The sequence below is a fragment of the Streptopelia decaocto genome (assembly GCF_964273445.1).
Source record: "Streptopelia decaocto genome assembly, chromosome: 5".
Classification (NCBI taxonomy): domain Eukaryota; kingdom Metazoa; phylum Chordata; class Aves; order Columbiformes; family Columbidae; genus Streptopelia; species Streptopelia decaocto.
The window spans coordinates 2,672,980-2,726,983 of NC_138659.1; the positions used below are offsets into that span (position 1 = coordinate 2,672,980).

At 46.3% G+C, this 54,004-nt stretch overlaps 3 protein-coding genes across 5 annotated transcripts; 2 read left to right on the top strand and 1 right to left on the bottom strand.

Annotated features, from left to right (window-relative positions):
* Nucleotides 1-5,563: 5,563 nt before the first annotated feature.
* Nucleotides 5,564-18,498, bottom strand: CYP4B1 (cytochrome P450 family 4 subfamily B member 1). The gene is made up of 12 exons (XM_082052794.1): nucleotides 18,301-18,498; nucleotides 14,146-14,290; nucleotides 13,487-13,531; nucleotides 12,816-12,943; nucleotides 11,187-11,311; nucleotides 10,919-11,070; nucleotides 10,269-10,375; nucleotides 9,781-9,971; nucleotides 9,134-9,267; nucleotides 8,284-8,348; nucleotides 7,690-7,772; nucleotides 5,564-6,963 (listed from the first exon to the last, which is right to left on the bottom strand). Exons 1-12 carry the CDS (start codon nucleotides 18,478-18,480, stop codon nucleotides 6,795-6,797), a joined length of 1,524 nt encoding a protein of 507 aa, XP_081908920.1. The 5' UTR covers nucleotides 18,481-18,498; the 3' UTR covers nucleotides 5,564-6,794.
* A 1,130-nt stretch (nucleotides 18,499-19,628) lies between these two features.
* EFCAB14 (EF-hand calcium binding domain 14) lies at nucleotides 19,629-39,333 on the top strand. Of its 3 annotated transcripts, none has more exons than XM_082054620.1 (11): nucleotides 19,629-19,970; nucleotides 20,797-20,945; nucleotides 24,250-24,395; nucleotides 26,237-26,335; nucleotides 30,034-30,144; nucleotides 30,828-30,905; nucleotides 32,453-32,644; nucleotides 33,295-33,375; nucleotides 34,543-34,654; nucleotides 35,503-35,634; nucleotides 36,438-39,333. In XM_082054620.1, exons 1-11 carry the CDS (start codon nucleotides 19,789-19,791, stop codon nucleotides 36,611-36,613), a joined length of 1,458 nt encoding a protein of 485 aa, XP_081910746.1. In that variant the 5' UTR covers nucleotides 19,629-19,788; the 3' UTR covers nucleotides 36,614-39,333. The 3 variants fall into 3 exon arrangements, with proteins under 3 accessions (XP_081910746.1, XP_081910745.1, XP_081910747.1); XM_082054619.1 differs by having other exon boundaries at nucleotides 19,630-19,970; nucleotides 30,825-30,905; XM_082054621.1 differs by lacking the exons at nucleotides 30,034-30,144; nucleotides 30,828-30,905 and having other exon boundaries at nucleotides 19,630-19,970.
* A 76-nt stretch (nucleotides 39,334-39,409) lies between these two features.
* Nucleotides 39,410-49,932, top strand: ATPAF1 (ATP synthase mitochondrial F1 complex assembly factor 1). The gene is made up of 9 exons (XM_082053327.1): nucleotides 39,410-39,604; nucleotides 40,777-40,885; nucleotides 41,432-41,482; nucleotides 42,202-42,264; nucleotides 43,661-43,711; nucleotides 45,490-45,537; nucleotides 47,530-47,625; nucleotides 48,171-48,278; nucleotides 49,173-49,932. Exons 1-9 carry the CDS (start codon nucleotides 39,420-39,422, stop codon nucleotides 49,365-49,367), a joined length of 906 nt encoding a protein of 301 aa, XP_081909453.1. The 5' UTR covers nucleotides 39,410-39,419; the 3' UTR covers nucleotides 49,368-49,932.
* The last annotated feature ends 4,072 nt before the right edge of the window (nucleotides 49,933-54,004 follow it).

Here is a 54,004-nt window from a genome sequence, read left to right on the forward strand (position 1 = left end):
CTCAGGCTCAATGGGGAGTAAAGCCACTGAAACAGCTCTTGTGACTTGAGAAAACACTCGCAGGGCTGCACCCTTGGGCACAGCTTTGCCTCTGGGCTGCCAGGACTCATCCTGTATCCCCCAAATGCAAAGGAAGCCAAAGCCACGCCCAAAGAGCATCTCAGGCTAGAAATTAGGAAGAGATTTTCTACAATGAGGGTGGTAAAACACTGACACAGGTTGCCCAGAGAGGTGGTAGATGCCCCATCCCTGGAAACATTCAAGGCCAGGCTGGATGTGGCTCTGAGCAACCTGATCCAGTTGAAGATGTCCCTGCTCATTGCAGGAGAGTTGGACTAGATGACCTTTGAAGGGCCCTTCTAATCCACACTATCCTATGTTTTTACTATTCCATGAGACTTGATGCTCATTTCAGACAGGAGGACAAGCCTGATGACATGTCATTCTGAGGGTGATGAGTGCTTTCCATGCATAAGCCGGTGTCACATCTCTGTCTTGGCTCCTGAGCACCCTGAGCTTGAATAAGTTCAGCACAGGGGCAGAAGAACCCCTGGTCTTTGTCACCATAATGGTGGGCACACTGCCAGCCCCAGGATGGATTAGCGGGAATAATAGGGTGGAGTATGGGCATGCATCGTGGCTGCAGGGAGGAGAAGGGCAGAGAAGCCAAAGGGAAGGGAGAAACTCATGAGTTGAGTTGCCCATGACTATGGATGGGAGGGAGGAGAAGGGGAGCTCCATGGAGCCGAGGACATCAGACAGTGGGATTGCTGCTGTGGGTCCCTCATGTGAAGATCTGCAGCACACTCACAAGCTAAGCAATGTCATATAGCTGGGTGCCTTACAAGGTCCATGTACAGGTCGAATTGGGGGTTGAGACTTTGGACAGCACCAGTGAAGTTGTTTTGGGGTCTCCTGTGGCACCAACCCAGTTACCAGACTGTCTGGTCTGGATCTGTCCAGCACCTTTTAGCGACAAAATAACTCAGAAATCCCCCCTCGAGTGGAGTAGCCAGGCTGGTGAAGTTGCTGTCACAGCGTCAGATGAAACTTTTATTGACAACACAGAAATTGTCACTAGTGACAAAGTCCCTTGAAAATGGGTTTGACCATGGGTTACTGAGCAGGGTGGATTTTTACCATCTGGCTCCCTCATAGTTATTTAATAACCAGTAACAACTGTTGAGCATGGAGCCAAGTGGGTATGGGTTGTCTTGAAGGTCAAGTGAGTTGTCAAGTGCTGAGCTGATAAGGAGGGGACATAGGGGACAGAGTGACTAAGCTCACATTTAAGTAGATTTGGAACAAGGGTCTTAGCTGGGGTGACAGTGAAATTGGGTGCCTAATCCAGCCTCTGCATTTACCGTTTCACTGATGGATGGGAGAGAAACACCTTTCTCATGTATTTCAGAGATTCCCTGGCAAGAGGAGCCATGAACACTTGGTCTGACACTCTTTAGCCCAGCCTGGGGGTGATAACCCGGGGGTTTCTGCAGGGGAAGAAACTATGGACGTTCAAAAGAGAAAGTGAAACAGCCACAAAGCTACAAGTGGAGAAAAGCGAAGGGGACAGGAGTGGTCTGGTCGTCATAAGGGATTGGGACAAGGCCAGAAACAGTCTGCTTGGCACCAGGAGAACCTACAGCCCTGTTGTTCCCAGGCATCCTGATAGAAGTGAGGAGCCTCCAAAGAGAAAATCTCAGCATGCAGAAGCAGCTACAGGAGTCTCCTGACAGCCAGCAAGGTCTGGGGAGGTTGCCAGGGTGAACAGATTCTTGGCTTAACTTTCTGGACATCTGAGGCTGGCAAAGCTACAGCAGGGTGTTAAAGGACACTTGGAAGGTCATCAAATATTTGCAAAGTGCCTTGGCACGGCTGGCTCGATGCTGTGGATGTCCACATGATGGCAGAACGTGCCACCACGCGTCAGGCCATAAACGTAAAAACCCCAAAATGTTACACTGAAAAATTCCCACCCTGTACCCCCACCACAGACACACGAGGCTGTGGAAGTTGCTTTCAGGGTCTTGGGTGTCTCTTTGCTTAATTTAGACACCAAAACAGAAGAAGGGAAGGATCTTCCTCTCTGACTTCACTCATGCTGTTGACATTCATTGCAGGACTCGTTTACTGAGCAGGTGGAATTTGGGTGGCAAATCAGTACTTTGCTCCACAGCGTGACCTTGCAGCAGCTGCTTCCCTGAGTGTGACTGTGTTTGTTCGGATGGGAAGAAGAGTCCAGGCCCATCTGTCCCTGTGTGTTCCTGCAGTGCTTGGTGTTGACAGAGGAAATGTAACTATAATGCCAAAAAAAACCCCAACCAAAACATTTCAAGCTTCCAAACACATGATATATGAGGAAATCACGTCAGGAGCCCAGCAAGTGTTGCAGAGTAATGTGAGCTGCCTGGATCCCATCTGACCACACACATCTCGAGGATAAATTTGTATCTGGAAGCATTTAATACAGCTGTCTTACAAACATGTTGTAATACTTATTTAATTTACAGGCTGCTTCCAGTGTAACATCCCAGCAGGGTTCAGATGGAAATTGCTGGTACCATCTGATAATGGGTTTGCCCGGAGAGCGGCGTGGGTCCTGTGCGGGGACCGCGTCCCCAAGGGTGTGAGCAAGCTGCTCTCCCTGCTGCTTCTGCTGCTCCCGTTGCATTTGGCAGCGTGGGATAAAGTGCCAGCACCAGACCGCGATGGACGGGTGCCCTTTGTGTAGCCAGGATGTGGCTGTACACCTATCACAACAATCCCGCTGGGAAAGGGAATAACTGTGTGAGTAGATGGTGTCTTTGCTGTTATTGCTGTAGCAATGAGAAAAATCCAAGATCTTTTAAACCAAAACAAAGACTTAGCCTGTTGCACCTTGCACAGCCTCTCTGATGAATTCTTGTTAAATTAGTTGTCTAAAGGGCTGAACCAGGCAGTCCAAGGTCAGCTCATAATCTTTGCAATTACTGTTTCTGCAGAAGGTAGGAAGGGATTAAAGAATGAGGTAACCTCTCTGAATCTAGTCCTTGACTGTAGTGCTCAGTTATACATCCCGTGTGACTAGGTCTTTTTATTATTACTACATCTCTAATACCTAGGAGAGGAAAAGTAACTGGGGGGAGACGCTATCAGAAATTACAAATAAAGATCCGGCTCACTCTGGCACTGGGACACAGTTGTCCCAGAAACCCTTTTGCAGCCTCAGCCCAGCTCTCCAGTTCAGAAGCAGGGGAGCTGTGGAAGATGTGGGATGACAGATATGAGATATGGGAAGTGGGATGCAAAATGATGCAGGATATGGGATGCAGGATATGGGATGCAAGAAGCTGGCTGGCCTGGTGTGCAGTGCTGGCCCACATGGCTTGGGGACATTGGGAGCTGGCTGCCTTGCGTGGCGTTATTTGGATGAGTCTGGTCTCGGAGGGTGTTAGCATCCAGGAGAGCTGTGTGCACAGACCTGATGTGGGTTAGGGTATGTGACTGCGGGGGAAATGGGGATCCGCTCCCTTCTCATGCTGAGAAGCCATGAGCACAGCACAGAGAGGAGGATGGGAATGCTGCAGAGCACCTTTCCTTTTCCTCTTCAGATACAAAGAGGCAGATTTTTAGTGAATCCTAAAAGTCATGGAAGGGATGACTGAGCAGGGGGAAGGCAGGAGCAGCCTGGCTTTTCTGTCCCAGGAACATTCGCACGTCGGATGATCCAGTTGGGAAAAGAGCAGTGCAGCCTTTCCTGCAGCCCCATTCAGCCCACCCATGAACCCCAGACCAGAGGTACCCGCTGTAGCCTTACACCACTTTCATTGCCTTCCTTGGCCTTCTGGATCATGCACCAAAAATGGTGACCTGCTCTTAAAACCTCTGAAATGCAGATTCCCCAGGCAACTTATGTCAGGGCTTAAGGAACTTTGAGTGCTTTATGCAATGTCATGTGTATCTGCCTAAATGCAATTAGCAGCTATCATTTATTTACATGAGGACTGTTATGCCACTTTCCCATAGTTTGATCCCCTTTCCCCGGGTACACCATGATTGCAGCCTTGTGCTCTTGCTCATCAGATGTTCTTGCTTTAATCTTTCGCATTTGTGTGTGAAGGTTCATCTGCTCCTTTTTAGATTGTAGCTTTTTCAAATCTTATCTTAAAAGAAAATTGAATCCAATCTAGAGATGCATGTCATTTGCTTCTAGTGACTTCAGCTATTTTGATTAAAAATGTTCTCATTTTACACTTCAAAATATGTAGGCAAGGTATGTTTTGGAGTAAATGCAGTTGTCTTTATACTTCTATCTCCAATCAGGGTTGAAGGACACTGTCTCATTTCATCTAGTGAAAGGAGATGCAAATGAAAAATTTTTGAGAAATATTTGTATTTATGTATCCAAGTATGATGTTTGCTTTGATTACAACAGCAGGATATTATTGATTCACATTACCTTTGTGAGCTTCTATATCTACAAAATACCTTCTGGGAGAGATTGCTGCCTATCAGTTATTTCCCCTCTTGGTTTCGTGCAATGGCTGTGCCTGCTCTTGTGCTTTGTGCCTGAGCTTACAGACTCACATCCTATTCACTTCAGCATTTTTTCAATTTATCGAGATAATTTCGATTCCTAATACCGCCCTCTAAAGTGCTTGCGGCATCTCAAAGTTTTATAACATTTTATGTTTTAATTAGAATATATTTCTTTATCCATTGCAGGCATATCTCTTATTTTGACTCGAGAGCTGCACCTCATGTCTGAATTGGGTTCAGGCAGCTGGAACGTGGGGACATTCGCCCGGACCCCCGTGCATCCCCTGCATGGTGGGTTTCGTACCCTCCTGATGATGCTCCTGCTTCGGTGAGAGGAGCTGGCTCACGCAGAAATATATTAGATTAACTCAGAAGCAAAACCACATTGAACTGGGATTCAGTTTGCCCAGCACAGGTGGAAAGTTACATTGCTGAAGGGCTGGAAATTGAGATGGAAAAGTACATTTAGTGAGAAATCTTATATTGATCTTACTTTCTAGAGTCTCAATCCTTATATAGATACATGAGAGCAACCACTAAGACCACGTATTGATTGAGCTGCCGTTAGACAAGCTTTGTGCATGAGCTTAAGTATTTTGAAAATATATATATTTCTCATTTTAAGTTCAACATTCCTGTGCAGTCTGCTCCAGGTGAACCTGCTTTAGCAGGCGGGTTGGACTAGATGATCTCCAGAGGTCCCTTCCAACCCCAACCATTCTGTGATTCTGTGTTTTGTTCTCCTGGTGGAATTTGTCAAAAAGGAAGGGAGAAGCATCATCATTCGGATTATAATGTGGTGGCAGGGAGGCAAGCAGAGAAGATACAGGAGCGGGTTGTGGGGGGCTTGGTGGTAGCTGAGGGTATGGCTGCGAGTGTGTTCAGAGGAGATGCAGGTGATGTGGTGGAGGACACACATGGACAACACCATGTGCACAACACACATGCCTGTTTCTTGCAGCTTCTCACTTACAGCTGTTCCAAGGACACCTCCAGTGTGACATTTGCAGCAGGTTGGTAATATACTCAGAGAGAGAAACGGCACAAGTTATTTTTGTATTATCTCTATTATTTATGATAGGCTCCCTTTGTGTATTTAAATTTAAAACTGGACAAAACCTTATGTTTGATACAACCTTCCATTAACAGGGCTTGCAGTGTTGGTGGTATAGCACTGTGCATCCCACAAAAACTTCCTTCTGTTCCCCCTCCAGCTCTGTACCTGCTTTATCTCTACAGACAAAAGCTGGATGGAGCCAGCTGCTGCCACAATGCCAGAACCAGCACTGATGATGGTGTGATGCTAATTGCAACAGCAGCTTTTGAGATTTCCCAGTTGGACACTTTCAACCCCAATAATGAGCCTTGCAGAGGCAAAGGACAGCTTGCTGGTGCCCTCGAGTGTGCCTCAAGTGAACAACTCATAATTTGATCTGCTTAGGAAAAACAAAATAAACCTTTCTAACTACCATAACTCTTCCTTTGCAGCTTTAAATGGAAATTCCATGTTGGACCCCAGTTAAGGGGCTGCCCATGGGAGGAGATGCTGTGTTGCCTGGGGACAGTGGGACACCCCAGCAGGGACCCAGCTGGACACCCCTGGGATCATCTCTTGCTGCTCATGGGTTTTCTCTCCATCTCCCACTTCTAAAAGGATTTTACACCCTATTTGTGATGGAGCTGGCAAGCATCAGCAACGAACACAGATGCAGCTGTTGTTACAGGAATAATTATTGGTTTATTAACAGAAAAATTACAGACTATTTTGCAGTTTGGGCAGAAGTTCAGAGCCCAAACTGGAATCAGTGCTTTCAACAAGAGACACATTGAGTGTGAGAAGAGAGACAGAGGTCTGCCGCGGGCTGTCCCTGCTGCGGGAGAGAAGGGCTGACCAGTAGGCACTGAGGTGCAGATGACTGAGCGGGGCTGGCAACACTCACACATCTGGCCAGGACACCAGTGCCAGTGCAGGATTTGGTAAGGAGGAAGCTGGTGGCACCTCCAGATGTTCCCAGGCCAAGTCAGCTCTTACAGCAGGGCAAGAGGACACCAGCAAAGAGGCACGGCCACGCTCGTGGAGCAGATGGCAATGGGTCTGTGCAATGCCATCCAGGCTACCTGCGCCCAGGCTGAAAAGGGCTTTCTGCTGGTGGAAGAAGCACAGAAATCAGGAATCCTCATCCCCAAATCCTGCCTTGCATCTTTCACCCCAGAGAAACATTGTCCCGTCCCTTGCTCAGTCCCTCCCTCCGGTGAAGGCAGGATATTCTCCAGCTTCAGCGGATTTTCTTCAGATAGAGGTGAATCCCATTCTTGGAGCGAAGGATGATCTGAGGTACTTTGCTGGGAGGCTTGGTGGGGTCAGGTGAGAGCTCGAAGCGGAGCAGGGTCAGGGCCAGCGCCACCTTCATCTCGTTCATGGCAAACTGCTGCCCGATGCAGTTCCTGGAGTAAAAGAGGAGCTCAGCCACCCCTTTTCAGTGCTGGGCACAGCAAACCCCTGCAGCTGGATCCCAGCCCTCTCACACCAGCACACAGTCCTTCCCCTCTGCGGCTCTGGGGGCTGCAGGCAGCATTTTTGGTGGCCAGAGCAGGGGTATGGGCTGAGCAGGGGAAATCTGGAGGAGCACCAGGGGAGAAGAGCTCCTGGATGTGTGTTTGATGAGCACAGAGAACGAAGGGAGATGGGGAAGCCAAAGGAGAGGCCAGCAGAGCCGTGGTGGTGGGTTTCCAAGCATGAGAGTCTGCAATGTGGCTGAGGGCAGGGAGAAGGACTGAGAGCAGGGGAGAACAGGGAATCAAAGGACGGGGGGTGGGATGGGGTCTCTGCATCAAGGAGAGGAGGGTGGGTGAGCTTGGGATGCTGCAGGCTCTCCACATGATGCCAGCAGGATGCTCAGCAGCTTTGGGACCCGGTTCCCCATTCCTAAGAGGGGCCCAGTGATGTTTCCTTCCCATTTTGCCTGCTGGTACCAGAACCGTTCTGTGGCACAGACATTTCTTATGTGCTCATGAGCTATTTAATGTTGCAGGGCCATGAGTTCAGGTGGAGGTCTGTGAGAGCCTCCCTGACAGCAGTTTTAACAGCAGCACATGCTTCTTGGGCGCAGCAGTTTCCAGAGATACACATTTTCTCTCCCCACTACTCCTTCAGCGTTCAATACACTTTACCTCATTCCAGCAGAAAAAGGCAGAAAGGCGTGAGAGTGTCTACCAGAGATGTTCTCCGGGGAAAACCGCCACGGGTCAAACACCTGGAAATGAAGAATACACAGCAAGAAAACACAATTTCTTAAGGAGTAAAGGTACTGACCCATGTTTCCAGAAATGCAACACCCCATAATTTCTGAACAATGCCATTGGAGAGAGGATTCAATTTGAGATGGACTGCAATTCCTACACCAGACTCCCTTGCTTTCCCCTAAGCCTGGCAATGGTGCTGCCAAGACAAACCAGATGTAGACATGGTGAAAGCCAATGAGCCAGGACTCGATTCTTCACATGTAGGCTGAGCAAAATCATCTTTGTGTTTGGTAATACAAGAAGGTCTTTGGAGCACTTTGTCTCACTGTTTGGGCAGCACTGAGCCCTAATGCTGCTGTCTGACCACATGGTGCTGAGACTAATGCAAGGAGGTCACTTCTTAGAGTGATTCCTGTGGGCAAAGATGCTCGGGAGCAAGGGGAGGGCTCTGCTCTCCTGCTAACATTGGAAGAGGCACAGCATAAAGGGGAAAAATTATTAGAAGGGCAGAAGAAAACTCACCAAAGGGTCTTTCCATACTGAGGGGTTTCTGTGAATGAGATAAATGCTTATCGTGGCGATAGTGCCTGTAAAACAATTAGGGAGGAGATAAGGGCTCAGTCGCAAAGAAACTGAAGAGAAGGTTGCAGCATGCTCACACAAAGGTCTGGCTAGGTCATTATGGTCTTACCTGTCAGCTGGAAACCTATAGGGATTTTGTCACTGGCTTTAGAGAAAACTAAACATTTTCCATTTGTCGTAAGCAGACAAAGGGTGGAAATGAGGAAGCCGCCAGCACTGTAGGCACATCATCCCCACCCTGACACTGCCCACTTGTGTGCCAAATCAGAGAAGGAAAGGAACAATGCAGGGCAATTCCCACACTGCAAGTCAGGATGGGACTGGTCCCTGTCCCTCTGATCCTCTGTACCTGCAGTTTGCCAAAGCAGGTGAATCGTGGGCTCATGCTTGGCCAGGAGGAGAAGGGGCTTTTGGCACATGCAAAGCTGCCCCATAGCTGCAGTGGCGGGAAGAATCAGAATAGTTTAGGTTGGAAGGGATCTTCAAAGGTCCTCTAGTCCAGCCGCCTGCAATGAGCAGGGAAATCTTCAACCGGATCAGGTTGCTCAGAGCACCGTCCAGCCTGGCCCGGAATGTTTCCAGGGATGGGGCATCTACCACCTCTCTGGGCAACCTGTTCTATATCACAGAGGTGCCACCATTCAGCCCGGATCTCAGTCTGTCAGCAGGATGCCAACATCTGCAGGGTCCCCTCTGAATGTCTGTGCCAGCGAGGAGCAGGTCACAGAGGCAGAGCTGTCACCTGTGCCCTGTGGCCAGCAGCGAGGACAGGGGAATGGGATTTACAGACCTTCTGGCAAGGTGCGTCCATCAGGGAAGGTGATGGGTTTGCTGAGCTGCCTGCTCACACCGGGCACCGGTGGGTACAGGCGAAGACTCTCCTTGATGCACATGGTGCTGTAGGTCATCTTGCCCAGGTCCTCCCTGTCAGGACAGACAGAATGAGCCCCATGGCCATCAGGGCAGAACTTTGGCAACAGATGGGCCATATGGAGGGACCCACAACATCTACACATGGGCTGCTGCAAGCTGGAGACCCCAAGTCACCTCTGAACCATGTTAACAACCTCTGAACAAGATCAAGTGCAAAGTGACAGCAAAAGGTGAAAAGCAGCTACTACAACATGTGGCAAGAAGACAGGAGAAAGCAAAGGGCAGTGTCAGTGGTCCAGGACTTGGCACAGCACCCAACATGTTCTTCTGGTCTGGGATGTTTTTTTTCTCATGTCTGCTCTAGCAATACAAGCCCTGAAGGGCAGGGACGCAGATTTAGCTGGGGGACACAGTATCTGCTCCATCCCATGGAGTCCCTGTGCATGCAGCAACCTTACAAATCAGCTCTGTAGCACCCCAGCTTTTGAGCCTTGAAGACATTGCTCACTTAGAAATACCAGCAACAGGAAAATAGTTACCAGCTGAGGAAATGTGCAGCCTTACCACTGAAGTGTCTCCCGGTCCCCCAGGATCTCCTGGATCTCCTCCCGGCACCGTGCCTGGTGCTCGGGGTGTGACGCCAGGCAGTACAAGAGCCAGGAGATGCCACTGGCTGTCGTGTCGTGGCCCTCAAACATGAACGTGTCCACCTCAGCGCGCAGGTCCTCATCAGACAGTCCAGCTCCATTCTCATCCTGACAACCCAGAGACACTTTCAGTAGCCCATATATATAAACATATATTTATTATAGTGGCCCAGATATATATATATATAAAAAATATAATATCCCAAGAGGGGACATTATATTCCTTCAGCCATTGAATAGGGTGGGGTGATGCCCCTGGGATGTGTACAAACAAAATCAGTCTCTCTTTAGACTGAATTCAGGGCCTCTTTTCCTTTGCTTATAAATCCCTTTGTCCTTCCCAGCAACACTATGAAATCCCGCTGCATGTTGTATTCCCCAACAGAGGGGACCAATGTCACTCACTTTGGCACACAGCAGAATGTCCAGGAAATCCAAATATCTCTTCTTCTGGATCTTTTCAAATTCCTGTTCATCTTTGAGTAATTCCTTTCGCTCCTGGATCACCTTGTCTAGGGAACAAAGAATTAAAGGTTCAGCAGGGGCAGGAGATGCTGAGCTGCACAATTTTCCTGCCAACACAAAGCTCACCCAAGGGGGCGACCACTGCCCAGTTCATAACGCATTGGACATGAGCTTCTGCATCCCAGGCAGTTTGGCTGTTTCAGCACCACATGCTGCACACGTTGCCATCCTTTTCTGCAAACTTCTTTGTCCGCCATAGACTTCTCAGCCTATTTCACCCACCCCTCCTACCTTAAAATCATGCTGAGCCTGCAAAGGAAAATCATTCCTTGCATCAGCGTTGCCTGCAGCACCCATCCCTTGTCTCACCAGTCTTTGGTCATTTAGCAGGAGCATTCCCAGAAGAGGACTCCTCCATTAGTCCAGTTTAATCCCCCAGCAGCTGTGAGGATCCCTTGCTTCGTGCACAGCACCAACCACTGCTGCAGCTGATGCTCTGCCTGCATCCCAGCACCGCAGCTGCCACCCCTCTGCTCAGCCATCACCCACCCTGCTCTAAAGCTCTGGGAGAGGATGAAGGTAAGGAATACCTGTGTGGTCGTGAGCGAGCTGGCAGACCTTCCTGAACTGATACCCGTGGGGGCTGAGCCAGTAAATGAAGTCGTTGTGGTAGGGGAAGATGCGGAGGCGCTGGTGCACCAGGCGGCACAGGCTGTAGACAGCCTGGATGTAGGTGTTTTTACTGGGGAGAAAGGAATGGTGGAAGTTTGTAAATTTGAGAGCAACACAACAAGCAATTCACCCGCTTCTCTTCGGAGCTAAAAACTTTGTGCCGTGTTTGGGGCAGCCAGCACTGACCTGTTGGTCTGACAGTTACTGTGACAACTGAAGGCACATTTCATGATGCTATCGAGAGTCATCAAGCTGACATGCTCAAATAGCTCCACCGGTTTCCCATCTGTGACCAGCTGTTCCCATTTATCCTGAGGCGCAAAGGAGACAGAAATGAGAAGGGGCAGTTCTGCAAGATCTGCATTCACCCTCTGGTTAATGATTGCTCAGCTAGGGATACATCCCAGAGAAATGGGGAAAGAAGAGGATCTCTTAGTTGTCATCAAAATCCCGGAGAAGGGAAGCCAAAAACGGGATGATTAATAGAAGATTTGCCCCAGGCAGCTGCTACTCTCAAATCCTGGCAGCAGTGAGCCCTGGTACACCCTGCCCTGGGGCAAAGGCACCCTGTAGAAGCCAAGGACATTACCAAAGTCCTTCCTAGGGTGCAGGGCGTTTCCTGCACAAGAGGAGCGTATGTTGGCATTGGGCTTCATCGAGTTTGTGTTTTCTGTCTCTCTGTGTCAAGCACATATGACTTTGCCTTGGGTGTCTAAGATGCGATCTTCCATCTTGTGATCTCTCTCCCGTGTTTTACCAGCACATCATGTAGGAGTTCTTGCTCAATTCTTCCCACATGGGATCCCAAGAGAAACTATAAATAATATCTGTCTTGCCTGGCAGACATGAAATAATGTTGAATCCTCTGTCCCTTCATGGCTGGAAGGAACCAGTGGAACCAAAAGGAGCACGGTCACATCTGAGCTCCCACAGCATGAAACCAGGCTGGGGAATAGGGTTTATGTGGCCAGACTTATGTCCTTAGCACATACAACGATTGCCACCTGGTGGCATGGCCTCCCACAAGAGGCACTTTGCACTGTCTGCAAGGAATTATGAACTGCAAGGACCTTGTGTGCATTGCAAAAGCTTTTGGGGCTCTCCAGCCCCGACTCCCGGCTGCTCCCTGGGGCGGTGGGAGGGAGAACAGCCAGGGCCCCTGTGGAGCTGCTGGGAAGGTCAGACAGAGAGATGCGAAGGAGAAGGAACAGATCTGGCACCCGAACTCTTGCCAGTCCACGTGCACAAAGCCTGGTGCCCCTCACCCGTAATTCACACCGGTTTGCATTGTGCCCAGCACCAGCGGATGGAAGAACTGTGCAGTTTCACTATGCATTAGGCAAGGCAGGGATTGCAATCCAGTCAGGGGGATGCTAACAGCAAATTATACCCTTCAACTTTAGGTCACAGTATAACTCTGCTCCCACCTTTACATTTTCAGGATTTATTATGAATCCTTCTTTACTTCAATTCTTAATTTACAAAAACACCTTGTAAGTAAGAAACTGCAGTTGGGATTGAGATTATGCACACTTTGGGGATGGCAGTAACATTCATCCGCACATTTTGGCCACGCATCCCAAAGCAGTGCCAGAGAGACAGGCCCTGCAGGGAGGCTCAACCTGCTCCTTCCTTCCAGCCCCGGGCAGGGATTTGTGGTGGTTCAGAAAGCCTGACCACCAGGACACAGCCTGTCCTTACAATTACCAGCTTGTGAATAAGGGCACTGCAAGAAAACCCTGCTCCAGCATTTATCTCCTAACCAGTCAGCGAAAGGAAAACAGGGCAGAGAGGAGCATCAGATACGAGTCCTACCAGCATCACGTTAGTAGACTCTGCCATCAGGGCCACGTACGGTTTCAAGACATCGTAATGAAACCCTGGAGTCAGGAGTTTTCGATGTTGGTGCCATTTTGGCCCATGTAAGATCAGCAACCCGTTCCCTGGGGAAACAGACAAGGCACGTTTTGCTGGGCACACGCAGGCTGCTTCCCCCTGCCTGTGGACACAGACTCCGCCAGCAAGGAGCATGATTCAATGATTAAATCTGCTGTCCGAGCTGCTACAAGAGAGCATTTCCAAATGTTGCCATCAGCTCCAGGGTTTCCAGGGCTGAGCAGAGCCCTGCTCATCGAAACCACACAGCACTGTCTCTGAAAAGAAACACCAGCATTGTTGGAGCTGGGAAGTTCAGATCAGCAGATGCATTTCTTCACCAGTTCTTCGCTGAGCTCCTCCCATCACCACCCTTTGCTATCTATGGATGTGCAAGTAGTTCTCATTTCTATGTATGGCTATGTCTGAACTTTCTTTCCTCAAATAATAAAACATAGCATTATTTAGTAGCTTTTTCAATAAGCATAATAATTTCAGGAAGCTTTTAGCTACACCTGCATCAAGGAACAAGCGTAATGCCATTTATTTATAGCATATTCTTGACTAACTTCAGAATCACCCCTGGGAGGCAAAGCCCTGGTAATACATACCGATCCATGGGACAAGGTATTTATAGCCGAGGTTATCCTTGGGGTCTGTAAAAAAAATCAGCAAGAAAGAGAATATAAAATGGGAAATGTTTCGGTAGCATCAACCCACAGGTTTGCACCTGAAAGCTCCCTTTGGGCTCTCACTTTTGGTTGGGTATGAAGCAGAACTGGTGGCATCCCTGCAGAACTCATCAGTATTTCACAACAAAACACCACTGTTTGGCCCGGCTATGAGAAACATGTGTAAAAACAGATGCCCAGACTGGAATAAAAAAGCATATTGATAGTTCAAAGTCTGTGCTGTGTGATAAATGATTAACCTTCCCAGACAGCACTGTTTAGCACCTTTCTCTCTGGATTCACTAAAGATACAACTCTGCAGTAGGAGCCAGGGGTCTGAGCTGAGAACAAAGCTTCCAGGTGTTTTCTCCTTGTTGGGGTCAGGTACTGAGAAGACACTTTTCAAGCAGCGCTCGAGGAAGTTTCATTTGCCAGCAAATGATTTGGAGGGGCCCCTGTCAGCACTGGGGGCACCATATCTCTCCATGCCTTTTAAGATTTCTGCAAGACAACCTCTCTGCCTCGCTGTGATTTTTTAGGCTGGCATGGGAAATCTGCAGGCTGTGACTGTTACACCACAGCTGAAGGCATCATCTCACCTCCTCTGGCCAAAACAGCCTTGGCAAATTCGGGATGGCTGACAACCAGGAATGCCGAGAAACTCCCGAACCAGATAGGGTGAGCGTGTAGGTACTTCTGTGCCCAGACCTCCACCTTGTCCAGCATCTCTTCCTCCTTGAAAAACTAGTTGTGGAGAGGTAAAGAGAGAAAGAATACTTAGATCTGGAGAAAAAATAATCTCCCGAACCACTGTCTTAAAAAGCTCAAGGTCTTTTTGCAATCACAAAACAAGGTAACAGCAAGCAAGGTGGTGTCCCTCTGGGTTTGCAGAGCATGAGAAGTGGAGATGTTTGTTACTTTTAAAACTCATATAAAATCATTCTTCCCTATCAATTGACCCTAACCACGGAGACCGTCCCCAGGGACAGTGGTGGTGCCTATCAGTGCCTGTAGGTTATCTGCTCTTTTTCCGCGGCCACCCCAAAGAAGACTCAGGTTTACCCCCAACAGCATCTGCATTTCGTGACGTGCAGATACGTTCTTCACTTGGACGTGGCTGAGCAATCAGCACCCTGCAGTCGTGAGAAAATACAGCAGCTCTTTTACAGCAGCCAACAGCATCACTGCTGCGTCTGCCCCAGCGCAACAATCCCTCCTGATCGGGACACCCAGGCCATGGCTTCCCACAGACATTTAGGCAGCGAAGGTCCGTGTCCAGGTAAAATTCAACAGAATTAGTCCAAAGTCACCGAGGAGGAGATAACAAAGTCACCGCATGCAGAGGAGATAACATCAGATTAAGATTTTGTTGATTTCCAGGCATTGAATTTAATAGGTGATAGCGAGTTGGTGGTCCCAGAAAGCTTCATCCCTGGTCCTTGGAAGCTGCACACTGAGGAGTAACATGAGCGCCAGAATTCATATCAGCGATGCTGACAGGCTCGTTCTTCAACAATGATCACCAATTTATTGCTTTCATAGCCAGCATTGTTGTACATTAAACAGGCAGCAGCCAAAGAACAAGCGGAAAGATCAGTGGAAAGATCCAAAGTCACAGGCAGAGAAAAAAATATCATGGAGATAAAACCATGTAAGAATTCCCTTTTCTTGGAACAGAAACTACTCAGCCACAATACGCAGAGGGAAGGATTTTGGTGAGCTGGGGCTGTTGCTTTGACTTGAAGCTTGAAGTTCAATTACATCTGCATACCAGGATAGAAATCAGCCACAAAGTCACCCTAGTGACCAAACCAAGCGAATATTACTCAGTAGCTTTGGCGCTGAGTTAGCTCAGCTCAGCTTTTAGTTTGGCTTCTGTTTCTCAACCCGAGAAATGGCTTGTACTCAAATAATCACCCACGTCAGCCTTATCTCAGAGACGACACTCAGGAGCCGTGGGGACTGCAGGGGACTGCGCAGGCTGTGTGGGGACATGGCCACACTCTGTGCACCAAGGCTGAACCCCCTTACTGCGAGCCGGGGGTTCCCTGCAGCACACCCCATGCATCTCCTGCATTTAGCAAAATGACAAACTGCATCCAGTTATCATTTGTGCTATAAAGTTATAATTCAATTTCTCTTGCTCAAGTTCAAGGCTTTGGACTTATTAAAGAGAACCAGCAATTTCTCTGGTTGCAGGGATCACGTTTGGGATTAAAAGAACACAGCCCTCCCCAGTGCGTCCCGCTTTGGCAATGCCAGCAGAAGCAGGGCACAGTGCCTTCAGGTGAATGACACTTGAACACATGAAAGTCCCTCTGATCCGTCTGCTTGTGCTTCCTCCCATCACAAAATCACAGAAAGCCTAAATAGGAGTAATTGGGAGATGCTGAGCAAGCCTCGCTGGCTGAAGTCCTAATGCTGGAAGCCTTGTTTTTGGTGTCAGCCTTGGTTTGTGCTACCAAGGACCGTCCCTGCACTGCCAGGGGTGGGATGGGTTTATTTGAGAGGAGAGGTTACCCCCAGGGTGAGTAACCTGCACCTGCTGTGCCATGCCCTCCAGGGTGTAAAGTCCTGCAGGCTGCAGATGAACAAGAATGGAAAGCTACCGCTTCTTAACCAGGACTCCAGCTGCCAGCCTGTGGATGAAAACCCATCGTTTCTACTTCTTCCTCCCTCAGGGGCTTGCAAAGAAAAGTATAACCCCTGCTCAGGTCTAAGGAAGGAAGGTAAAAGCCTGATCTCACAGGGAAATGCAAGTTTTGAAACAGATCCAACATTAAAAGCGTCTGGGAAGAGGCGCTTAGAGGCGCTTTTAATGACTACATGCCACTAGCAAATGAAAGAGAAAACACAGGAGCTGAAATCTGAGCACGAAGCTGCGCTGTGCTCCATCAGAACCAGGCAGGGTCCCCTCACCAGCCGCCCACCCAGGGCAGCTGCAGGCAAAGGGCTGTCGAGGGACCGAGAGCCCCCCTGCACCACGGGCCACATCCTGCTCCCCTCTGCTGCCCACCAACCCTGGCCTTGGGAAGTCAGTTTGGCCAGCTTGGGACTGGTTTTAACTAAATTATCTTGCTGCGGTGAGACTGAACAGCCCTACATGGTCTCTCCTGACATTTTCATGTGATTTCTACTGAGTGATTTGGATAAGCAGAGGGTAATACCTAAGAATGCTTTAAAACAGAGACTCACACCAGAGCGTGACAAATATATTTGGGATACTAAACTGGTCTTACGCAAAACTGGCGATTAATTACCTTAATCCATGGAAGAGGAAATGTCAGTGCTCTCCCTGAATACAGCTCTCAAATCCTCCTCTGAGGTGCGTGCACACTTCGCATTCAGCGTGTGCCCAGAGCATTATAGAATCATAGAACCATTTTGGTTGAAAGAGACTCTCAAGATCATTGAGTCCAACCATTAACCTGCTCTGGCACCAAACCGTGTCCCTAAGAACCAGTTTCCTCACTGGCTCAATGAACTCTTGGGCTCTGGAGAATTTAGCAGCATTGAATCAGCAAAAGATTGAATTTGCAAAACAAGAATTCTGAGAAAAATACTGTCCAAGGTTAAAGTCGAGCTGTGAACAATGTAACTATGACGGGAGCGAGTGATTGGCACAAACGGTTTAAAGCCCATTCCGGGACAAGTGACAAGGACAAGTTTGTCACAAGTGACAAACATACTTTATTTAATTGCAGTTTTAAAGTCTAACTGGCAGCGCAACAAAGCCCTGAACTGGCCCATCTTCCTGCTTACGTTGCCAAAAGACTGACTGTCCTGTCCAGTGTGGCAAAATTGGGGCCAGCACAGCACAGACACAAGCCCTAGGAGGTCCCCTCCAGATTTTCCAGCTACTTTTCAGGGTGCCAGTTATTTAATGTGCCACAGATTCTGCTAGCGCAGGGCATCTGCAGAGTCCGGAATAGGTCAGGGTGATTTTAAGCAGCCTTTAGCATGTATGGAAAAGCCTTTTGCATGAAGCAGCTCCACTATTCCTCAGGTAGCTGCTGATGAGTTGTGGAAATCTACTTGCCAAGGAAGCCATGCTGATCTGTGCGTGCAAGCATGTAACTTGGGGAATAGTCATCCATGCCACGAGCACCCAGGACAAAGCATGTTTATGTACACAGATTGAGTTAGTCATGGGTTTGATGCAACCTGGAAAAGATGTGTGGCCCCTGTGCCAGATGCTACACCTCGGAGGTGTTTTATGGCTGAAACACGACTCAAAATGATCAATGCCCTCACTGGCTCACCCGGACGCGAAGCCGATGAAAGCTGGCAAGGGAGAGAAGGTGCCTCTGGATATGGGGATGGCTGGGAACGGTGTGCGAATGCACAGTGTTGCAGGGACGGCTGCAGGGGCCGTGCTCTGACTGTCACAGGGGCAGTGAGGTGACAGCAGAGCCTGTCCCAGGACAGAGCTTGCACGGCTCTGCTGTCTCCAGCACTGACACCCCGGGACGACCTTGCCCATGCCACATGCCTGTGTTATTGTCTTCTTTACTTGCAAGTCAGCTGCCACTGTGCATTTTGCAGCAGCCTGCGTGTGCTGCTCTCTAGGCATCACAGGCAAAGAAAGCAGTTTGTAGGGCTAAGGGATGCTCGCCCTCCCCTTCACCCTGGGGCTGGGAGCAGCGGTTCCCCTGGACCATGGCTGTGAGTCCCACCAGCATCATTCCCCCTGCCGCCTGGGGAAACCGCTCCCCCCGGCTCCCTCCTTCCCCCCCGGCTCCCTCCCGCTCTACCTCATGGACGTGGCCGAAGAGCCAGTGGGTCGGGTGTCCGGGGAAATCGGCCAGCGCCCGGAGCAGCTCCCGCCGCCGGTGGTACAGCTGGATGGCCTTCAGCAGCACGCAGGTCAGGCAGAAAACGGCAGCCAAGTGCAGCACCCGGGAGACATCCACGCCCAGCCAGGAGAGCTTCATCCCCGCGGGCGACAGCTGCCACCGGCCGCCCGCCGCTCCCGGCTGCCGCAGGCGGAGGCCGCTCTCCCCGCTTTAGCCAATGCAGGGCGGAGGGGCAGGTCCAGAGACCCGGCGGCTGCCAAATCACGGCAGCGCTTGTTGGGAAGGGAGAATCCCAGGAGGGGCGCTCGCAAAATGGGCTCAAAGCTGCTCCGGTTCCTTGCTACCGGCACACGCTCGGAGGCGTCGCAGGATCCCGCAGGGATGTGGACTGCGGGGGAGGACAAGAGCTGCCAGCCTGCGGCGGGGCGGGCACCATGCCAAGCACCGCCAGCCCTGCGGGACATGCCGTGCTCCCCGTCTGCCCCGCGATCCCCTGCCTGCACCCGGCCGGTGGGATGCACCGGACGGTCCCGGCACAGCTCGGGCTGTGTTCGCCCTCCCAAGCCCGGCTGCTGGCCTGTGCGGTGTCACCGGGGCAAACCGCAAAGACCGAGAGCGACCGGGGCTTTTAGGGAAGAAAAAAACGAGGAGACTGGTTAAGTGAGAGTGTGTAACAACTATCCCACCGGCTGCGGGAAGCCGCTATTTGGGAATATCGCTCCTTTCCATGCAGTTCTTTAGGTTTTTGGCACATGCAAGCCTGAAGGAGAAACTAGGCTTCCCCTGGGCTTCCTTCCCTCGAGGTCGTTGTCACATATTCCTGCCTTCCAAGGTTTCACTCTCGTTTCCATCCGTTCCCATACCGGCTGACAGCTCCCCGACTGAATCTCGCACCGGGCTGTTTTTCTGGTGCTGTGTTACCCGCGGGGCTGAGTAACATGGCAGCTTCGGCACAGCTTTGTGGCAGGTAGCGGGCCGGTAGCTGCCAGGCAACACCTTTTGCCTGTCAATGTTATCTCTGGGAGCCCGGCTGGCGAGGGTAAGCGGGGAGGGAGGTACCGGCATCCTTCACCTGCCGAGGGCGGGACTCGAACCGCGGCCTTTCCACACGTTTCTCCGCCCCCGCGGATCGCGGGCCTGGGCCTTTAAAGAGCGAGGGGGGCGGCCCCGCGCTGTCCAATAGGAACGCGGCTTGCTTGCAGGTGGAGTGGGCGGGCCGCGGCGGCGCCGGGAGCAGCCATGGCGCGGGCGGGGCGGGCGGCGGTAGCGGGGCCGGGCGAGCTGCCGCGGGGCCGGCGGGGACACAGCGGCCGCGGCCCCGCCGAGCGCCTGTAGCCGCGGCCGGGCCGCAGGCTGGCGAGCCGGGGCGCGCTGGCGGCGGCCGCCGCGGCGGCGGCGGAGGAGGGAGGCGGGAGCCAGCCGCCGGCCGCGCCGCCACACAAGAAGATGAAGAAGCGGAAGGAGCTGAACGCCCTCATCGGCCTGGCCGCCGACGGCCGCAGGAAGAAATCCCTCAAGAACGGCTCGGGCCACCGGCTGTTGCGCACCGAGCCGCCCGCCTCTGACTCCGAGTCCAGCTCCGAGGAGGACGAGTTCGCGGCGGCGGGGGCGCGGGGCCGCTGCGGCAAGTGAGTCCCGGGGCTGCCGGTGGGACCCGGGCCTGCCCGCCCTTGGCTCGGGCCCCCGCCGGGCTCCGGGGCGGAGCTGGAGGCGGCTGGGGGGCGCTGGGGGCTGCCAGGGAAGACCTGGAGCTGCGGGGAGCGTGTCTGGCGCAACAGGTCGCTTGGTGGGGGCTGGAAGCAGATCTGAACCGGCCTCTGGCTTTTTTCTTTTTTTTTTTCCTGTTTTTGTGCTCACCACAACTTGAGCCCTTAGAGCAGCTCGGGAGCAGTTGCTTGGAATGTCAAGTGTGGTTGTTCCCGTGTGTCCGGCATGGCACAGTCCTGTACCTGCACGCTGACGCTGGTTTTGTTGCGGACACCGTGTGCTTTTGCCAATAAATAAACCTTTTAGTTTACTAATGGACTTCTAAGAATTACTAAAAGTAGGCATGTCGCAGAGAAACTTCGGCTTTTGCAGTTTAGTGTAATCTAGAAGTCCTTGTCGTAACATTATGGTAATACCCTTTCTTGAATCTGGCTTTCCAAGCTATTGAGCAGATGTTCCTAACATAAGTTTATGTGAGCAAAGCAGGAAATTTTAGTAAGGGAAACCTGACAGCTGCTGCTAAATGTGCTAGATATGCCTCCTGAGGATAAACTGAACAGAGTAATAGAGTAATAGCCCTGATCTCACTGCGTAGCCTTCCAAGATTTATTCTTGGAAAAGCATTCGTTAGCTTGTCAGCCAAAACACGTGCTGTTCCAGCACTGTCCTTTACTTTGATAGATCAATAGCTAAAACTTTTATAAGTACTGTGTGATATTAACAATCCGCTATTTTTGTTTTGCCCAGGGGAGACTATCTACGATGCTGCAAATTCTGTTACCCATTATGTGCATTTGTCATTCTCGCCGCTTGCGTGGTAGCGTGCGTTGGCTTGGTCTGGATGCAGGTGGCTCTCAAGGAGGATCTGGACGCAATAAAGGAGAAGTTTCGAACTAGTAAGTCTCAGTCTAACCGCACTATTTCATGTTTGTTTTGGGCAGCGTGAAGAGCTTTAGTTGCCCACTTTCTTATTCAAAGTCTGAAAGTGCTGAGTAGACAAACTGTCCCTGAATTGAGGAGTCTTCTGAGGCTGGGTGAATCTAAGGCAAATGTTATATATTCTTGCTTGCTCTATATATTCTGAGGAGCAGGAGGCTGGACTAGTTGAGCCTGTAGTTGCTTGTACATGCATTTCTAAAATTCCTGGCTTGGGTCTTGGAAACGCTCTCTTCCAAAGGAAACTGTATTTAAAAAGGAAAAGTTCTGATCAGCCCCATAAAAGCAGTATAAGGGATTTTGATGTATCCCTTAAAATAATGGAAAACAGTGTTCTTGTCTTGAGCTCTTTCAAAAGCATCTGATACTTAGTGTAGTCTTACTCCAGTTTGCATGTTGCTTTGGTATTGTTTTTTCTTTGTGTTCTCTGAATGTTTGTCTTGTTTGCACTGACCTGTTCTTGTTCAACTTTCATGTTGTGTTGCATATGGTGTGAAATTACTTCATGTTTAATACTTTGAAGTATGGAGTTAATGTGAAGCATTTTGCTTGTAAGCCTCAGGTTTTCCTTGTCCATGTTACAGTATTGAAATCTTACTTCTGTAGTGCTGAGGTATAACAAATGGTGAAATTTCCATGTAACACATGCGCTCTGTTCTCTGTACCTCACCTGTGGATACAAGATACATTTTGGTGCCTTATTTCAGTAGCAATTAAAATCCTATATGTTGAAAGAGGCAAGGATAAGCTGAGGAACTGTGCGAATGGAGCAGAAGAGAGTGAAGCTAAAGCATTCAGGGGGTCTCTAGCTGCTTCAGGAAAGCTAGGTAGTTATGTTTGCCCTGAGGAGCACCACTGTTGACTGCGGATTTTGTCCCATAGCTTTGGTCCTTGTCGTAGAGATTTTATGCCCAGGAGTTGCAGGTGACCTTAAAAATAAGGCTGGTAAAATAAATTAATAAATCAGGAGGTTGCTAGGGCTGGAAGTAAGCAGAGGGCTTGATTTGCTTGTGGTAAAAGAGGTATTGAGGAAATGTGTGTAGAAATTCTTTGCTGTTGATGTTCAGGGGCTTTCTGTTGGGGTGTGTAACTCTGCTGTGAGGTGGGGAGTTGTCTGCCAAGCTGGAACCTGCTGGCTGGGAGTGAGAAGGTGCTGCTGACAGATGTGCTTTTATGTGAACTGGTACTGAACTCTGAAAGCCAGCCGTGACTGGCATCGGCCAGTTTGGGAGGGTTCCTTCAGTTGGAGGCGCTGCTTTGTGACTGGGAGCATTTTGAACAGCTCTGCAGCGGCTGTTCCTGTGTTCTGGGTAAATGCTGCTCCCCACGGACTGCTCTGCCTTAAGTATGTACTGGCAGTGAAAGTTTTGCACAATGACAACATTTGTTGGCTTTGGTGTAGTTAAGTTTTGACATTCCAGTTTTACACAGACCTCTTTGTTACAGCAGTCGTTCTCTCTGGGCCTACTGTCTGGCAACTACAGATGTGTTTGTTTTCTCCTTGATAGCCCTGATAGAAAAGCTGTGCATTTATTTAATAGTTGGTCTAGTGATAAAATGGTCTCAGATTTCCTTGCTACTATAATAGCATGCCCAGAAGCTGGACAGGAGTCTTGTAATGAAGCAGAGCATTAAAAACAATAAGAAACAGCCAGCAAGAGTAACTTGACTCCAAAAGGTAACGCTGTGCTTTGGTGAGGTGCGTGGGTAGATGGAGGAACATGCATGGCATCCCTCTGTCCTACAGCAGGGGTGGAAAAACAATATTCCTCCTCTGCATCTTCGTCCGTGTTTTTCCCCATAAGAGCAGAGTCCCATGGCAGTATTTGTTAATGTTCTGCCATCCTTCGAACAAACTGAGTATGGTACGAGTGCTTTTTAAAAATAAAACATCTCTGCATCCAGTATGTTTGGGGTAGGGTAAAGTTATGGTAATGTTTCCCTTCAGTTCTTAGTGATGATGCTAAGAACACATGGAACACTTAGGATTTTTTTTTGCAGTGCTAGGAAGGTTAAGCGTAGTGTTGCTGCACACAGTAAGAGTGGCAAAACAAAAAATAATTTGTCTGCTAAAGCCTCTGAAGCATCAGATTCAATGTGAACTGCTTGTGTCAAATGCACGATTAGCTCTCAATCTGTTTTGGCTAAAATACAGTTTTCAAGGACTTACTTAATTGAAGATGTTACTTGGATCTTGAGTGACCCATGCAGATGACTCTGTACCTAGAAATGACTCTTAGGACTTGCTTCAAGAAAAATGAGGTGGGTTTTTGAACATGCACGACTTTCCAGTTGTGTGTATCGGGGTATGCACTCCTGAAGGCGTCCTCATTTGACTGGGTGGGTTACAGAAGCAAATTTGTTCTGGGAACTGCCAGCTATGTACCACGTAGGTCCCGCTGCCCTTGGCAGTCTGTGGTCTGAACGATGATGTGTTGTGGAGGATTCCACTGCTGCCTGACAGGGCGGAGGTGCAGGGTTTGGAGGACTGTCATCTCCCTCTCCAAACCTTTGCTTATTTGTTTCTCAGAGCCAGGGATTTAGGATTGCCTAACAGCGCTTGCAGCTAAACAGCTTAGTCACTGCAGACCTGGAAGAGCTGCATTTCTGAGGCTCACTTAAACTGATTTGTGCTGCGTGTTTCCCTCTTCCTCCAGTATTAATTGCAGTAATAACTGACATGATTTCCAGGGACCTTGTTTACTGATTTGTTTACCAACAGATGCTAGTGTGTAGGCTTGTATGTTCTTTTTCAGTTGTCCTTCTGTCACGTGGAACAACTGTAATCACGTTAATCTCTTTGGAATTCACTTCTTTATCAGCAGCCCCTTTGCAGACTTGAAAAGGGCACAGAGTTTCATTTCATGTACCTCCTTTGCCCTGGTGCTCTTGGCAGTTCTTATTTACAGTCCCATTACTATTTCATGTCCCTCTGTGAAAGTGATGTAAAATCACTGCACTAAATAAAGACCTGCTGAGGCTTGCCAGAATGACAGTACTATTGCAAAGTGTTAAATTTAGTACGATCTCTTTGGGTTCTCTCTGCAGACGTTATTACTCTTTAAACAAAAAGAGCTGTCTTTGTGAACAAACACTTAATTCTGAATTGGCAGTAAACCCATATGTAGAAGCTCTTATTACCTTCTTTCACTGCTGTAGATGCTGCTGCTTGTAATTTTGTTTTCCTTTCAACATTGTTTACCTGGCCTTTGGGGATTTTTTTTTTTAGAAAAGCAAATTCAATTATTTTTTCATGTTTTTTAGTGGAATCTAATCAAAAGACGTCATTCCAAGAAATTCCGAAACTGAATGAAGATTTGGTGCAGAAGCAAAAGCAACTAGAACAAATTGAGACTGGAGAACTGGGGCTAAATAAAATTTGGATCAATATCACAGAGATCAATAAACAGGTGAGAGGGATCAATGTTTGGTTTTGAAAAATAGTAAAATATTCCATTCAAATTTATTTTTACAGAAGTTATTTTCATTTTTGGTGCTGGGCTTTTATCTAAGAACTTCTATGATGATATGCTAAACTTCTAAAGTTAAAATGGAGTATAAGCCTCATTAAAAAGGCAAAAAAAGTTTGAGGCTGATTGAAAAGAGGAGAAGTTATGCAACTTCAGGCGGGACTTGAAAGAACCCGAGGACTGTGCGGTTCTGAATTTTTCTGCCAAATTGTGCTGGTTATGATGAGCGATTTGTTATTTCGGAGGTGTCCGCAAAAGTTTCATAAGCCTTGAAAAGAGTTGCAATCAGTGCAAGTTCATGTTGCTACAATTGAAGTACTGGTGTCTTGTGAATATAAAATCTGCTAATACACACTTGGAATCTAAGCTGGTGTAAATCTTAGCTCTGTTTATACGGCTAGAACTAAGCCACTTAACAGAAAGCTGTTTCCTCAGCTGATCTATTAACTCATGCTTCAAAGCAAACATCCAGCAAGGCTCTTTGGGGAATTTTGCCTCAGAGTAAAAGTTCAGAGCTGCTCACAGTTAGTGGTATCAAGAGGTATGTATGGGAACTCTCTCCAATGCTGGTGCTTTGGGTTTAATTTTTAAGAGTGAGGTGCCTGCTCAGTTTAGCTTTTTTTCAGTCCTGTGCAGCGCTGAAGTGCTTAACGTGGCACATAAATATATTTGAAAATTTGACTTGCTTGCTTTGGCATCTGAGAGTATGCATTATCTGCAGATATTAGGGTACTTCATTCAACTTTTAAGATGCTGTCATCTGTACCTGGATATTAAAGATACTTGTACATGGTTCTTGCAAAGCCTGGAGTTACTTCAGGGTCTGGTTCCAGGGTGAGCCAGCTCTTCTGGGGATCAACATTTAGTTCCTGTTCTTTTCCATGAATTGTTTGGGGTGTGCTGCTGGGACTTATTTCAGCCAATATTCACAGCTGTGGAACCAGGAAGCCCACAAGCCAGCTTATCAGGTTTGGCCTCATGTACAACTAGAGTCTTGCACATTTCCTCAGCTTGCGAAACAACTGTTTTTTTTTTTAACCAGAAGAGAGTGAGTTTTATCTGCTCTACTTTTGTGTTGTCAAATGCAAGAATAAAACTATCTTTCTTTGTTTTGACTACTGATGGCTACAAATTGATCTTAAAGCGATAGTGTTAGCAATTAATGACCAGCATGTAGTTGTTTTTAATTTATTTGCCAACCTCTCAGTTGGAATGAATAAATAACATTGAAAACCCATTGAGTGACTTACCGCCTGGGTCAAACAGCTGACAGAAATGGCGCTGACCTGCTGTGCCTGGATTGGCACTGTTGCACCTCTGTGGCAGAAGGTTTGGATGAGACATACAACTGTCGCTCAGCTGGAGAAGCTGCATGTTCACTGGGTTTTGCCAGGCAGCTTTGATTGCTAAATACAAAAGTAGGTGACTGTTTCCTCCACGTAAGGGCTTTTTGCGTAATTTTTTAAATCTGTCTTGAGCAACAGCCTCTCTCTAAGGCGATGAATGTAAAACGGGCAGAGGTTACCTTATTGAAAAGAAGGGGCTTAAATGCTTTCATTCAGTTGAAAGAAAAAGAGTCATTGCTCCTGTTGCAAGAGGCAGAATATTTTTAATGTAGCCTATGCAGGACTGATAACCCAGAGACAGGGGTGTTTTGTGTGTCTACATATATAATTTTGTCTTGCCTGATGTTTTAATGTTACAAATGGAGTCATTAGTATTGGAAAAGATCAGAATCAAAATTATGTTTACTAATTCTAAATATTCCTCCTTGTTTTTAGATATCACTATTGACCTCAACAGTAAATCATCTCAAAAACAACATCAAGTCTGCTCCTGATCTGATTTCTCTTCCTCTCACAGTAGAGAAACTTCAGAAGGCAAGTACCGTGAATATGGCTTTTGCTAAACGTGTTCTGTGCTGCTAAGCTGCAGCTGGGCCCTTGGGGACAGCAGTGACAACAGGAATTACCTGACTTGCACGTGAGGAATATTTGCTTCTCTTGTTTTTAGACTGCACTTCATATACATGGTATTGTATGGTCCTACGATGATGTATGGCAGGTAAAAAAATTGAAGGCATTGTTTGTCACTTTCTGGAGATGGATTTGTTTGTATTATATTGTCACTTGACCTCAGAGCTCATCTTTCTGGTTGCTTTCCTTCAGCTTGCTAATCTTAACATCATTTAAGACACTTGCAAAAAGCCTGTCTGCAGTTTTACAGCTCTGTTTGCAAACAGGTGGCTTGTTTAGCTTTTTGTAATCGGAAAACAAAACAAATAGCTTTATGGGAAACTTCCTCATCTCGAGCAGTACGTAGTTCTACATCTGACTCTGCATTTGCAGTCTTGAGGTGGGTAGGGGTGTAACTTGGGAGCGGTGGGCTGGAACATCAGTGTGGGAGTTTCCTTGTTGCTCTGGACGTGCACAGCAAAACATGAGTTGTACCAGGATGGCTTTCTGGCAATCCCTTGAAAGGTGGGGCCCTACTGGGTGGTACATGATTACTTCTAAAGTGACTGCTGTGAGAATTCTTTACCAAAGAACTGTCCTGTTTATTTTGGTGCAAAGAATGGCTTGTTGAAACTTCCCTGGCTTTTCCATGGCGGTTCTGTTTATTTAGCCATAAACATTTATATTGGGTGAACACCTAATGTGAGTCCAGTCTTTGTGGCTTTTATGAGTTTCCACTTCTCATTTGTTATCTTTACAAAATTAATGTATCATTAACAAGCTAGTCTAATGCAAAGCAGTTAGTGTGGTTTGGCTGATCAGGCTGCTAGGATTTCTTCTTCTGGGAGGAGTACAAAACTATTTCCTAAGCTTCTAATTCGCTTTTGTGAACATGCTGGATTTCCACTGTGTTATATCGGAAGTCTTAAGGTAGGACCTAGTCTGGAATCTGCACCTAGTTTATATATATAAAATACAGAAAAACCTTGTTGTCATCTTGCTGAACAGCAAGGCTTTTTCATGGTGAAATAAATCAGAAGTCATTTTGTTGAAATAAGTCATTTTCACGTTGTGAAAATCAAAGATCTTGGGAACTTTTGAGTTCTTTCCAGTCTCTGAGTCTAAGGGAAGTGTTAAGACGTGGCATCTGTTGCCACCGCCCTCTTGATGCCATCTTACTTGCATTTATGTTTTAGAAGGTTGATATAGTAAAGACAGCTGGATTCCTTCCAGGTGGTATATTGTGAGGTGTTGAATGTAGAAAAACTATGTGAAAGTTTAAATACGATAGTTTTAATGATTTGTAAGTGTCATGTTAATGGAAAACCATAGGTTTCAAGACTTGGACTTCTTTTTGACCTCTGTGTGCTTGCTGCACCACCTCCTGCCACATAGGAGTGTGGTTGTGGGTTGGTAACCCAGCTGTTGATAGCCCTGGTGAAATATATCCTGCTCCACCGTCCATTGCATCTACCTGTCTTTGGAATTACCTGCCTTTCTTGGAATAAATAATCTATCAGCAATCCTGGCTAACTGGGGAGGTCCCAGTTGACTGGAGCATAGCAAATGTGATGCTCATCTACAAGAAAGGCTGGAAGGAGGATCTGGGGAAATACAGGCCTGTCAGCCTGACCTTGGTGCCAGGGAAGGTTATGGAGCAGATTGTCTTGGGTGCCATCACATGGCACGTACAGGAAAACCAGGAGATCAGGCACAGTCAGCATGGATTTATGAAAGGCAGGTCCTGCTTGACCAACCTGATCTCCTTCTATGGCAAGGTGACCTGCTTAGTGGATGAGGGGAAGGCTGTGGATGTTGTGTGCTTAGACTTTAGTAAAGCCTTTGACACTGTCTCCCACAGCGTTCTCCAGGAGGAACTGGCAGCTTGTGCCTTGGACAGACGTACTCTTTGCTGGGTAAAGAACTGGCTGGATGGCCAGGCCCAAAGAGTTGTGAATGGAGTTAAATCCACTTGGCGGCCAGTCGTGGGTGATGTTCCCCAGGGCTCAGTATTTGGGCCAGTTCTGCTTAATCTCTTTATCAGTGATCTGGATGAGAGGATGAAGTGCACCCTCAGTAAGTTTGCAGATGACCCCAAGTTGGGTGCAGTGTTGATCTGCTGGAGGGTAGGTTGGCCATACAGAGGGATCTGGACTGGCTGGATTGTTGGGCTGAGGCCGATTGCATGAGGTTTAACGAGGCCAAGTGCTGGGTCTTGCACTTGGGTCATAACAGCCCCAGGCAGCGCTACAGGCTGGGGGAACAGTGGCTGGAAAGTGCCTGGGGGAAAAGGATCTGGGGGTGTTGGTTGAGAGCAGCCGAACATGAGCCAGCGTGTGCCCAGGTGGCCAAAAGGTGGTCAAGCATTGGAACAGGCTGCCCAGGGAAGTGATTAAGTTGCCATCCCTGGAGGTGTTTAAAAAATGTGTAGATGTGGTGCTTAGGCATATGGTTTAGTGGTGGAGTTGGCAGTGTCAGGGTAATGGTTGGACTCAAAGGTTCTCTTCAATCCAAATGATTCTATGGAAAGGCTGCTATTCTTAGAACAGGATTTTGGTTTTCTTAAGCCTTTTTTTCCTGTATGTGCTGTTCCTGGAAATGGGGAGCTGCCTGCTGGGACAGCAGCTTTTGTTCAGGCTGATGAAAGGTGCCCCAGGTGTCCTGAGGTTCTTCAGGGCACAGAGGTGGATTACTGAGCCTGCGTTCAGACTTGCAAAATTAATCGCTGGAGGAAGATGATATTGTGTGGATATTGTTTGAATGTAGTCTGGGTAGCTAGAGGATCACTTCAGTGCCTTAAGAGCTTATAAACAGAGTCATAGGAAAAGGGGATTTTTAGATAGGTTCTCTTTGGTTTAATGATTGAATAAAGTATTAAAAATGGAGAGAGGAGCACAGGGGCATGCTCTGTCCTGTTACTGTCACTTCCAAGTGTTTGTGGATGTCCTGGCGGACAACCTGACTCTGGCTGCTGTGCTGTCAGCTGCCAAAACAGCAGCACAGCTCTACAGATGTTACTTCCTCAAGTTAGAGCTGAGTTTGGGGGAGTTCCCACAGGGGAAGGCAGGGGATGGCCATGGTCAGAGCAGACTGACTGGACCTGCAGGATTCATGGAGGCTTTCCTGATGCTTCAGAGCTATTCTTTCACTTTATGAAAGGCAATACTTGTTTGAAAATCTGATCTGCAACCTTTGGCAGACTCATTTTGCAGTGTATGGTGTGTCTGTGGGTAGCCCTGAAAGGCAATTAAGGCAGGCTAAATTGGAGATGTCAGCATCCTTGTGTTCAATACAAATGCTCCACGTAGAGTGGAAGTAAGATGTCTTCATATCAGGATTATTTTTTTAATTGATGCCAGAACATTTGTATTGTTGTGGGAGTAGCAAACCCATAGTTTTGGTTATCCAGCTTAAGCTCTCATGGTGTTGAATGTGGCCTGAGATGTATGTGATGGGTATAATTTGCAGTTTTGTCTGCAAAGAAAGTTCCAAATACTTCATATGCATATTTTTGTGGCAGTCTGCCTGCAGTTTCACTGACAAACCGTGTGTTCAGCCGATTGAAACTTTGGGGCAGTGCAGTTTGAGGAAGGCTGAGATTTTTCTCATCTTCTTTATTCCAGACTGTAGCGAACATAGGTAGCACGCTTACCAGTGTTTCTCACGATGTTGAAAACATACAGACAGTTATTGAAGAATACAAGAAATCCATAGAAATACTTCAGAATGATGTGGTAAGAAAATGTACTAATTTAACACTGTTTTAACCATGACCTGCCTGACACGAAGCAAGTTTAAGAACTGTATGGAGTTCTGCCTTATGCTTTCAAAATACTGTTGAAGTTTCAGTAGGTGTTGGTTGGTACGTTAATAAGCTGATGTTCTAATCTCTGGGAGGCATCTCCTATATGATACCAAGTATATATTTCCCCGGAGCCAGAATTATTGGTCCTTATTGCACTTCTTTATCCTGACCATCTTTACCACAGACTACTCACTGCATTTATACCGACCTCTCACTTGCGGTTAACTGACTCAATAAAGAAAGGGTTTTTTCAGCTAGACTGCTATACAGCATTACTTTAAGAATACTTGCAGATAAAAATCTAAATCAGGCGTGTTGTAAAACTTGATTCAGTCAGCGAGTGCTATGAAGACGTTGCGGATAGGACAGTGGTAGCACTGAAATGTGTGTCGTAGCTCATTGAAGGGAGAAGAGCTAACTTGGAAGGTTTACTTGAAATAATTTGGACCTTACGTGTTTGGAAGAGAAAACTCTGTATTATCCTGGTGCAACACACAGGATTGACCATAACTGTAGCAAAACATGCTCAGCTACAACCTGCCAGTTATTAAAAGCTTAGTATTGTTTTTACAGGTGTTTGGTAATATAACTTTCTACTTATTTCCTTAGAAGGAATTAAAGCAGATACCTTCACTTCCCTCCACTGTTGTGCCAAGGACTGAGAGAAATCAGACAGAAAATTGCAAACAGGTATTTTTCTCCCTTGCATAAGGGATATTGGTACCAGTATCACTGATACTTTTCTTGTGTTTTGCAGTATTGTAGTTTACAAAAAAGTATGGGTTTTATCCAGACAATATAGATAGCATCCCTCAAGATACAATGAGATAATTTTGCTGTAATTTGTTCCTGTTGATGCACAAACAGGAAAGTATCCCAGTTTGAGAGTATTTTTGTGTGTTTTACCTGGGTGAGGAATAAAAAACAAATATCAAATTATAGGTGTACTTTGCTTATGTAAATTTAAATGAGTTAAAAGTGCCTTATCGAATGGATTTTATTGCCAATCTGTGCAAACTTGGGAGTGGCATGTATTGAGTCACCCCCACTGTAATGAGGTGTGGAGAGCAGGGAATAAGCAGCAAAAAAAGAAATAATACATGGGTGTTTAGGTGAATGGCATGGAATGGAAGGATTGTGTTTATTTACCTTTAAAGCGGTCAGTGTTTCCTCAAAAATGAATCTTGTGTATGAATATGCCTGGTACGTGCTTTCATGGGAAAAAGAGTTGGTGTGGTTACTAAGCTTGCCCTGGAAAATGAGATGAATAGGCTTTCTGTGTTTGCTGGCACAGCTGAAGTGATTACATTAGCAACAAAGAGGTTTGCCCTGAGGAAGAATCTCAGTTTCCATCTTTGAAAGCTGGAATAACTTGGTTCCAGGTTCCAGTATAAGTTGGGGAATGACCTATTAGAGAGCAGTGTAGGGAAAAGGGACCTGGGGGTCCTGGGGACAGCAGGGTGACCATGAGCCAGCACTGGGCCCTTGTGCCCAGGAAGCCAATGGTACCTGGGGTGGGTTAGAAGGGGGTGGTCAGTAGGTCAGAGAGGTTCTCCTGCCCCTCTGCTCTGCCCTGGGGAGACCACACCTGGAATCTTGTGTCCAGTTGTGGCCCCTCAGTTCCAGCAGGACAGGGAACTGCTGGAGAGAGTCCAGCGCAGCCACCAAGATGCTGCAGGGAGTGGAGCATCTCCCGTGTGAGGAAAGGCTGAGGGAGCTGGGGCTCTGGAGCTGGACAAGAGGACACTGAGGGGGGACCTCATTAATATTTACAGATATATAAAGGGTGAGTGTCAGGAGGATGGAGCCAGGCTCTTCTCGGTGACAACCAATGGTAGGACAAGGGGTAATGTGTTCAAATTGGAACACAGGAGGTTCCACTTAAACTTGAGAAGAAATTTCTTCATGGTGAGGGTGGCAGAGCCTGGCCCAGGCTGCCCAGGGGGGTTGTGGAGTCTCCTTCTGTGCAGACATTCCAACCCGCCTGGACACCTTCCTGTGTAACCTCATCTGGGTGTTCCTGCTCCATGGGGGGATTGCACTGGATGAGCTTTCCAGGGCCCTTCAACCCCTGACATTCTGGGATTCTGTAACTTTCTGGAATTTTCCAGTTGGATGTTTTCAGTCGTGTTGATGGAGAGCCAGTCTACAGTCTGTCCAGTTAAACTGGGTCAGTCACCATGTTAATAGCAAGATCGCTGCAGAGGTTGAGTATACCAACATGTTCTATATTTCAGGACAGCCAGTCACTGCACACAGCTTTGGAGGAGTTAAATAACACTGTACTGGTGTACCAAAAGCTGAATGACATCAAGCTTCTAAATGTGGATTCAGCCATCGGTAACCTCAGCCAGAGGGTTATGCTGTTAGAAAACTCTGCCCTTGCTGTGAATAATCTGGACAAAAGAGAGAACTTGTCTATCAGTGTGGTAAGTATTTGATGACTGGGGGTGTCTACTCAGGCTGGTAGCTTCAGTACTTCCTATATGCTACAGATACAGCTTGTCAAACTAAAAATGTCAGCATGGAACTCGAGACACTCAGGATTTAATTTTAAAAGGCTGAATTTTTTTCGGTGTTTCTGAACAGATAACTGCTGCAGAGATACACTTAATGTTATTTCTTCCCTGTAGAATCTACAGAAAAGTGTCCAAAATGTGGAGACATTGAAGACTTGGGCAACTTCTTAATGGGGCAGGATTCACAAACCTGTTTAACTATGTTTCAGGAAAGCACTGTGGCACATAAGGGGCTGTTAAGGAGGAGCCACGTAGGCCTCTGGATTGTTCAGTGGTGCTTAAATGCTAAAAAATACTAAATAGATTTGTGGATCCTTCCAGTGCTCTCTTTATGCCATACTGGGGCCTGTCTCTGAGAACATGTTCTATATGTTTAGTAACAAGGAACATAGTGATGTTGCTGTGGTAAACTACATAACCCACTGTCTTCATGTTTATTCTAGCATGTAATTGTCCTGTTTGTTTCCCTGCTTCATGCCTGCCAAATTTGAAGGAAAGAAACTCCACTGTAGGAAATAAGCATATGAGTAAACTCTGCTCTCCTTAATTGTTTTTTGTAGGGGAATGATGCAACTACCTCTCGAAAAACACAAAACGAAGATCAACTAGATAATGAAAGTCATTCAGATAAAGAAGAAAAGGTAAAGTAGGGAAACACAAATTACACTGGATTAGTAGAACCTATCATTGTCTTTATAATCATGTTTTAAATGAGACTTAATTGAGAAAAGATCTGCAAGCAGGCTAATCTGATCCAGTCTCTTTTGAAAGTCCAGAGTAGAAGGACAGCATATTCACACCATTTTTGAGGAAGGAAGTAAATTAGGAGATAAGTTGTAATAGTTTAAAGTCTTGCTGTTCTGACTACGTGTGGGATAACACAGCAGAGCTGCTCTGTTATCCTTCCATGAAGCTGAAGGAACCTTGGGAGGGTCAGACCATGGTCCAGTGGAGCAGAGGACTCTGGCACCAGCTCATTTGAGTTCCTATTGCTGTGCTGTCAGTAAAGCCAGCCTAACTATCGTGGGTTTACACCGCAAATGGGGTTATGGCATTTATCCAGGTTAAAAAACTCCCTTAGGTTGACCAAGGGAAGCTTTGCACTAGTGAAGTCTGGGAATTGATGGAAGTCACCTCTTGGTAATGATCTGGTGATTGGCTGTGGGCGAGTTTAACAGATGAACTGAATCGCCAGATTGTGGGCTGGGGATGAGAGGTGGTGCTGCGGAGGTTTCCAGCTCCTGTAAGGACGGCACGTGGCTGAACTGGCTGTGCTGTCCGTTCTGGGCTTAGACTGATGTGAAATGAATTTATCATCTGGAACCCACTCAAAAAAAGAAGCAAAAGAGCTCCCGATTAAAAAATGTGGTGGTTTTACTTCAACAGAAGGTAGTCAGTACTGCAGGCAAACATCCAAAACAATTATGCAATTCAATTAATGTATAAATGTTTGCTCCAAGCATATTTGACTATTTAATATTATAATTTTTCAGTCTTGTTCATTTACATAAGAACTACAGAAATTAAATGTCAAGTTATTTTGAAATTAGTGTCTGTGAAATAGTTGCCTACTTTTCAAATTGAGACTGATTCTGTTTTTTTCTTCCAGAACGTGTGAATTTATTCCTTACATATTTCCATAGATTTTTATTTTTAAACCTTGTTTATAATTTTAAACTTGATCAGCCTAGAGACCTTCAAGTCACTCAAAAGTACTTATATTTTTTTAATTACTCATTTTCCTGATCTTTTCCATCTGCTGAAGGGCTGCTTTGTAAGTTGTTGGGTTTTTTTTCCTACATATGCAGGAAACAGGAACCAGAGATTCTCAGGTATTAAAAAGAAAAGAAACACTGCAGCTGATCAATGCTCTCACAGGCAAGCCTGAAAATGACAGACCCACTGAGACATCACAGAATGGTGAGGACGTGTTGTAACAGTAAGCCATAAACCTGAACGTTCCCTGTGTCATTCAAAGAAGAATTAGCAAAGGAGGATAATCTAGAGTGTTCTTTGAGATTTTTGGTGAAGATTATTTTGGTTAAAGCGATAGGAAAGTGGTGGCTCTAAAACAGAAACCTTCAAACTTTTGTAGTCATAACTAGTTGACTTGAGGTGTGCAGCAGGATTCACATGCACCAGGAGCTTGTATTTGAAGGCATACAGGGGCTTAACCTGGAGAAGTTGCTACTCAGTAACATCTGCTTTTGCTCTTTCAAAATCAAAGGAGGAAAAGTTTGCATCTCTGACCTGTGTCAGTGTTGCACTGTTCCTGTATGTATTCAGGCAGTGCTGAAGATTCCAAATACTTAATTACGATAGAACTGCGCTTGTTAATTTGTTAAGCGGTAACTTGGAAGTTTAGACCTTGCTGTTGGGCAAGAGAAATACCCGTGCTGCCAAGGTGAAAACAACCCGGGTGGGCAGATGTAATTCACTTAATAAAGCTTGTTCAGCACTTTCAGACGTGGAATTACAAAGCGCTTCCAAGTCATTTGTGAATGGGGTTTACAAATACACATCTCCTGGTGCAGCATGAAAGATTAGAGCTGTATAACTGTCAAAAAAGTTTTCTTCCATCTGTTGTTCCAAATATTGGTAAAAGGGGACAACACTGCTGTATTCTGAAATGATTTTGCAGCGTTCTTATCCCATACAGCATCCGTGATGCAAAAGAAAAAGACCAAAAGTATTGGCCGTCTGTGTTTGTTTCTGCGAACTGTTATTCTGTGGAATTTGTAAGCCTAATAGAAGTTTTCTTGTAACAGTTGAAAGTAGTCTGAGTACTACAGCAAAGCCCACAGACCTTTCTAGGCTGGCGTCACGGTCGGCTGATGACAACGCTGAGAGTAACGGACAGCTGAGACATCTATCCTTACCAGGAATTGCCAGCATCGAAGGTATGTCCTTTCTAGGCTGACCTTTTTCTGAATATTTCATGTCAATGTTTAGGAGGTAAGTTGAACTGGAATTATGGTAGCGTGTCTAGGCGTTCTGGGAGAAGTGAAGTCAGTTTTAAAAGCTTGAGAACTATGGCCTTTCAAAAGAAAAATAACTAAACTAAACCCTAAACAAACAAAAAAACTAAAAGAAAAGATTTGTGTGTAAAAGGAAAGAAGCTGGGACTTAAAAAGAGTGCATTACAAGGGAATTTTAATTGTTTTGGGTGCCAAAGTACTATACCAAGTGCCTCAGAGATTGAAGGGTCAAGGGCAGAGTTAGGGTGCTGAAGGAAAATGAAATAGTCCAGTGTGTATGTTTTAGGTTTTTGTTAGGATTTTGTTTCTTCTGGTCAAATGAACGGTATCTGGATCCTGCTGTTCAGTCTGTTCATCTACTGAAAGGGCGATGTTTTGCATCAGGAAATGAATAGACACTTTTCCCTTTCTGTCTGTGCTGTTGGTATAGCAACAGTCCTTCAGAGCTTGCTTTTGTGGAGGAGAACTGCATCTGCATGCACTTAGTGGTTGTAGAATGGGCTATTAGTTGTGGCCAGAAATAGGGATTACTTTTTACACATTTAATGTAATTTAATCCAGAAATATTCGTGCTTTTTTCTCCTAAACTATTTAGCAACAGCATACAAGGCAAACTGCATACTTGGGGATGCTTTAATTACTAGCTAGTAAGACTGGAAGAGCAGCTTATAGGATGTTTCTGTGTACTTAAAGGAGCTACTTTAAAATCTTTGTTCTATTTGCAGATCTTCAGCATTTGTTTGAAAAAGCAACTGAAGATGCTGATAGAAAACTATCCCATGAAGATCTCCAAAAGCTGCTCGGCTCTACAGCCCCAGAGTCCCAGAGCTTTAAGAAATTTGACACAGATGGAGATGAGAAATACTCGTTACAAGAACTGAGATTAGCTTTAGGGGTATAGGATATATATTTAGAAATGTGATATTGATGGATGCTACTGTAGCTAAAGGAAACTACGGGACATGAAAAACTACGGCTGCACTTTCCTAGTGTTTTACTGATCTTTGGAGCTAAGTTACTGTACACATTGCCACCTCTTTTATTTTCGTTTGTGTTTATTGACATTTACAAAGTTTTATGTTGATAGGACATAATATTGGGACTGTGTTAAAATCCAGCAAATTCCCAAACTTGGCAACATTTTCTTCTCATTCTTTCCTTTTCAAGGGAGTTTTGGTTTTAATTTAAAATATGTACATACTAAAATAAAACTATGGTTTTATATTTCACTGAAATTTGCCTTAAATTAGAGAGCTGCACTTTATGTAGAGTGGAAGGAAATCTGTCTTGTAAAGATGGGCTTCTTCTGCTTGTAAATATTTGAGACAGAGTAAATTATGCATATTTAAGGAGAAGTTTGTGTCAGGGGCTGTGTTGGTAGGAAGGTGTTTATAATGAAAGACTGAGCCTAAAAGGGGTGGTGTTAAGAGCCTCAGCTAAATTTGTAATTATGACTAAGTATATCCATGAATGAGTTTGGACTCAGAGGAAAGCAGGAGTGGTAAATCATGCCCATCTATAGCAGGATTTATTTTTAGAGGGAAGAGTTGAAAGTGTTTTTTATATCATCAACCTACAGGAGCAATTACCTACCAAGTGCTTGGGTTTTCACTTCAGCATTCTTCTAGCTTTGCTGTATTGCATCCAGATTACATTTTGTGAGATGAGCCTATCTGTTTTTATTTAAAGAAAAGCAAGCTATTGAACAACTTTAACAGATGCTTAAGAGGTAAAAGTCTACAGTGCAGCCTGCTGAGTAGCACCTGAATAGCCCATGCTATGGGTACCATCAGTGGTGTGCTGATGGTCTCACTGGCTGGTCTCTGGAGATCTTGGAAGAACAGGGTTGCTGATGCTGCCGCTTCCTTCCATCCATCTGCTGTTGTTTGGGTCACTCTGAAGTGTCCTGAGTAAAGCTTGTGGTCACTGGGAGCGTGAGCAGGTGGGGAAGGCCTGGAGTAGACTTGTGGGCTGTTTCCTGACTAATGTGAACACGATCACTTCTTGGTACCTTTACCTTTTGTGTTCTTGCCAACAGAAGGGTATAAAAAGCAGGGTAGGAGTGTGCAGTTGCATCAGCATTCTCTACTGAGACCTGCTTCCTTAGTGAGGTTTCCTTACTATAGAGGAACTAAGGGTTTGTTTATGCTAGTGGATATAAACACAGAGCATGTTTATAACCTTCTGGAACACAGAAAATGGCTTTTGCAGAAGGGATTATTTTGCACTCTACATCAGGGCCAAGTCGGATGATTTTGCTCGCAAATATTGCTGATCTTGTTGGGAGTTTTTTGCATGATTAGTGAATTGAAGTTGCCCGCCTTGCTGAAGCATCAGTTTGTGTGGAAGCCTGTTCATAATTGTTGACTTTATATAACTTTAGACTGGATGTTTTATGAATAATTGTATTCTGGAAGTATGACTTTCTGAAGGAATGTAGAAAATCGAACCCTGTTGCCCATTGCCTAGGCTTCTTTCAGTGTTGCTCTTCTATCCTGTTTGGGTAATGCAGATGTGATGCTTTTGAATGATGTTTGAAAACACAGTATTTAAAAACAAAACCAACTAACCTGGGCTTTTGACAGGACAAGAAGCCAACACTTGTTTCTTGCCACCTCCCATGCCCTTTTATACACTACGGTATAATTCCTTAACCAAATAATAATAATTAAAAAAAAATAGCAATAAAATGTAACCATTCTGGTATTTTATTTGTACATACTGTATCATAGCCATATGCCAGAGTTTGCGAAATATTTTTGGAAGTTTGATTTGTATGGAACTTAACTTACCTTAAAATTTAAGGGATTATTGTATTGCCACGTGTTTTGTTGCAGTCTGCTTTACTTTTAAAGGCTCTTCAACAGCGTTAGTGAAACTGTCAGCTGGAGACAGCGTGTGCCGCTGCAGCCGCCCGCGGCCCAGGAGCTGAGCGCTGGGGCACAGCTCTCCAGTGGTGGCGTTCAGTTTGCATGGCAGGAGCACATTGCTGTAGTCACTGCTGTTGTGGGATGGACTTGTGCTGTCAATTTAACAAAATGTGGTGGTCCCTGGGTGCAGCGGTCGCTTTTGTTTGGCCGGGGGAGCTGGCAGGGGTGTGCTGCAGGCTGGGAGCGCCGCTCCCTGGCCAGGCTCTCCCAGCAGTGCAGGTTTTCTGCTCCCCTGCCCGTCTCCATCCTGTGTGCTCTTCCAAACCCCGGTCCCAGGGCTGACAGGCTTCCTCCCCCGTGGTTTGTTCAGGCTGCAGGTGGTGGAGGCCATAAAAGCCACAGCTGTGATAAATACGCTTGTCCAGATCTCTCTGCTGAGCTCATGGCTGCAGACCGTTGGTTTTCAGATGGGTGGCTGACACCAGCCTGAGGAGGGGCTGAGTCCGGAGAGACAAATGATGGCTGGAATCCAAAGAAACGAGGCAGCGAGTGCTGGGCTGGGAAGGGAGCATGTGCTGCTGGGACTTGCTGTGACCTGGTGTCCATTTTCAGGCTGTATTTGTGGGGTTTTGGTAGCGCCGAACACTGCGTGTCTGTCAGTGACCGGCCTGGCGCTGGGTGCGAGCTGCGGCCTCGCCGCCCTTTCCCATGTAACGCGGCTTTAATTTCTCTCAATAAACGTTCATTTCCAGCGTGTGTCCGGCCGGTTCATTCGCGGGGGGCGGGGCGTTGGGCGGAGCGTTGGGCGGGAGGAGCGGGGCGGGCCGGGCGGGCGCCATGGCGGGCCCGGCGCTGCAGGCCTGGGGGCTCGGGGCGGCCCTGCGGAGCCGCGCTGCGCTGCGCCCGCTGGGGCTGCTGCTCCCGCCGTGCCGGGGGGTGGCGGGGCCGGGGCCGGGAGAGGAGGCGCTGGAGGAAAACCCCTTCTACGGGAAGTACCGGCACAAGATCCAGGAGCTGCGGAGGTGCGGGGGGAGCGCGGCCTGGGGGGAACGGCGGGCGCCCGCCCCTGAGGGGGAGCGGGTGTGGGGAGCGGGTGTGCTGGGGAGCTGGATTTTTTGGGGAGAAGGAAGGTAATTTTGTAGCGTTGTGCCCTTATGAGAAAACAAGGTATTTCAGGCCAAATGCTGCCTTGAAATTGACTTACGTTGTTGCCACAAAGTCATTGAGCGCCCTTGCCCAATGTGAATACTTTGGTAAGAGATTGTGTTACTAACAGTAAGTAGAGGAAAGGGACCTGGGGGTCCTGGGGACAGCAGGGTGACCATGAGCCAGCACTGGGCCCTTGTGCCCAGGAAGCCAATGGGACCTGGGCTGGGTTAGAAGGGGGTGGTCAGTAGGTCAGAGAGGTTCTCCTGCCCCTCTGCTCTGCCCTGGGGAGACCACACCTGGAATCTTGTGTCCAGTTGTGGCCCCTCAGTTCCAGCAGGACAGGGAACTGCTGGAGAGAGTCCAGCGCAGCCACCAAGATGCTGGAGGGAGCGGAGCATCTCCCGTGTGAGGAAAGGCTGAGGGAGCTGGGGCTCTGGAGCTGGACAAGAGGACACTGAGGGGGGACTCATTCCTGGGGATCAATATGGAAAGGGGGAGTGTCAGGAGGATGGAGCCAGGCTCTTCTGGTGACAACCAATGGTAGGACAAGGGGTAATGGGTTCAAACTGGAACACAAAAGGTTCCACTTAAACTTGAGAAGAAACTTCTTCATGGTGAGGGTGGCAGAGCCTGGCCCAGGCTGCCCAGGGGGTTGTGGAGTCTCCTTCTGTGCAGACATTCCAACCCGCCTGGACACCTTCCTGTGTAACCTCATCTGGGTGTTCCTGCTCCATGGGGGGATTGCACTGGATGAGCTTTCCAGGGCCCTTCCAACCCCTGACATTCTGGGATTCTGTGATTTGTGCCCTTATGAGAAAACAAGTTATTTCAGGCCAAATGCTGCCTTGAAATTGACTTACGTTGTTGCCACCAAGTCATTGAGAGCCCTTGCCCAACATGAACACTTTGATAAGAGATTGTGTTACTAACAGTAAGTTAACATTTTAAGTTAGTAATGTGAATCAGTACCACAGATAAACATTTTTTAAAAGGCCGAATCTTATTAATCACCCAGTACTGCTAAGAGTCTCTTTTCCTGATTCAGATCCAGTCCAGATGTGTTTGAATCCCGTATGGAAAAAAGGAATGAAGTGAAAAAGCAGCCCGTGGGATATTCCAAGCAAGGAGAATTTATCAAATGTATGGAGGAAAAGGTAAGGCAATTTTTCTTGGTTATTAACGTATGTTAAAGCTATAATGTCATTTACATTGGATCAGCGTAATGCTACAAACATACAGCGTTCCTGTTAGCGAGGAGCCCTGGAGTTTCACTCTCTGGTGGCTAAAAACATTGTTCTGTACTCTAGTGCATTATTTTGCCATTATTTAGGCTGCAAATTCTGCACTTGATGCCTTAGTTAAATGTTTAATTAGTTCCAGGTTAGTTTGGCCAGATGGAGTGATGTGATCTTGAATTTATCACTTTGTAGAGAATGAAAGAAAGCCATTGAATAATATTGGATGCAAAATGTATAATAGCATGCTTCAATTCTTTCTGATCTTGAAAGTCATGATTTACATTAAGTTAGTTATCTTCGTATTCTCATAATCAATATTTTAACAAAATGCACTGCAGTAATGTCTTAAATTTGAGTTTGTATTCAGATCTTGTTAGCAGACATATTATGGGTGTTAGGGAAGGCAAATAAATGTTATGAAAGCATCAGCTATAAAAACTAAAGAAGGGTGTTTTCTTCTAGGCCGAAGGCTTGGGCACAAAGACATCAAAAGGAGGTTTCACAAAAGATAAGGTAAGGGAAGTGAACCTGAGTGTTAGGAGAGGACTTGCAGGCAAATTGAGGATGTAGATTAACTTGTGTTGCTACCATCAGTGCTTCAGACAAGAGCTTCTCGAGATAAAACTAGTGTTCCTTATTCTGCACTTGAGTATAAGATACTCATTTACGATTGGGATCATGTTCAAGTCTTAAAACTCTCGGTAGTCTCGTTTTCTTTCTATCTGGTCCTTTCTTGACATCCTGGAAGTTCCTGCTAGTGAGGGGTTCTGTGCTAAATGCTGACAGTAATAAATTGAAAGGGCTAAGCTGCCTTTACAGCTTGTAAATAGACTTCCAAAGATCAGTCAGCAGAGGGACAAGAGAATGGTTTTATTCTCTTTAACATTCATGTATTTTGGCAAACTTGCTGTGTAAATCTGCTAACAGAGCATGGCTGAGATGGGCTGCAGCTCCTCTTGCAGCTTCAGCAGAGATCTGCACAACTGGAGCAAAGTGTATTCTGTGTCCTGACAGAATCTCTTTATTCTGCCTCTGTGTGGGAATCCACTTCTCAGTGTGTTACTGCTTACGATTTACTAGTTTCTTTGGCAATTAGAGGACTAAGTTACATTGTAAATGGAAATAAGTTCCTCCAGCATGATTTTGTTCTCTGTAACTGTATTCATTCATTCTGGATTCTCTCTTGAATCAGAGAGCTGTCATCATGCCAAATTCCTTATGCTCTCTTGCAGACGCTTGATTCGATTCTTAATGTTGAGATGGTGAAAGAAAAATCAGCAGAGGAGATAAAACAGGTGATGGATTTAAATGAAATAAAGATTACTGTTAAGCATAGATGTGGAACAACCTAAATGTGAGGATGGAAATTTTACTTAGACTGAAAAATAAAGCATGGCTATGTATGTATATTTATAAAAAACACATTCACGTGCATGTCAATAGTAGAAGATAAAGTTTTCTCTGTAAGTCCACCTAGGGTGTACCCAATTGATAAATAATACAGCTGGGCTTGATCACTCAGAATGTGGCTGCACTGTGATTTTTGTTGTTGCCATTTAATGTGTAGCGGCTGAATTGGCGTCAGCAAGCTCCTGTCAGATTTGAAGCAGGTAAAGGGAAATCCTGGCAGCAGCTTATACAGATTATGGTACCTCAGCTCTGTGGGCATGAAAACAAAGGTTCTTCCACCTTCTATCTTCCCTTGGATTAGCTCTCTGTCAGGAGTCTCTGTACCCATGCAGAAGATGGTTTGGGTAAGGAGGAGGCAGGTGGGTCCATTTGTTTGAAGAACAGTGTGAATCAAGTTATTCTCCCTAATATCTGCTTGGCTTTGCACTGTATTCCCTTTTCTGTAGTTACAAGTCACATCTGTTCCACATTTCTCACGTAGCTTGAGTTGGATCTGGTATTTTTTTTCCTAATCAGACTGTATGCCGAGAAACTTTATGCAGGCATGATCATTTAAGCGGGGCAACACAAATGAAGGAGCTGTCCCATGTGAGTTAGCAGAAACCTACCAGCTTTCCTGATAGCTTGGGAACGTTACAGAAGTGGTTATGTGCTCTGCAGGGCATGCTGTGCAACCAGTTACAGCAGCCAGTGGATTTGATACCTTGTGAATATCCTTAGAGTTCCTCCATTTCATTGATGAAGCATTTTACTGACAATTCTCATTAGTTTCGTAAGACTGGGGAAGAGCAACTGAAAGAGTCCCGGACTCTGGGCTTCTGCCTGTACTTGTCCATTTACTTGTTTAAGCTTTTATATAAGTATTGCTGAGTGAAGGAAAAGGGTGTGAATGTAGAGGAGCATTATGCAAAGCCTTGTCTTCTGTTGAGAGTGCTTTGTGTTTCTTTACTAAAACAAATAAACCCAACAACAAAATAACTCAAGCCCTCTAGAAATCATTAGTTGGGAAAAATACAAGCGGCACTTCTGATGGCACTTCTGGTAAATCTTGAGTCACCTCTGAGCCCACTGCTTATTTCTGTTATCTACTTGAAATCCGTTGCTTGGTACAAGTACTCTGGAACCTAGAAGTGTATTATTGCATTAGCAGGGCTTTATTGAAAAATGACGTCTCAAAGTGCTTACAAAGGTTAGTTGCAAAACAGAATTATTTTGAAAGCATTTAGTATTACTGCTAGGTGTTTGATTTTAACTGTAGCTCGTCTCCTTTGTTTCCTACAGATTTGGAGTCAGTATTTTTCAGCAAAAGATACAGTTTATGCTGTTATTCCTGTAAGTAGTTCCCATATAATTACGCTCTTGAAAGGCCAGCGTGCAAAGCTTTCCTTTCTAATTGTTATTCTGTTGATTTTTAAAAGCAATTATTAAGAAAAACAAGTTTCAAGAACAAACTTTCTGTTAAGATTAAGTGATCTTATTGCCCTGGATAAAGGCTTTTGTTTCTAAAAACGTGTATCCCTTTTTTCTCACATCAGTCTCAGTAAAGCTAGTCATTTTTTTGGCTTGAATTCCCAGGCATTTTTTATGATGAGTATCCAATACTCTTTGCAGGACCCTAGTATTAATTAATTAAGGTAGCATTCATATTTTCACATCATTTTTTTCATAGAGTTGCTCATTTCTTTCAATTCTTCCCTGCAGCACAGGCTGCTCATTCAAGTTTAATATAGCACTGTTAGAGCACTTGGCTAATAACTTGCACGTGGCTAATCATTTATGATTTTCATGCATTTAAAACTATTGGCAGCAGTGTCTTTCATAGAGATTGCCTGGTGCTTCCTGTGATAAGATCGTATTTCTTACTTCTGCTAACTTTACCAGATGTTTGTTGTTAATCTGCATTAGACTGGAGGAGATTTTTTTAGCTTTTGGGATTTCTTTTTATTCTTTGCTTCAGAGTATCGATGTGATCTGGTAAATCTGTCTCTTCGCAGCTGGACACAAACTGTGTGTTCCTTGAGTTCTTGGAACCTTGTTTAGATCTTGGGTTCTGATTTGCAGTTGCACTCGGTGCTTTGAGCTGCAGCTGCGGTTGGCGGGAGGTTGTATTCTAAATGTACGAAGTTCTCTATGCTCTGAACGTGGCCATGTGGGATTTTAACTCAAGCAGCTTCGTGTTTTGCTTTTCCCAACATGTGGATGTTGTGAAAATAGTTTGAATTGCACGTTTACTGTAGCCAAGGGCCAAGACCAGGGTTTTCAGTTAGACGGTGTCGATCTTTCATTGTGGGGCTGCCATTGTTCTTTGGTGCGCTGTTTTAGGGGAGCTTTGGAAGCTTTTAAGGCTTTAATGCAAAGCAGATCCTAGGCACACTGGGAAGTGGTTCACAGTGTCATTGGTGGGGGGAAAAACCCTGTGCCTTTTGCCAGAAGCTCTTTTTTGGCCAGAAGCAAGGCCTTGTGTCATCCTCAAGTGCTCAAAAGCACACACGGCACAATTGTGTGGTGAGGAATGGCAAATTTTTCTTTCCTGAACACCTTAGAGGAGATACCAATATATGGTGCTGGGAAGACAAGAGCAGGCAAAAGATTTGGGAGAATGCAGAGGACATGAGAATGAGACGGCCAGGCTTCATCAGGGATGACCAAATACCTTTGTGGTTTTAATATAAACCTAAGCAATAAGCATGTTATTTGAGCAACTGTCTGGACTGAGTTTTAATACTGAAGAACAGATGGCTATGATGTAAAATCTACAATAGGGAGCCAAGGACATGTCATCTTGCTCAACTGTTGACACCACATGGTGCAGTGGAGCTATGACTGGAAGACGATGTAATGTGGGCCTCTCACCTGCGAGGAGTAAAGTTTTGGATCCAAGGAGTTTGGTGCTGTGTCTTAGAAATGATGTTGTTCAAATGAGGTACCAATGACATTTAGGTAACTTAACAACTAAATACAATTTTCCATGCGCTCATTGTTAGCTGTTCCTGCAGTGACACCTCCTGTAGATGGAAGCTGTACCCTGTAAAGGTTAATGAGATGATTCGGAATAACTGTGCATCCGGGTTTGTTACGAAAATTGAATTTCTCTTTCTCCTTCCCCAAAGGCAGAGAAGTTTGATTTAATATGGAAGAGAGCCCAGAAGTGTCCATCGGTACGTATGGCAGCGACTCACAATGCATGCATGTGTAGCTGTAATGCGTTTCTCCTCTCTAAAGCCTCATTCATAAACTTTCAACCTTCCTGTATTCAGACTCATGGTATTTGCCTGAGTAGTAAAATTCAGGTGTTCAAATATTTGTCTTAGTGTTCAGGTAAAAGCAATGGCCACTCGTATGTGTTAAACACTTTGATGTAGGTATCATATATCTAGATATAAGAGGTGTAGGGTTCAGAAACAAAAGCCCAGACTCTCCCAGGGAATGGATTTAGTTCCACACCTCTGTTTTTCCAATCATTGATGTCTTGTGGTTAAATCTCTTCTGTGCAGTGTTGTGACAAGCCAAGCTTTGTAGGCCAGCTTCACTGACGTTCTGCAAAGCTTTCCTTTTTGCTTAAAGCATCTTTGCTTTAACCCGGAGGAACTGTTAGATATAGCTACCTGTCACCATGGCAATATGTTGCACGTATAGGGAGAAATTGAATTCTTTTGTCTTTTGGTTAGTGTGAGTTGCTCCTCTTTATGGGAAGGTAGGCAGGAGGATCTGAAAGGGAAAAGGCAAAATATCAGTATGTTGAGGTTCTGTCCATGGAACAAGGTGAACCTTGTCATCTCTTGGCCTGCTTTTCCTGACGTATGTGTGCACGGCCGTGCTTGCTTCTCCTCGCTGCTGATCGGTGATAGGTAAATGTTGGTGAGCTCATTGAGCTGTTTGTGTGGGAGCCGCATTGGGCAGGCACTGTGTTGTATAAATAATGCACCGCTGTCTCTAGGGGGGTGTGAATGGTGAAGAACAGGCTGGATGGCACGCACTGCAAACTTGAGTGTAAGTTCTGTTGCCGAGCGTCGTAATTCCACAGCTGTGATGGGAAGGAATGGGGGAACTGGGTGGAGTCAAACCCTTTATTACAGATACAGAGTAAATACTCTGTGGGTTGTGTCTTCGGTGGATGCCAGCACAGCAAAGCATAAAATACTGAGAATGGGTAATATGGCTATTTCAGAGACCAATGGGTTCCCAAGATTTGGGTTCACTCTTTCTCACCTGGTTTGGTTTCAATGAGAAGATTCCTGTGTGAATGAGCAGGTTGTTGCTTCGAAGAAGTTAAACTGCAGAAGAACAGAACAGCTCACAAGAGAAAGGGAATCTTCCTGCAGTTTGATATCACATGCTGCTGGCTTTGTATTGCTTTCTCTTGGAAGTAATGTGTTTTTACAGTAATCTGTGTGCCAAAATCATGGACTTTGTGCAAATTTCACTGTCCTGAGACACAAATGAAATGCTTCACTCCTTCATGAAAACAAAGTAACTAGACTTTGCCGCTTTTGTAGGTGGGAATGGGAGAGTTCACTGAATTGCTGGATTGGTTCCGTATATTTCAGTTGCCAAGATCAAGGTCAAATATATCTGGCTTTCTGAGCTGCTTGGAACTTGGGGAGTTATTTATAGCTTTAAGTGCATTTCTGTACAGTGCATTGGCATTTAGTTCGGGTATCCTGCTTGTTTTTCTGCTCCCCTGTTGTCGTTTCCCTTGGTGGAGTAAAATAAGCAGGTCTGTCACCTGTGGAGCCAAACAGACTGTACATCTCTAGAGAGAAAATACTTGCTGCCTGCTCTGGAACAGAAGCTGAAATTACAGGATTAAAATCTCTGAATGCTTCCTATCTTATATTTGACCCCTTCTGCTTTTAGTTTTCTGGAAGTGAACTAAAAGGTCAGAGTCTAAATGTCCTCCACTGTCCTTTTGTCTGTCTCTCATAATACTGATAAAAATACATGCCAACATACTTGCTTATGAAATAATACTGATAAAGTAATGCTGGTTTATTGTCTGGTTCCTGCTGTCCTATCGCTCTTGGTGGGGCAAAGAAACCCCTTTTTCTGTTCTGGTTCTCTCACTAAAGAGTTTGTGCTGGAGGCCAGTATGACACAGGCATCATTTTGTTTTATCGAAGGAAGAATGACTTGTTATCGCTTCTCTGCAGTTTCTATATGCTTTGCCAAGAAAAGAAGGCTACGAGTTCTTTGTGGGCCAGTGGTCGGGGACAGAATTACATTTCACTTCACTAATCAACATTCAGGTGAGTGGTTGAAATAAGTAGAAGAAAATGGCTTAGGATCCAGAAATATATCAGTATATTGCAATATATGGTATTTGCTAAATAGTTTGAAGAGTGGGTTGTCCAGCTTAATTTGAAAAGAATTATCAGGGAAAACCTGCCATTAATTATGCCTAAATTAGTAAATTGATGGGTATTAACTGTTTCTCTCATATAAAGGAGAATGATGTAGAAGTCAAATAGTTTCAAAATAGAAGCAAGAGACAAACTTCTTAGAATTGTTTGTGCAAGTTGCTTAAAATACCAGTCGATGCTTTAATATGAAATGTCTTTCTGGGAACTGTGGGTTCTTTTAAATGCAAAATGGTCTTTAGTAAAAAAAAATCCCACCCTAACTCTGCAAATCCCTTGTTTTCTGTAAGTCCCAGGAATAATAAACTTTTAATTAGAACTGACCCTTAAGCCCTGCAAAATGACCCTCTCCATAGCAGTTAATACTCCAAGTTCTGTAATCAAGCCTCCGAAGCTGAAGTTCTTTATAGGAAAGGTTTCTTTATCTCCTTCAGAGCAAAGGTGAAAGTGCTCCCAGCAACTTGATCTTGTACCATTATCCGGAGCTGCAGAAGGAAAAAGGGATTGTACTAATGACAGCAGAAATGGACCCCAAGTTCTTGGTAAGAACTTCCTTCATTTTATGCTGCAACTCCTCCTATTGCTTTGAATTAAAGCCAAATTAGAGGGAAGTCTTAAAAAGACCGTTTCACAAAGAATGGTCTTACTAGATTTCTTTAACCTAATCTACTTAATAGTAGGGAAAGCTAGAAGGAAATTATCTCTCTTTGTCTGTCTGGTGATTTCAGTTCATGCCTTTTGTTTGTTTGTTTCTTTTCTTCTTACTGTGGGTATTATGGTTTATTGTTGTAAAAAATAATTTTATATATATATGTATATATATATATATATAAATGCTTCTGGTTTTCTTATTAATGGAAGCAAATTTAAATGAAAACTGTTGCTACCTGCCAACAGCGTTGTGAAGCTTAATACTCCTTGTCAAATCAAGAGACCTTCTGAGTGCTGGGTTAAGTTCTTGTGTGCCTTTGCCCTTTTCCCGCTCTGTGGGTGTTTGTTATTTACGTATCCGTAATAGCACAGTGCTGGGACTAACAGCACTAGGAATTATACTGGTGGAACAAGAGAACTAAAGCATCCCACCTCTAACTGACCTAATGACACCAGTTCTGAAACGACGTGCAGAGGATTCGTTGGTGATACATTTGCCGTGTTCTTTCTCAGAGTAAGCAGTCGATTTTTGCAAATAGGTCAACTGTAAGAAGGGAAAGAGGAGCCTTTGGTGCATCTGCAGTTGCCTTAGAGTGGGCAGAGGCCACGTGAGGCACGTTTGACCTCTGGGGTGTGTGCTCGGCGGGAGAGCAGTTTGAAGACACGGTGCTAAAGTAGGTCAGGAACAAGAGGGATGTGGTTTGCTAAGAGAATTGCTAAACTAAGGTGACTCCGACTTGAGTCATTTGATGAGCAGGTAACACATTCTTTGTTTGAACTCGCAGGTGGTCCACGAAGCACAGTGCTTGGCGAACCAGGTGCAGCTTTTCTATGCAACGGATCGTTCCCAGACCTACGAGTTAGTGGAGACCTTCAACCACCGATCTAGTGAATTTAAATACATGTCAGTTATCGCAGAAATTGAACAAAGCGGACTTGGAAGAGAACCGAGACCTGGTCAGGTTTCTGACAAGTCGTAGAGCCTGTTGTGCGGGTGAAGCCAGCGGAGCCAGCGGCAGGCAGGGGGGTTCCTGCTGTCTCTTTGGGTTTGGTTTGGCTGCAGAAAGGATCTGGCGACATCCTGGGAGTGTCATAGACAAGCCTGGCACTGCTGCAAGATGAGGACTTGGGCCCTATGAACAACAGTAACTAATTGCCAAAATGGAGCCCGGTACTTCAGTGAAATTTCATCAGAACAAGCTGTTTTCCCATCCTGTAAATTGCCGCTGCATGCTGTACTTTTGAAATCTGAAATAAAGTGACAGAAGGGGAGCTGTGTAATGGACTATATTGTCATCAGGAGACGGATAACGAGCAATGTTTCTTCTCAGTAAATGCATTTTAAATGCCCTCTGCCATTATAATTGCATGGTCCAATGCTTTTTAGTCTGTGTGGAATTTACACAGGCTTGTCCATCAAGAGAAGATAATAGGACCGATGCTCTAAAACAGACTCTTCTTTGTTACTTGGTGTGTGAGGTTCCTTACACAGATGTGTATTGTGGCCTGTGGTTTTCTTCAGGATTAAAAAATAGAGTGACTGGATTTGTCCTGGGAATTTTGTGTTTCTTAACTGATACATTAATTTTATCCTGTTGCTGTTTTTCTGTCTTAGAAACATTTTTCTTGAGGAGTAGGATATAAACATGGGTTTATTTTTGTATAGTTTTGAATAGAGAAATTATTGCATGCTTCGTAGAATTAATTTTTCTCAGACTGGCAGCTAGTCAAGTAACTCTACAAATGGTATTTGGAGGGACAAAAAATAGCTAAGTGGCAATGCATGGAAAAATGCGTTAGTGTGAGTATGCACAGCGTGGTTGGGGTTGGAAGGGATGTCTGGAGATCATCTAGTCCATGCACACAGAACCCCAGGATGTGAGGGGTTGGAAGGGCCCTGGAAAGCTCATCCAGTGCAATCCCCCCATGGAGCAGGAACACCCAGATGAGGTCACACAGGAAGGTGTCCAGGCGGGTTGGAATGTCTGCACAGAAGGAGACTCCACAACCCCCCTGGGCAGCCTGGGCCAGGCTCTGACACCCTCACCAGGAACAAGTTTCTTCTCACATTTAAATGGAACGTCTTGTGTTCCAGTTTGAACCCATTGTCCCTTGTCCTACCATTGGTTGTCACCCAGAAGAGCCTGGCTCCATCCTCCTGACACTCCCCCTTTCCATATTGATCCCCATGAATGAGTCCCCCCTCAGTGTCCTCTTGTCCAGCTCCAGAGCCCCAGCTCCTCAGCCTTTCCTCACACGGGAGTTGCTCCACTCACACGGCAGCATTGGTAAGAACCTGGTTTTGTTTTTTACAGCTGGTTTTGGTTTGTAAACCTGCCTTTAACAAAAGAATCCCAAAGTGTTTTTGCTTGGAGCTTCTCTTGTTGGCGCTCTCAGCAGCAGCAGCTCCTGCCGCGGGGCTGGGGGATGCGCAGCCCGTGCGTGCGTTACCAGCGCTTGTGGACAAGTGACCACAGGACAGCTGGGACCTTCCCCGCAGCCACGCTGAAATATTTCCCATATACGTTGGGTGTCACCTGTCCATTCAGAGAATTGGAAGATGTTTCTAGAAGAGGTGTTTCTTTTCCTGGGGCTCTGCTGCAAGAAGATGATCTTGCTCCCTGGTAATGTCTTTCGTTTCCGATTGCTTTGGGTCTGTGAGTGTGTGCAAAGCAGGGGAATAACCAGAGGAGATGCGGATTGGGCTGGTAGAATCTGAACAGCAAATCACCTTTATTTAAAAAAACCTTTCTATTTCTATTTTATACCATTTGCGCTCCATTTATCATTTTCCCTCAGCTGAAATAAGAGCAGTTTTGATTCATTATTCACTTCCTGCTTTGCAGAAGTCAAAGTTGCTGTATTCATTTTTAATATAGCCATAATACAACATCCCTGGAAGAGTAACGGGCAATAGGAGTGAAATTCAAGGCTTCCAAATCTACACCTGAGCGTCTTTCTGAGCTTAAAAGACTAAGTCTCTAGTAAAGGCTGTAGCAATCCCTACCTGTAATTTTGAGGTTGGTTGGTTGTTTCCAAACCATCATTTGATTAATCACAGGTTAAGAACTTTGCCAAGGGTTTGAGATGGAAATGGCAAAATCAAGAAGAGGAAACATTTCTTGTGAAACATTCTCTGATGCACTGAAACGCCGTTGTGAGTGGGGAAACTCCAGCCAGGTGTCTCCTACTGTGTTTCTGTATGATTTTCTCTGTTTCTACAGATTACAACAGCAGATGGCCTGGTAGTCTGGGACACCACACCATCGAACTAGAGCATCTTGGTCATGGACAACAGAGTTGTTTCAATACTGGATGTCCAGGCTGTAGGATGCAGCTTTGATGCGGTGGGAATAAGCTCCCTAATTTGTAAGTGGCAAAGGAAAAATCCTTATCCCTTTTGGAAATGTGCTAACGCGTGTGCTCACGCTGCGGTCAGGACTTGAGCAGCACAGTCAGATCTGTGCTGACTGCTGCTGTGGTGCAGATGAGGCTGAGACTGGGACAAAACCCATAATAATAAGGTTTGAGAGAAACCCTAGGCCTGATTGTTGGTCCCACCAAATGCTGGCTGTAAGGAGCAGTAACTCAGCGGAAGAATTGGCCCTACAAACCATCCTTGCTGCAGAAACAGGCCAGCTGCGTGACTTTGCCGATGCCCGGGATGCTTTTGTGCGTGAATCACACTATCAGCTGCCTGGTGTAGCCTCGGCATCTTTGTAAGACATTGCGTGCACTTAGGATCCGTGTTGAGCCTAAGAGCTGGTTGACAATAACGCCGTTAGTCTTGGTGTGGGGAGAGAAGGTGACTGTTGGACTTACAGCCGCTAGAGGGAAGGTTTGTTCTGAGCTACCAGCACACACAGCTTGTCTGAGCCTGTCTGCCCAGCTTTGTGAGCCTTGGCTGAGTTTTGTGCTTAAAAACATCCATCTAGATGCCCAGGCTGCTCCTATGTTGTTAATATTGCAGTGGGCTGCACTGATTTAGACCAACAGTTCCCCTGGCTTGGTGTCCTAGATCCTCGATGAGCTGCCTTGGGAAGGCTAAACATCCCATAATAGTTTTCCAGGTCACTTTGCTGATTTTCAGTCGTTTATGGGCCAGGTTCTTCCTGAGCTGGATATGTTGCTGTGTCTTCAGTAGCTCTCCAGTGGGCTCACTCATGGAAGAGAAGCCCAAGTCCCTCCATGTAGGCTTGAGCCCCTCCAGCATCCTGCAGCAAGGACTCCACGCTGAACCAGGAGCCGCCTCCTTCCCCCTGTCCTGCCTGTGGCTGGGAGAGCCCCGGGCCGGGGATGTGGCAGCGGTTCCTGCTAGGAGCAGTGCAGCAAGTTTTGCAGCCAGAGGCTCTTCATTATCAGCGTCTCCAACCCTGGGCTTGCCCACCCACCCCTGTCACCCTGGGGAGATGTACCCCCACATCAGCAGGAAACACAGAGCCCATCCTGCTCCCTGGGGAGACACCCTGTGTGAAAGGCGGCTGTCGTAGCAATCAAGGAAGTGCAGATTGAAGGATGATGTTCTTATCCTCACTTAAAATGCTGATTATTTATTTATTTTTTTCCTTGTGCCTTAGAAAACAGCAAGACTCCAGTCCCCTCTGATCCACAGCTGGAGTTCCCACTCCCTGTCCCTGGGCTTGCGCAGAGCTCGGTGGAGCAAGGAGGGGGAGCTGGCTGGTCCTGGCGCTGCATGGCCAAGGCGAACTCTGCTGGCCATGTCCTTTGCCTCTCTGGGAATAACCGGAGTGAACCCTCCGCTCCCTTTGGCTGTGTCTTGTGGTCTGCACGGGCACGCAGAGCCTTTGAACCCTGCCTGGGATCAAGCATCTCCCTGGCTGCCAGGGTGCAGTGCTGGTGGGGTGCAGTGCTGGTGGGGTGCACGCTGTGCAGGGCGTTGTATGACCAGGGAGAGCCTGGCCCAGCATCACAGCTGTTGGGGGGCTCATGGCATCCCCACCCCCAGCCCAAGTGCATCTGTGTCCTGCTGAGCTGTGCAAAGCCACTCTCCATGAGCGCCTGCAAGGACTGATGGAGCCACCCAGCACTCCGGGCTTGTTTCCTTCCCTGCTTCCTTCCCCCTGGATAAATTCGGCTGTGCACCTGCCTGCGGGAGCAGGGCCAACCTCCCTCTTCCTTCCTCTGGGCAGACAATGCCCTCTTCACAATAACACATCCCTCCTGCCCCAAACCTGCCCCTTCGACCTTTTCCTCTTTCCTGCCTTCCCTCCCACAGCTGGGACCCTGGGAGGCTGTGGGACCACAGGGTCTCTGCTCTGCAGGGTTTCCAAAACTCAAAGCCTTGTGTGAGGGGATAACTCCCTGGCCAGGAGATGATGCTCCTCACCCCTGTGCACTTGCAGGATGCAATTTCAGCCCTGGTGTTGTTTTCCTGACCCCTCCACTGAGGGTGGGAGGACCCCATCTCGCCTCTAAGTATTTTGGCTCCATCTTGCCTGGATGTAAATCCTGGCTGTGAGCTCCCTCCAGGACCTTTGCTATACAGTCAAGCCCCCACAATTTTGGATTTGTGCCTATTTTTTGCTGAGGTTTCAGTTGAAAGTTTCCTCCTGGCTTGGCATTAGCTGTCAGGAGTTACAGCTGTTCTGCAGACCTC

Bases quoted from the DNA above. Each gene is read 5' to 3' on its own strand.
- CYP4B1 (XM_082052794.1), bottom strand. From the start codon at position 18,480: ATGAAGCTCTCCTGGCTGGGCGTGGATGTCTCCCGGGTGCTGCACTTG. The intron at 11,071-11,186 runs GTCAGTGCTGGC...CTTTCTCCCCAG, and splicing joins AGTAACTGTCAGACCAACAG to TAAAAACACCTACATCCAGG. The intron at 7,773-8,283 runs GTGAGTTTTCTT...CTTCATTTCCAG, and splicing joins CAGTATGGAAAGACCCTTTG to GTGTTTGACCCGTGGCGGTT.
- EFCAB14 (XM_082054619.1), top strand. From the start codon at position 19,789: ATGAAGAAGCGGAAGGAGCTGAACGCCCTCATCGGCCTGGCCGCCGAC. The intron at 30,906-32,452 runs GTATTTTTCTCC...TCTATATTTCAG, and splicing joins AGACAGAAAATTGCAAACAG to GACAGCCAGTCACTGCACAC. The intron at 33,376-34,542 runs GTAAAGTAGGGA...CTACATATGCAG, and splicing joins ATTCAGATAAAGAAGAAAAG to GAAACAGGAACCAGAGATTC.
- ATPAF1 (XM_082053327.1), top strand. From the start codon at position 39,420: ATGGCGGGCCCGGCGCTGCAGGCCTGGGGGCTCGGGGCGGCCCTGCGG. The intron at 42,265-43,660 runs GTGATGGATTTA...TGTTTCCTACAG, and splicing joins CAGCAGAGGAGATAAAACAG to ATTTGGAGTCAGTATTTTTC. The intron at 48,279-49,172 runs GTAAGAACTTCC...TTGAACTCGCAG, and splicing joins AAATGGACCCCAAGTTCTTG to GTGGTCCACGAAGCACAGTG.